General features: G+C 43.1%; 2 protein-coding genes and 1 long non-coding RNA gene across 3 annotated transcripts; all 3 read right to left on the bottom strand.

Annotated features, from left to right (window-relative positions):
- Positions 1 to 32,527: 32,527 nt before the first annotated feature.
- LOC309396503 (sialic acid-binding Ig-like lectin 14) lies at positions 32,528 to 48,281 on the bottom strand (the record flags this gene model as incomplete). The annotated part of the gene is made up of 8 exons (XM_081961663.1): positions 48,162 to 48,281; positions 42,091 to 42,229; positions 41,592 to 41,957; positions 37,899 to 38,189; positions 37,090 to 37,140; positions 35,296 to 35,550; positions 33,557 to 33,650; positions 32,528 to 32,606 (listed from the first exon to the last, which is right to left on the bottom strand). Exons 2-8 carry the CDS (start codon positions 42,149 to 42,151, stop codon positions 32,528 to 32,530), a joined length of 1,197 nt encoding a protein of 398 aa, XP_081817789.1. The 5' UTR covers positions 42,152 to 42,229; positions 48,162 to 48,281.
- A 2,524-nt stretch (positions 48,282 to 50,805) lies between these two features.
- On the bottom strand, positions 50,806 to 55,194 carry LOC309396896. The gene is made up of 3 exons (XR_014176171.1): positions 54,479 to 55,194; positions 51,902 to 52,022; positions 50,806 to 51,208 (listed from the first exon to the last, which is right to left on the bottom strand). It is a non-coding gene; the product is annotated as an uncharacterized lncRNA (long non-coding RNA).
- Positions 55,195 to 55,367: 173 nt separating this feature from the next.
- On the bottom strand, positions 55,368 to 69,889 carry LOC309396455 (sialic acid-binding Ig-like lectin 10). The gene is made up of 8 exons (XM_081961609.1): positions 69,763 to 69,889; positions 64,221 to 64,357; positions 62,993 to 63,397; positions 61,715 to 61,759; positions 61,149 to 61,394; positions 57,800 to 57,865; positions 57,180 to 57,431; positions 55,368 to 56,250 (listed from the first exon to the last, which is right to left on the bottom strand). Exons 2-8 carry the CDS (start codon positions 64,318 to 64,320, stop codon positions 55,862 to 55,864), a joined length of 1,503 nt encoding a protein of 500 aa, XP_081817735.1. The 5' UTR covers positions 64,321 to 64,357; positions 69,763 to 69,889; the 3' UTR covers positions 55,368 to 55,861.
- Positions 69,890 to 72,089: the final 2,200 nt, after the last annotated feature.

Raw genomic sequence — 72,089 nt, 5'->3', positions numbered from 1 at the left:
AAAAATGCCACGGAAGCGATTTAAAGAGGACGAGGGGAGAAATTTACAGGCGGCGGAGGAAGAGCCAAGAGGGACAGATCTGTGCATTTGCAAAGACAGGAATCGGACCAAAGTTGGGTCAGATGGAAATAGAAATTGACAGGACCATTCTAGGCTCCTGCAGTGAAGGTAACGGAGAGACCAAGATCTCATGGGGAAAGTTTTGTCCTTTGTAAATTAAGAAATGTGCTGAAAGTTGTAAAAGCTGTAAAATATAAACATCAGTTGGACAAGCCTTTGGGCAGCTACGATGATGCTTAAAGGGATATATAGGCTTTATATTCTTGGTCTGGATAGGAAAAGAAGAATATTGAAACAAAGTAGTAACTTAACCTTGTGCAAATATTTCTGGTCATTATTATATAGCCTTCATCTGACGCCAATGGCAGCATTTCACTCCAGAAACCCTAGATTTGGGAGAGGAACAGAAGAGAACAGAATAACAGAGTTGAAAGAAACCTTGGAGGTCTTCTAGTCCAACCCGCTGCTCAAGCAGGAAACCCTAAACCATTCCAGACAAGTGCAGTCTCTTCTTAGAAGCCTCTATTGATGGCATATCTACCATTTCTGAATGCAAGCTGTTCCACTGATTGATTGTTTTCACTGTTAGGAAATTCCACCTTAGTTCTAGGTTGCTTCTCTCCTTGATTATGGATTTCCATCCATTATTTCTTGCCTTGTCTTCTGTTGAGAAAGGTAATTATTATAATGCCTTGGGGTATTCTTGACTCTAGGTGATGGCCTGGACAATTCCCTGCAATTTTCTTAGCAAGATTTCTAGAAGAATCATCTTCTTCCTAGGGCTGAGAGACAGGTAGTGGCCCAAAGTCACTCAACTGCCTTATGCACAAAGGAGCACTAGAACTCACAGTCTCCTGGTTTCTAGCCCAGTGATGGGAACCATTTAGAGTGCAATGTGCCAAAGGTTCAGAAAAGGCCTAACTTGACTTGGTTGGTGGGCCACATGCATACACTTTCAAACAAAAGAGAAAAAATTCTCTATCTTCCCCGTCTCTCCCTCCCACTCCATCTAGGGTAGGGGTGCCAAACTTGATTTCCTTGAGGGCTTCATCAGGGTTGTGTTTGACCTCGAGGGGCTGGGTTGGGCATGGCCAAGGTGGGCCTAGCCAGCTCAATGTCACTTGTGTTGGGGGCATCTGTGGTGGCCCAGTCACGCTGCTAGCAAAAATGAGCTCCCGAACTCCGTTTTTGGCTGCGATGGCCTCCTGCAACCTTCTGCCACTGAAAATGGAGCTTGGGAGGGCCGCACGCAGCCTTTCCAGGCTCTGCTTTTGCTGGCAGAGGCACCGTGGGAGGCTCCTTTGCAGTTTCCAGGGCAGCCCCGTGGGACAGATCTAAGCACCCTGCGGGCCAGATCCGCCCCCCGGGGCCTTGAGTTTGACACCCCTGATCTAGGCCCTAACCTGAAGATCAGTACTCAGGGGTCAAGTACTCAGTATGTCAAGATCCTCTTCGAGCATGATGGACAAACATCATCACTCAGGGGTAGCGCCTGGACTAAAGTAAATGCCCAAGTTTTGACCTCCACCCTAGGCCATGCTGCCACTCAAAAAGTCCCCCTCACACCTTTCCTCAAGGGACGTGACCTTGGAGAATTGCACAATTGCCCTCACGGCCCAGCACTCCCCAGGATCTACCACACACCTTGTATCTTCAGGCAGCTTCTCTTTCTGTTGACAGGCCCCTGTGGTCTACCTGCAGCTGCTCCAGGTTGCAAGAGGCCTTTGTTCTTGAAGCAGCCTTAGAGTGTGTTCTTCTGCAGTCTCTGCAGCCTTCAAAAACACACCTCGTACTGGTGTGATTTTCAGGGGCCGTGCAGCCTTCAAATGTCATGCAAGATTAGAACATGCTTTTGAGAATAGTTGTTGTCAGGTGTTGGTAAACACTGGCATGTCCTCTTTGACATGCGTGTCACAGGTACGCCATCAGCATCCTAGCCTGATATATTAATTATGACACCAAACTGCCTCTCAGTCATGTCACGTTGTGTATATCATCTACATTTTCTTGAGTAAAGCAACCAAGGGAAATGGTGTGTGATACGCAAAAGGCGACAGTTATGAAAAGAGTTGTGAAGTTTTAGTCACAAACAGTTCTCAAGATGAAGCTTACATTCAAAGCACTTTTTTTTAAAAGAAAGGAAAAAAGATGCGGGGAAAATCTCAGCGATGAACTAAAAGTAATAATAGTAAAAGTGATGCGCTAAAAGTAATAATAGTAAAAGGATATGCATTAGAATGGGAGAGGTCATCAGAGTTGAATGGAGATGAATAAGCTAGGCTTTCATGGATAATGCCAGAAAAACAAGCTCAAAATAAGCTGAAGCTAGCAGACAATGCTAAAAGCAACCAAAAGGCCTTCTCCCCTTCTCCACATACATTGCCGAAGAGAGCAATTTGATTACTGTTCGGTAAATATACTGTATATTTAGATATCTTTGGTCCAACAGCCAGATCCTGGAACATTGTGATGTGTTTCATTACAGTAACTAATAAAGTGTGCAAATTCAGTGCACACTTTCCAGTTTCCAAGGAATCTTCATGACTACTGATGATGAGGCACTGCTGAAAATTTGGCTGGTTGCAAGCGTCTTAAAACTTTTAGTCGGTTGCACGGAAGCATTGCTATAAGACAGATGTGCCTTTTTATGTCAATAGAGTTTCTTATGCATGTATATTTATCTGCCTATCTGCCTGTTTATCTTTTTGCCTATCTGCCTGCCTATATATCTGCCTACCTGCCTGCCTATATATCTGCCTACCTGCCTGCCTATATATCTGCCTGCCTGCCTGCCTAAATATCTGCCTGCCTGCCTGCCTATATATCTGCCTGCCTGCCTGCCTGCCTATATATCTGCCTGCCTGCCTGCCTGCCTATATATCTGCCTGCCTGCCTGCCTGCCTATATATCTGCCTGCCTGCCTGCCTGCCTGCCTGCCTGCCTGCCTGCCTGCTATCTATCTATCTATCTATCTATCTATCTATCTATCTATCTATCTATCTATCTATCTATCTATCTATCATCAATCAACTATATAATCTGCCTATCTGCCTATTTGCCCAACCAACCAACCAACCAACCAACCAACCAACCAACCAACCAACCAACATCGATCTATCTCATAAGTTGGCGGACAGGGAATTATTATTCTTCCAAAATGTAGGTAAACATAAACCATAATCAAATCTACTCATGCACTTAATTCAGATTTCTTTAGCTTGACAACAGCTAATATTGGAGGAGAATGAAGATGGGAAGAGAAAACAGCCCTTTAGCGCAAGAAACAGCCAAAGGAATGGCCATTCATTTGCATATACACTAATGTAGCAGTGAGCCCTATGTGTACGGCTGGCTAGATGACACCCATCATATTTTGAATTAATTATCCAGGAATAACACAACCATCCCCTATTTCAGTTTTTGCACCTACTAATAATAGGGAGCCAAGTTGGGGAGGGGAGGGGGAAATGGCAGGGAAGCAGGAATCCTACACAACCCATCACAACTGTGAATGTGACAACCTGCTTAAAGGGTGCTAAGGGGTAACTGATCAGCATTACATGAGCCTCTTGCCTGGGCTCCCTTAAAAATCTTCTCGCCGTAGCGTTCCACTAGTTAATCCTGATGAAAATTAATTCTCCAGCAGTTTGTCAGCGGCTTCACTCACACTTCATTTTGTTGGGTGTAAATTGGATGATCCATCACAGCTCCAAAGAGACATGTTCCTTTCCCCACCGTTAAGCAAAGCACAGAACAGAAGGGTCATTAAACTATAACTTATTCTGGGCTTTATAAGATTACAAAAAAAGCATAAAAGGGAGGGGGCAGACTTTGGTCCATCGTAAGGTAGCAGGTTGTAGTGGTCAGAGCTGGGGATCTTTGGAGTCCAGCTTCCTGACACCTTCATCAGTAGAACCGTAAAAGATTTGGGGGATTATACACACTTATCTGTAAAACGAGAGAGAAAGATAAGAAGATGAGGAATAAATCAGTGCAAAATTCCCAAATTCAGCATCTCCGCTTGGAGAATGGGGCTGATCTCGCCCTTAGTTTTTGTCGATGATCAGGCAATCAAATGAGGTCACTTTAGGCAAATGGGTAGAGATGTGATATTATAAAAAGTGACATCATCCAACTGGCTCAGGATTAAGAAGGTCCACAGGGTATGTATATCAAAAAAGACAAATTGGCAGGTGCAACAACAGTAAAACAGGGGACTGGAGACTGAAACATATGAAGAACGGTTGCAGGAACTGGGTATGTCTAGTTTAATGAAAAGAAGGACTAGGGGAGACATGATAGCAGTTTCCCAATATCTCAGGGGTTGCCACAAAGAAGAGGGAGTCAAACTATTCTCCAAGGCACCTGAGGGTAGAACAAGAAGCAATGGGTGGAAACTAATCAAGGAGAGAAGCAACAAAAATTTCCTGACAGTTAGAACAATTAATCAGTGGGATGACTTGCCTCTAGAAGTTGTGGGTGCTCCAACATGGAAGTTTTTAAGAAGAGACTAGACAACTTTTTATCTGAAGTGTTGTAGAATTTCCTGCCTGAGTAGGGGGTTGGACTAGAAGACCTCAAAGGTCCCTTCCAACTATTCTATTCCATTCCATTCTATTCCATTACTCTACTCTATCTTCTACTCTACTCTACTCTACTCTACTCTACTCTACTCCACTCCACTCCACTCCACTCTACTCTACTCTACTTTACTCTACTCTGTCCCATCCAATCCCATCCCATTCCATTCTGTTCCGTTCAGTTCTAAGATAGAGCAAGTTTCAAATTGCGGCCACTATCTTAACTTTTTGCCTTTTGCTTATGAATGCCTCTGCTCTGACCAATCTCAAAAAGGCTAAACTGAATCAAACCTGGTTAATATTTGGAGGGGAGGTCTGCAGGACTGTAAACTAGACAAGTTGAAAAAGCCTCCCGGAAGAAGGAAATGGAAAACCGTGAAATTTAGGCAGTTTGGCTGGGAAGAAGAGGGTCAAAGTAACTCCTCCCTAGAAGTTCCAGAATGTACCTTTAATTATAGAAGTACTTTGCTTTAGTTCAAAGGTGAGAAACTACAGTCCCTTTAATGGCTTGTGGACTTTAACTCCCAAAATCCATGGCTGGCTCAGGAATTCTGGGAGTTGAAGTCCACAAGTCATAAAAAATTCATAGTTCCCCACCCTTCCTTTAGTTTGAGAAGATTTCTATGTATAGGTGAAGAACAATAACATAAACTGTTTACGACAAATTCAACAGATCTGTCTTAATTTTAGGAGCCTGACCCATGCCTATGCAGTGACCAGGAGTTAGGGAGATCCTCCAGTGTTTTAAGATTGAATAATCGCTTTCCCCAGCTTTCCAGGTTTGGAAACGAGAACCCTGCCAGAATCTTCTCCGTGTAAAATACATTGCTCGCTGCCAAATACAGCCAGCAGGGTTACTGGGTTGGATGACTTTTTAAAAGCAGACAAATGCATGAAAGATAACCCTGAAACAACGATTAGCTGGAAATCAGCCTCTACGTTCAGAAGGGAATATACGGCTAAGAATATTAAAAGCCCTCTGTATCATCCTGAATTAAAATTATGCAACAGATAAACAGCTTTGTTTGTTTCAGCGAAGTAGAAGACTAGCAACCGCAATATTGGAAGGTGGTGGAGAATTTGCCCTGCTTCTGAATACATTGTCTTCTTTCTTACTGCATATAAACATACCCACAAACCCAGAGTTATTTTTCCCCCTTTTTGAAAAAGCAAGGTCACCATTGTTTTTTCCAATAAAGACGAAGAGTCGGTCACTGTGTCTTGAGCGGGGATCAGAAGTGGTATTCAGCCGGGTCTAATTGGTTCTCACAAACCGTTAGCGGAAATTTTGAGTAGTTCGGAGAACAGGCAAATGCCACCTCTGGCTGGCCGCGCCCCTATCTATTCATTGCCTCCCGAGTCCCAGTTGATTGGCTTCCCAGTCAGATCTTCTTCTGTTGCCCTTCACAGGAGAATGGAGCTGGAAAGCAGGTTAGTGCGGTGGGGAGGGAATGGGGATTTTACAGTTTCCTTGCCTTGGAGTGGGATGGAAATAAGGATTTTGCAGTATCCTTTCCCAGCCACGCCCACCAAGCCATGCCCACCAAGCCATACCACACCCACAGAACCAGTAGTAAAACATTTTGAATCCCACCATTGGCCCGGGTCATTGCTGTTAGATTGAGTAATGGATAGGCACACACAGGCTTAACAGTAACAAAAGCTCTTTATTAAGTACAAGTGAGAACAATCCAGCGAAGGTTGAGTCTGACAGCAGCCCTTTTATAAAGAGCTGTCAGACCCTTCGACCAATAGGATGAAACCTCTGCTCCCGCCGGAACAGAGGACCTTGGTGGAAACCACTGTAGTTTGAGCAAGTATCTAACAATTGCGCTGTGCCAAACCAAACTGTGGTTTGATTGCAGTTGGCTTCAAGCTGGCTTAGGTACATGGTGAGGAGTCAAAGTCCCCGTGGTAAAAGAATAATGGCTTTATGCAAATCAGGCGATAACTTCAACCTGTCCAGAAGTAAAAGAGCTCAATGAAATATACACACTTGAGCATCTCAATAATTGTATCCAGGTTTAACAACTGTTGATTTAATCATCTTTAAACCTGTAAAGGGTGCTTAATCACTATCGCTTAGCGAGCAATAATATTTACCTTCAGCCAATCGTCCTCTGCTAGGTTTTCTTTTGCAAATCGAGCTACAGAAGGAGAGCCGTTCTACAAAACGAATCAATAAACATTTTGCAAACTAGCTTCCCATCATGGGATTTGCTGCCCAAAGTAGAGTCCAGTGCTTTCAGCCTTGAAAGGGTCTCAGGTCGGTTCTGTAAAAGCATAAGAATACAAAACTTTGGACGGTCACTAAATGAGCGGTTATAAGTCGAGGACTACCTGTCCTCGACTTACAGCCGTTTATTTAGTGATCGTCCAAAGTTCCAACTTCACTGAAAAAATGACTTACGTTATGGCCATTTTTCACACTGATGATCATTGAAGCATCCCCATGATCACATGATCAAAATCCAGTACACAAAATAAAATAAAATAAAATAAAATAAAATAAAATAAATAAATAAATAAATAAATAAATAAATAAAATAATAAAATAATATAAAATAAAAAAATAAAAAATAAAAAATGATAATAAAATAATAAAATAAATAATAAAATAAAATACAACAATACAATACAATACAATACAATAATAAAATAAAATAAAATAAAATAATAAATAATAAATAAAATAAAATAATAAAATAATAAAATAATAAAATAATAAAATAATGAAATAATGAAATAATGAAATAATGAAATAATGAAATAATGAAATAATGAAATAATGAAATAATGAAATAATGAAATAAATAATGAAATAATGAAATAATGAAATAATGAAATAATGAAATAATGAAATAATGAAATAATGAAATAATGAAATAATGAAATAATGAAATAATGAAATAATGAAATAATAATGAAATAATGAAATAATGAAATAATAAAATAATAAAATAAAATATGGTTCTTACCTGTTTCCTTCAAGGTCAGCTCCTGATTGTAAGTCAGGACTACCTGTATATAATTCTGGTTGATAGAGGCGAACTGGCCCTAACCCCCCCCCCCAACTCCCCAAAGGCTTCTATGAGTGAAATGACTAGAACTTGGGTCTCTCTACTCTTCACTTAATATCTCTATCACTGTACCATGCTGGCCTGTGACCCCTGGTTTATTATCTTGGTGGCTTTCTTCCGATGGCTCAGTGTATTGGCCAACCCATCTGGTTAATTTATCATCCACGCTACTGAGCAAGCTCAGAAGACGGATCAATTCAGTAATCATGTTAATGTCTTGAGTGAATGGAGACCGCAGCGTCATTGCTCAAAAGCCCAGACTGGGACAGAGGGTCATCCCTAGTTTTGTTTCCAGGCAGGGTAGCTATAAATTAGCTGCCAGACACTGTCATCCTTAGACAAAACATGCAGTTAAGGTGTCTTCCCTACCGCCAACAAAAAAAAAACAACCATTTTTTAACGTGTTTGTTTTGCCTGGAACGTTGGCACGCTAATTTACCGCATGTCCCAAGCAGCTGCTTATTAGTGCCTATATGGACAGGTCACCCCCTTGGGAAGGAATGGAAGGAGAAAGGAACGTGTGAACAGCTAAGGCAGGAAATGTTACTCTGTTCCGAGAAAATGGAAAGTAGGAGGGGAAAAAATGCAAAAATATTCCACCTTGATTTTGTTTAGTATAGCACTTAGAAATAGCCCTTAGACTTATATACCGCTTCGCACTGCTTCATAGCCCTCTCTAAGTGGTATACAGAGTCATCCTATTGCCCCCAACAGTTTTGGGTCCATATTTTACCCAGCTCGGAAGGTTGGAAGGCTGAATCAACCTTGGTATATGATGGAGTAGAGCAGGGGTGTCCAAACTTGGCAACTTTAAGACTTGTGGACTTCAACTCCCAGAATTCCCCAGCCAGCTGCTGGCTGGGGAATTCTGGGAGTTGAAGTCCACAAGTCTTAAAGTTGCCAAGTTTGGACACCCCTGGAGTAGAGAAAAATCCAACAGGCTTCCAAGATTTTTGTCAGCTCTTCGAGGTAGGCAAGGTAGACAGAACGATTCGAGGCATATAGATAGTCCTTGATTTATGACTGCTGTCAAGCCCAAAATTTGTTCTAATTTCCTGACAGAACGATTAATCAATGGTAGGTTAATGAAAATTGTGAATGCTCCAACACTGGACGTTTTTAAGAAGATGTTGGATATCCATTTGTCTGAAGTGGTGTCGGGTTTCCAGCTTAAGCAGGGGGTTGGACTAGAAGACCTCCAAGGTCCTTTCCAACTCTGTCATTCTAAATTCTAAAATTCTAAATTTTGGTTGCTAAGCGAAACAATTGTTAAATTAATTGTGCCCTTTTTTACGACCTTTCTTGCCACGTGAATGGCTGTTGATAACACGGTTTTTAAGTGAACCTGGGTTCCTGTTGACTTTGCTTGTCAGAACTTGGCAGAACTTGTGTCATGTGACCCCTGGGACACTACAACCGTCTTAAATATGAGTCCGTTGCCAAGCGTCTGAATTTTGATCATGTGACCATGGGGAGGCTGCAAGGGTCATCATAAATTACTTTTTTCAGTGCCGTTGTAACTTTGAATGCTCACTAAATAAACTGTTGTAAGTCAAGGACTCCCTATATTCTGTGGTGTGGTGTGGTAGAAAAATGAAGTTCTTGAAAGAAAGAGGAGCAACTGATGATTAAGGGCCCGGAGGCAAAAACATATGAATGGTGAAAGTCCAGTGGATCTCACATAGGAGATCTCCCCGCCGTTCGTCTCAAAAGCAGCTGCCTCTCTGCGGTGGGTGACCAATTTGTGGAATAAACACTTTTTAAGATGTTATGATTATTTTTCCCGTTTAGAGGCCAAATTGACCATTTAAAAAATTAACTCCACTGCCACCGCTCCCTGCGTGGAAACCCTTTTCATTACACCCTGGAAAATGGGTCTTAATTGGATTAGACACTCATTTGTCAACTAATTAATTGGCTTTCAGAGATACCTGGAGCCATTTCACTTGAAAAGATGGCTTTGAATGCAGACGAGTGCCTTTTCTTAGGGCGCGATTATTCCTAGTATTGTGTGCATGTAATGGAGAACATGTAATGGAGACTAGGGTAGGGGTGGGAAGGCAGAAGAACTTAATGGAGATATGTTCCACCTTAAAAACCTACCTTGCCAACCTTGTAATGAATGTATCCTTTGAGGAATGGTTGTTTTTTTTAACTTGGCTTTTCTGACCAACACACCTGTTGCTCAATTTTAAAAAGAAAGTAAACCATTTATATAAGAATCCCTACATTATATTACAAACTAGCCGATAGCCCGGCGTTGCCCAGGTATTTATTTATTTATAAGGGGAAAACGTCCAGACCAAACGTAATTTATAATGTTGGCTTTTCCCCCTTACCAGAAGGGGCCTCCTTATGGAGTACTGTGAAGTCATTACCATGGTAACTCCACTGCACTGTACAGTAGAAGTCATTTTATAGCAGTACAGTAGAAGCCATTTTAAGGCACAACAAGCTGTATCTTAACAAAACACACACACTCCAGGGGTTTTTAGAGCTGTCTTACCCCCCACAGTATTTGTTTCCGGAGAGTAAGTCATCTGTGTACCAAGTTTGGTTGAAATTGCTCGAGGGGTTCCAGAGTTAGGCTGGAACACACACACACACACACACACACACACACACACACATACATCTGTACTTACAGGTAGTCCGCTACTTACTGCCATTCATTTAGTGACCATTACAACAGCAGAGTTATGACCAGTCCTCACACTTACAACCATTGCAGCATCTATGGAGGTTCTCAGTCTTCCAGGCCATGGTGGTCCCAAAGGTCCTTTTTCAAGAAGGCAACTGGACTTTCTTGTTTTTCATTGAAGACATTTTGCTTCTCATCCAAGAAGCTTCTTCGGCTTTGACTGGCTGGTGGGGAATGGAAGGAGATCTGTGCAGCTCTGTATATTGGGGAAACAAAACAACCACTTCATAAATGCATGGGCACAACATAGGAGAACAAACCCATCAGAACAAGATTCAGCAGTCCATCTGCATTTAAAAGACTTTTTTTGAAGACAGCAAAGTCCCTATTTTGGACAGAGAGGACCATTGATTTGAAAGAGGGGTCAAAGAGGCCATCTAGGTCAACATTGAATGGCCCCTCTCTCAACAGAGGTGGAGGGATACAACATAATCTATCTCCAGTCTACAACATTTGGACCGTTCTAAGAAGGCTCCACACTCATTTGCACTACTCTGGCTACCCTAATGACACAGATAAGCCTCCAAGCTGCCTCAACAACTCTCTAAAAGAATGCAAATGACCAGCTGTCTACAAGGAGTAGAAATCCTTCCGTTCCCCACCACCCAGTCAGAGATGAAGAAGCTTCTTGGATGAGAAGTGAAACATCTTCAAAGAAAAAACAGAAAGTCCAGTTGCCTCTTGAAAAAAAAAAGCACCTTTGGGACACTGCAACATCCTCCCAGTCACGTAATCAATAATCAGGCACAACATATTTACAAATAGCTAGTGTCCCAGGGTCACGTGGTCACCATTGGTAACTTTCCCAGCCTGCTTCCAACAAGCCAAGTCAATGAATGCATGATTCACTGAGCAGCTGCACAATTCCCACAACGTCAATAACAAAGGTTGTAAAATCAGAGGAGTCTCATTTAACAGTCTTTCTTAGCAATGGAAATGTTGGTCCCAGTTGTAGTTATAAGTTGAGGGTTACTTGTATTCTATTTCACTTACTGAGGTCAAAATACTATATTGCTGGAAAAGACTTCTTAGGCTTCCAATCCAGGGTGACTTTTGGTTGTCTGAACCAGTGATGGGTTGCAGGCGGTACGTCCCGATACAGATGTACCAGAGCCTGCCCAGAACACCAGATACCGTTCCGGTATGGTGCTCTGGAGGGCCCGCCTGCCCGCCCGAGCTCCTTACTGGTCTTTTAAATCTTCGGCGTTTCTGCGCACATGCTTGGTGCATACAGCACCTGCGCGATGCTCCACTGAGCAGCTGGAGCATCGCAGAGGCTCACTAAGACGCATGCACACGCTGCATGCATTCGTGTGGATGCCACCTGGCCCGTTCCAATCGTACCGGTTGGAATGGGATCCGGAACCCACCACTGGTCTGAACCATGACCAGAGGTGGGTTCCTCTCGATTCAGATCGGTTCGGCTGAGTAGATAGTAACTCGGCCGGCCATGCCCCCGAACAGGTTCTATCAGTGGCGCCACAGGCACCACCATCTTAATTTTTGCTTCTGCGTATGCGCATCAAGCACGAATCAAGCACGCATCAAGCATACATCATTGCAGGCAAGTACGACGCATGTGTGCATCCATGTGGGTGACGCCGGGGCCCTTCCAACCATGCCGTTTGGAATGGAATCCAGAAACCACCCCTGCCATGTATGTACCCGTGCATCCTCCCTCCGACACTCCGCGCATGTATGGGAGAGACCTAAAGACCAGCTGGCCGGCGGGAGGCACACACGCATACACAGTGGAGCTGGGCTGGGGCAACAGCTGCTCGCAGAGAGGGTTCTGCGTGCCCCCTGTGGCATACGTGCCATAGGTTTGCCATCCCGGGCCTAGAGTATTGTGCAAAACAACTGGTTCTTGTCAGCAGTTCAGCTCCATAGATAGCAACCTCTGGTTCTATCCAGCCATAAGGGTTTTAGACCTTCATTGAGATAATACAAAATGACATCATAGTTAGCCAACCAGACTTATATACAGCTGAAATCAATCAGATCTGGGTCAGTTGTGATATTCTGCCCTACTGCTGACAGATGGAGTTGGGGTAGGCAATTTAAGCAGCAGACTGACGTGCTAGATTAGGCTTCTGGAAATCCAAGATCTGATCACCACTCAGCTGTGAAATTAACTTGGTGACTTTGTTCGGGAAGTCACATTTGGCAGGGTTCGCCCATCATCGCAGAGCCATCCGATGCTTTCTTTCCACGTGACTTCACACGTAGCAAGACTTAACGTGACTTAAAGCGACTGAACATGTAGCACCTATTGTGGTTTCATAAACTTTGATCGATGGCTTCATCTCCGTAAAACCAACCAACTGGGGTTTTAGTCAACAAAAGCAACGGTTGAACAAAAGGAAAAAAAGTGGCATCACCTTAATAGTCATTTAATTACCGCGAATGAAACTAGAAATGAAATGAAAACCAGAAGAAATGTCTTTTTAGGATTTTGAATTAGAAGCATGTGTTAAATCAAACTCAATTTCATTGAAGGCCGCATCAGGGTTGTGTTTGACCTCGGAGGACTGGTGTGGGGGGGGAACGTGACCGGGGTGGGTGTGACATGGGACTCATGTTGGGGACACCTGTGGTGGCCAAGTGCTAAGGCAGGACTTTCCTCAGACCCTCCCTGATTCTCATTATAATCTCCTCCCTTCCTTCCTTTTCTTCTTTTTCCTCCCCTCTTCATTCTCCTTTCTTCTTCTTTTTTCTTCCTTGCTCTCTTCCCATCTTCCCTTCTCTTTCTTTCCTTTTTCCCTTCCTCCTTTCGCGTCCCTTCTTCCAGGCTCAAATGCAAGAAGGGAGACACGGCTCCTTTTCTTTTGTTTTTTAGTTTGTTTTGATGGACCTCGGCCAGCGAAAACGAATCACGGGAAAAGGGGGAGGGCGCGTCCCCCACACTCCATTCTCAGCTGCAACGGTCTCCTGCAGCCCTCTGCCAGTGAAGATGGAGTGGGGGGGGGGCACACACGGCCCTCCCTGAGCTCCATTTTCACTGGCAGAGGCACTGCAAGCCAGTCCTTTGCGGTTTCCAGGCTGGCCCCCTGAGCCAGTTGTAAGCATCCCATGGGCAGGATCCGGTCTGTGAGCCTTGAGTTTGACACCCCTGTATTAAATGAACAGTAGAGGGATGGAGCTACGATTATGGGAAAGAATGAGGGGAGAGAAACCTGTTGCACCACATGCGTGTGCTTTGTGCATGCTGAATAGGCCTCCTCTGACTGACTTTGGCTGGATCATCACACCCAACCTTGAAGGCTCCCAACCCACGGGGGGAAAAGCCTTGAAACCGATGGCTTAAGAAACATCTGGAAGGGCTCAAGAAAGCTGCCTGGATTTCCTCGCAATGACTGAGCAAGCAGCAGAAACCGTCCTGTTGTTTGTTTGCGCTTCCTGGAAACTGGGGAGATGGTGAGAGCTGGTTTAGAGAGACGGATGCTGTCAAGGATCAGTTGACACAGCTGAGCATCAGGCGTGCCCTTTTCGGCATGGAGAAGGGAACGTGTTGTATATGTTTAGAAAGAAGCTCCATTGTTCCCCTTCCCCTTTTCTACAGCGGAGTTATTTATGTCCTTTCCAGGCTGCAGAAAGGTTGAAACCACATACGTGGTACTTCCTTTCCAGACAAATGCATCTTAGCCTCACAATAACACTGCAAAGTCAGCCGATGTACACAACATTTTTCCCACTATGCTAGCCTTGTCTATGGGTCTCACGGGGGACTGTCTGAAGAAACCGCTGCAAGGTTCTTGCCAAGATTTCATCAGGGATTTGCCAATGCCGCCTCTTTCTTAGAGCTAAAAAAGTGACCGATACAAGATCACCTACCTCAGGGGTGTCAAACTCAAGGCCTATGGACTGGATCCAGTCCAAGGGGTGCTTAGATCTGGACTGCGGGGCCGGCCTGGAAACAGCAAAGGACCTCTGCCAGCAAAAATGGAGCTCGGGGAGAGCTGCAGGAGGCCGTCATGGCCAAAAACAGAACCCAGTAGGTCACCCACAGCCTCCCCGAGCTCTGTTTTGCTGGCAGAGGGCTGTAGGAGCAGTGGTGGGTTACGACTGGTACACCCCTGTATGGGCATACTGGTGCCTGCCGGGAGCACGGGGTACCGTTCCGGTACGGTGCTCCAGAGGACCCACAGGCCTGCCCGCTCTCCTTACCAGTATTTGAGATTTTCGGGGCTTCCGCGCACGCGCACGGAGTGTACAACACCTGCGCGATGCTCTGCCGAGCAGCTGTAGCATTGCGGAGGCATTGCGGAGGAGTTGCGGAGGAGTTGCGGAGGCATTGCAGAGTGTGGCGGAGCATCGCAGGTGGTAAGTATGCATGCACGTCCACTGCATGCATTCGTGTGGTGGACGCCCGGCCCTGTTCCACTGTACTGGTTGCAACGGGATCCAGAACCCACCACTGTGCAGGAGGCTGTTGCAGCTGAAAGTAGAGCCTCAACAAGTGGCATCGAGCTGGCCACGTCCATCCTGGCCATGCCCCCCACCCCTACCCCACCCCCCCAGGAGGTGAAACACAACCCCCATGTGGCCCTCAATGAAATTGAGTTTGATGCCCCTGACCTAGTTGGATTCCTGCCTAAGGTGGCACTATTATAAATTGAACAAATACAGGTAGTCCTCAATTTACAACCGCAACCGAGCCCCAAATTTATGTTGCTAAATCTGACATTTGTTAAGTGACTTTCCCCCATTGGACGACCTTTCTTGACTGTAGTTTGTTAAGTTAGTAACATAGCCGTTAAGTGAATCTGGTTTTCCCATTGACTTTGCTTGTCAGAAGGTCGCCCAGGGACACTGCGACCGTCATACATATGAGCCAGTGGCCAATTTTGATCACCTGACCCTAAGGATGCCGCAAGGGTCATAAGTCACTGTTTTCGGTGCCATTGCAAGTTTGAACGGCCACAAAATGAACTGTTGTAAATCGAGGACTACCTATAAATATATAAATGGTGATGGGCATTCGTTGTTGGCACCCAAGATATTTCAATGGCTCAAGTCCACACATTCTACTAGAATGAGTTAATAATGGGATTTAAATTGACTGCAGGTTGAACTTTTAATCCTCAATGACACAAGATCTCAACCTGAATCCAGGAATCAGTCCTTCTTTATTTATTTTTTCTGGAGAAACGGTGAAAGGAATATTAAGGAAGCTGCACCATCTGCATTCTTTCCCACTGCTTTAAAAAGTAATTAAAGACTTTCAGCCTTACCTTGGATTTATATCCCTTCCTTTCTCTTGTTATTCTCGCTATTTCCCAACAGATAACAGGCCTGTTTAAGAGTCCACCTGTATTTTAGGATTAACCCTGCCCTGGATGTGTCTTTTGTGCATGCATGCACGCACACCCACACAAACAAACACACACAGACACACACACACACAAGCTCCTCATCTTTGGAAAGTCATTTTTATTGTCTGCGATATTTTTTAGAGGTCAGTTGGTTACGGAGCAGAAGAAAAAGCAAGAGTGGTCAAATGAGGAGACCCAAACTCATTGATAGCCGCACGTTGCAACAAACAAGGACATGTATTTAATTCTGCAACTACTAAAATTGTTGGAACAGCAGGCACAAAAACAGCCAGGGAAATGATTGAAGCCTGGGAAACAGGCCGCTCTCTCATCAGTCAACAAGATTGCTGAATTACTACCAGCTTATCAAGTACTTAGGACGCAATGGAATGGAATGGAATGGAATGGAATGGAATGGAATGGAATGGAATGGAATGGAATAGAATAGAATAGAATAGAATAGAATAGAATAGAATAGAATAGAATAGAATAGAATAGAATAACAGAGTTGGAAGGGACCTTGGAGGTCTTCTAGTCCAGCCCCCTGCCTAGGCCGGAAACCTCACACCACTTCAGATAAATGGTTATCCAACATCTTCTTAAAAACTTCCAGTGTTGAAGCATTCACAATTTCTGGAGACAAGTTGTTCCACTGATTAACTGTTCTAACTGTTATGAAATCACTCCTTCGTTCTAGATTGCTTCTCTCCTTGATTAGTTTTCCACCCATTGCTTCTTGTCCTGCCTTCTGGTGTTTTGGAAGATAGCTTGACTCCCTCTTCTTGGTGGCAGCCCCTGAGATATCGGAACCCTGGTTTGGCAGCACAAACACCCCACAACCCACAACTGAACAGCCAGCTATCACCACCCAAATCAACATCTAAAAAGAAGACGAAACCACTTGTTCTGGTGACCGACCCAGATTGGATCCTGCAAAACTATATCATTTTTTTTTCTCCTCGCATGGCCTATGTCTGGCTCCTTCACAAGAGAGAAGAACTTCACCCTCGCACAATGCCTGCCTATAATGCCTGCCTTCTCGTTGTCCCCACTAATAGCCCTTTCGGATTCTTTGACATTCCCCCCCTCCCTAACCTGCAATTGTTTGCATCCAATTTGCATAATTAATACCATGGCGATTACAAAGCAGATTACAGGGCAATTTCCGAAGGAAAATAAAAATTTAGAAGCCATAATGTCTGCGGCAGCCGGAGAATTTAATTGGCAGGGAGAAGTGAGGTCTAGTGGTTAAGCATTTGTGGCGGCTGCTGAAACGGGAGGGGAATTGTAAATTAGGATTTTTCTCCCCCTCCTTTAATGGGAGGAAAACAAATGTTAGTGCACAGAGATCCTAGGCCTGGGTTCTTTGCTCTTGTTTTAAAAAGGATACATTTTGGATTGCAAAATGGGGAAAACTCACTTAACAAGCATCTCACTTAGCAACATAGGTTTTTGGCTCCATTGTGCAACTCAAGGACTATCTGTTTTACCATCTACTCAACGCTTCAGAGCCTTAAATTCTCTTTAGAAAAGCTAGGTTTTAACCGATCCTGAGCATCAGGAACACAAGATGTATACACCTTGTATCTGTTTGTAGAGTATTGGGTGGGAAGGATTATTTTAAGGCTTGACTGGCTCCAGGGCATCCCAAGCTTATACTTGTAATTAAGTCATGCTGGTTGTTAAGTGGAACATCATGTGATCGATCTGATTTCATGACATTTTTTTTGAAGTGGTCGTTGCGTGAATCCATGGCATTAAGAGAAAGCATAGTCACTAAATGAACATTGTGGTTTGATAAGGGAACCCACTGTCCAATGGGCAATGGTTGTTCGTTTTTTTTTGCTGGAACCTGGAACTTAAACATCAGTCAAAAACCACAAACACATTTCAGGATGCTGCAAATGACCAAAAATGTGGGAATGTTACCAAATGTCCATAATACGGTGTCTGAGGCTGTTTGGGACAAAGTCTAGGAACAAACAAAATGGCTGCCACGGGGAAGAATAAATCTTGAGTCCAGTTGTAGCGCTGGCCGTGCTCAGATATCGAGGAGTTGTTTGAGAGAAGACGGTCGATCTCAGATCTCTTTCCATCCCCAGAGGGTGTTATTTCAACGCTTACCTGCCTCAGGTAGATGGATATGAACCCATGGTACTCTTCTGTACCTGGCTAAATAGGATGGTCTGATGGGATTCCCATTAAGATGGATGGGAGCTACACAAAGGTTGATTCCATTTGATCCGTGTCTGAGGTGAATAATTGTGTATGAGGGGGACCAGTTTTCATTATGGCATCTACTTCCAGTCCTCTGGTGTTTTGGGCCAGAACTCACTCACTCTCACTCTCACTCTCTTCCTCCCTCCCTACACACACACTCTATATGTCTCTCTCTCTCTATCATCTCCATCTCCACTGCTATGTCCATCTCCATCTCTCTCTTTCTCTTTCTTTTTCTCTTTCTCTGTCCCCCTCTCCCTTCCCCTCCTCATCTCCATCTCCATTTCTATCTTTGTATTTATCTATCATCTCCCTCTATATTGTTTCTCTCTTTCTCTATCTGTATCATTCTCTTATCAGTCCATCCATCCGTGTCATCTAATCAAACAAATCCATTCTAATCTAATAATGTCTGATCTAGCACCCCTCCCTCTTCCCAAGCTTTCTCTTTCCCAACCAATTGATTACTCCATGGATGTCACCACCAACACAAGAGACTCAGCCTTAAAAAAAGCACATGAAGATTGTTGCAATATCCAAGCCAGAGTTGGGATTTCTCCCTGGTGACCCAGCTGGCTCGGCCAAGGCCAGAGACCGTGCAGTGCAGGGAGGCAGGAAGGGTGATTAACAGGCCTGGAAAGGCCTCAGATGATGGAATCAGCTTGCTGTGAAATTGGTGTCGAAGGTTGGAAAAGAAGGAGAGGCCGAGGGAAGGCCAGCAGTAAACAATGAAGGAGAAATAGATAGGTACTTTGTCATCAGGTAGAGCTACTTTGAAATGGGGAAAGAGGATTGAGACTTGGGGGGGGGGGTAGAGAACCCTCCAAATCACCACTCAAACACCCATGTTTGTGGGATGTAGCTCGTATTGGGTAACCAGTCACTCTTCACACCTCAGGGCCTGTTTGATTTTATGTTGGACGGCCACCTCTGAAGGAGGAAACTTGTGCACAATGTAAATCAGAAATATTGGACTTATCATCAAAAAGCTTCCAAGAAGGACTGTCAACCTGGTCAGATAGAAAAGGAGGAGTATTCGTGGGAGTACAAACTGGAATTTTGTACTGGAGGTGCAGATTGCTCTATTTATATCAGCTTGCTCCAGTCAAGTGCAGGTAGGCGTGTTTAAAAACCAGGGACTAGAAATCCTGATGCAAATAACTCTCAAGTACCAACATTCTCCAGTCTGGTGATTAAGATGCCTGGGAATTGAAATAGTTGGAAATTGCCCAGACTGGGAAATCTTTCCTTAGATTACGGTTCCCCTAAGTGGCAGCCAGATTTGCTGTGGTAATTATGGTCCAAGGGAAGCAGAGGATGGTAGCTTGGGGGAGATTGCACAGTTCAGCAGCCAAGCCCTGAGATGCTTCTACATCAGTAAGTGTTTACGGAGATTCTCAGTTATCCAGGAGATGGTTGTCCCAAAGGTGTTTTTTCAAGAGGCAATTACTTTCTGGTTTTTCTTTGAAGATTTTCCACTCCAAGAAGCTTCTTCAGCTCTTGAAGAAGCTTCAGCTTCTTCATCCAAGATGCTTCTTGGATGGGAAGAGAAAAGTCTTCAAGGAAAAACCAGAAAATTCAGTTGCCTCTTGAAAAAGCACCTTTGGGACTTCTACATCAGTGTTTCTCATCCTTGGCAACTACAAGATGCATGGGCTTCAACTCCCAGAGTTCTGTCCACACATCTTCAAGTTGCCAAGTTTGAGAAATACCATTCTACATTGTCCAATCCAAGCTGATCACAGATTCCTGCCACTTTGCTGTTTGTAAGGCCTGGTTGGTGCTTAGGAGTAGAGCAAAATGAGTTGTATGGAAAAAGCCCATGTCTCTGAGCAGTTCTGAGTAGGTTTGGAGGAAAATATCTGCCTAAATAATTGTTTTGATATTGATTTGTAGACACTCTCTCTGTGAGGTAGGTGGGTGGTTTTAAAATTGGATGGATGGATGGATGGATGGATGGATGGATGGATGGATGGATGGATGGATGGATGATACAGAGTAGAGTAGAGTAGAGTAGAGTAGAGTAGAGTAGAGTAGAGTAGAGTAGAATAGAATAGAATAGAATAGAATAGAATAGAATAGCAGAGTTGGAAGGGACCTTGGAGGTCTTCTAGTCCAACCCCTGCTAAGGCAGGAAACCCTACACCACTTCAGACAAATGACTATCTGATATCTTCTTTAAAACTTCCATTGTTGGATCACCCACAACTTCTGGAGCCAAATTATTCCGCTGATTAATTGTTCTCACTGTCAGGAAATTTCTTCTCAGTTCTAAGTTGCTTCTCTCCTTGATTAGTTTCCACTCATCGCTTCTTGTCCTGCCTTCAGGTTCTTTGGAGAATAGTTTGACTCCCTCTTCTTTGTGGCAACCCCTGAGATAGATGATAGATTCAATTGATGATGATAGATAGATAGATAGATAGATAGATAGATAGATAGATAGATGATAGACAGACAGACAGACAGACAGACAGACAGACAGACAGACAGACAGACATCTCTGCATGGAAGCATTCTCCTTCAAAATTAAGCTCCCCCCCCCCCCATGGCAGGTTCTCCCATGCTGCAGCTTAATGAAGGGTCAATGTAACATGAAATCTCTTAAAATCTCTTAACATTTGCCCATCTGGCTGCCTGTCTCTGAGGACAATCAAGGCTGACGGATCTCTAGTTTGCTCTTGTATGAGAAGCCAGTCAAATTTGCACTGTGGCTACAGTTTCCCCTTGAGGCTAATTCTGGGGACTGCACCAAGGGCTAATAAATTTGCCGTTGACGTGGTTTTGATTTTGTTTGGGGAACGAAGGCAGGGATCCCGAGCGAGTCGTACATCAGCTTTAATGCCTTCATGAATAAATGATCAAATTAGGGTGGGAAAGGAGCATGAGTAGAACTTAGTAGCCATCAGATCAAACTGTTCTCCCTTTTCCCCCAGGTGCAAGGATCCCTCCAGAGGAGCTACAAAATAAAATCATGGATACCCAAAGGATAGAACACAAAAGCTGGTCTCATTTTATTCCCTTATGAGGAAGGAGGAGAAATTTGCAACCCAGAGACTGGGCTAGGAGATGACATATATCACCCCTCAACACTCCTGACACCAGAGCTTCACGCAAGGACTCTTGCGTTCCCTGGGAGCCAGGGGGACAGAAGATACTGATCGGGGTCTCTGCTTAGGATTGCAAGCCATGTTTTGTAACTCTGGGTTGGCTTTTTTGGCATCTGCCATGTTCGTCAGAAACAGGTGTGGAGGTGATCGGAGTGGGGAGCTTTGAGAACTGAAATGAGGCAGGAGTTTATGCCAATAGAGAAAGACCATCTGCACACCCGAAAGAAAATGCTGCATTGGCGCAGTGGTTAAAATGCAGTACTGCAGGATAATTCTGCTGACTGCCAGCAATTTGGCAGTTCAATTCTCACTGGTTCAAGGTTGACTCAGCCTTCCATCTTTTCCAAGGTCATTAAAATGAAGGCCCAGATTGTTGGGGACACTAGGCTGACTCTGTAAACCGCTTAGAGAGGGCTGTAAAAGCATTGTGAAGCGGCATATAAGTCTATGTGCTATTGCAATGTTTCATTTAGCAATTGCTTTGGTTTGGTCCCCAAAGTCAATGGCGAATTCTGTACTCAGAACATCTCTGGAGCTTCACTGATGGCCATGAAATGGGACCCGTGCATGGAAGAAGCAGGATTTCTTTTCCTCCTTCCTGAGGACTTGTGCCTTAGGAATCTCTGAAAACTTGGAGGTAATTTTTATCTATCCAGGTTATATTGCTGCCTGTAGTTTATATTTTTATATGCATATATATTCTTCTTAGGTAGATTGATAGATATCGTATCAAAAGATATAAGCTTCCTCAGATGATAATTACTGTATTTTTTGGAGTATAAGACACACCTTTCCCCCCCAAAAAAGGTGAAAATTGGGGTGCGTCTTATACACTGACTTTTGGCCTATCAAAACCCTGCCCCCTTTGCAAAAATGGACATGCAGAGGATTTGGGAGGCTTGCAAAGTGCTCCTGAGGGCTGGCAATGGCAAAAAATGAGCAAAAAAACGGGCCATTTGTGCCCCCCCAGCCCCCAGGATCACTCTACAAGCCTCCCAAAGCTCTGCATGTGCTTTTCTTTTTGCAAAAAATGGCCCATTTTTGCAAAGAACGGGCCATTTTTTGCTCACCCCCCCCCAGCCCCCAGGAGAATTATACAACCCTCCCAAAGCCTCTGCATGTCTTCCCCACTTTTTTTTGCAAAAAACGAGGTGTACAGAGGGTTTGGGAGGCCTGCAGAGTGCAAAAACTTTTTTTAGAAAAATTACTTCTTCAAAATCATGGTGCGTCTTATACTCTGGTGCGTCTTATAGCCCGAAAAATATGGTATTTTTTTTAAGCTTCCGTATGCCTGATATCTGGGCTTCAACCCAGGGAATGAGCACTAGATGGCAACAAAGAGATGCTGAATAGAAAGCTGCCTTTGCTGTGCTCAGATCTTTATCCAGATCTTTACAGCCTGTGTTATAATTGGAGATTTGATAAGCAAGAGTGCTTATGGAGAAAGGCTTCCGTATTTTAAAATTGCCCTTTTCCTGGTGCTTTGAACTAGAGTTGCAAATGCAAGCTAATATGCTAAAGCCTCCGGAAAAGACTTCAGGGGATTAATTTGTTCGTGCCAAATCAACCTTAAAGGCCCAGGATTCTAGGCCAGCCCTGTAACATTAATTACAGAGGCACCATTTATGATGGATTCATCCCGTGCAAACATTCGGGGGCACTTCTGATGAATACTTTATGCAGCTTAATAAAACAGCTGTGCTCCGGAATTCCAAGCAAGTTTGAAAAGTTTCGTTCGCATTAAAAGAGCAGCATGGAGGTTTAAAACGCTTTTGGCCTCCACGTTAAATTTATTTTAAAAAAAAAAAAAAAAGAGGAGGAAGAAAATGAACACTCAGACAAAAGTCGTAGCCCGGGGCCCACTTGGTGCCTAGATCCTCAGGCACTCCACACGCTCCTATCAAATGCTTTCTAACACGCTCTTTGTATGAAACATTTATAGATTGGCAAACACGCTTCAGGCACGCACAGAGGGGAGCAAAGTGGGAAGGGAAGGGGGGGGGAATGTAGCTATCATAATTTTGTGCTCAGGATTTCATCCACTTGTGTAGACCGCCATCTGCTGGAAGAGTTCCTGCTTTAAATCCTTAGAAGGGATTCCCAACAGTGCTTTTTCAAGAGGCAACTGGACATTCTGGTTTTTCCTTGAACGCCCAGTTGCCTCTTGAAAAAACATCTTTGGGGATGATTGAAAATCTCCATAGACGCTTAGACGGGATTAAAGTTTGTCAAACTTGCCCTATAGATCCCTCTATTTTAGCCCAACTGCAATATCTATATCTACTACGTCTCTATCTATCTATCCATCTATCTATCTATCTATCTATCTATCTATCTATCTATCTATCTATCTATCTATCTATCTATCTATCATCTATCTATGATTGTGGGAATGCTGCAATTTACAAAGATCAATTGTAAATCTTTTTTTTTCAAGTATTGTTATAACTTTGAACCATCGCTGAAGGAATGCATGCCATTGAGGACTTTGTTGTTATTTGTTATTCATTGCAAAGTCATGTCCGACCATCGCGACCCCATGGGCAACGTTCCTCCAGGCCTTCCTCTCCTCTACACACACATCCAGAGTCTATTTAAACTCATGCCAACTGCTTCAGTGACTCCACCCAGCCACCTCGTTCTCTGTCGTCCCCTTCTTCTTTTGCCCTCAATCTTTCCCAGCATCAGGCTCTTCTCCAGTGAGTCCTTTCTTCTCATTATGTGGCCAAAGATTTTGAGTTTCCTCTTCAGGATCTGGCCTTCTAAAGAGCAGTCAGGGTTGATCTCCTCCAGGACTGAACAATTGGATCGCCTTGCAGTCCAGGGGACTCACAGGAGGACTTCCTGTATGTTGAAACTTGGAATAAAAGTTAAACAGACATACGAAGATGGGAGAAATCACAGTTATCATTGATGGAAGGAATTTCGGTGGTAAAAATGAATATCATACCTAAATGATGGGGGGGGGAGTTTAAATTTCAAACAGTATCTTTTTTGACAACTGGCAGGGGCAGATGGATACAAGATCAACTTCAGACGAACAATCAAGTAAGCAATATCCTAATCAAGAAACTACCAAAAAGCCATCCGTAAATAGCCCAAGCAAAGAATCTCTAAGACCGCCCCCACCTACACAGACAGGTAAGACACCAGAATGTAAACTGATAGCAAAAAGCACTCCTTACTAGAACTGATGGCGTTATCTAGTTAGGGTAATGAAATGTCTGCAAGAAAACAAGCAAGCTCAGAGACCACCAAGGACCATTTCAACCCTGAGCTACAAATGTTCTCCTTTATTGGAATAGCAATAGCACTTAGCACTTAAACGTATATGCCACTTCGTAGTGCTTTACAGCCCTCTCTAAGCGATTTTACAGAGTCAGCCTCTTGCCCCCGAACAATCTGGGTCCCTATTTTACCCACCTTGGAAGGATGGAAGGATGAGTCTCCCTTGAGCCTGGTGAGATCTGAACTGCCAAATTGCAGGCAGCCGGCAGGCAGCAGAAGTAGCCTGCAGTACTGCACTCTAACCACTGCGCCACCACAGCTCTAAAATATTTAGAGTTTAGAACGCATCTAAATTTGTGTGGTGCACACCTATAGAAAAATATAGCACACCTTAGTGAAATCAGGCTTAATATCAGTAACTGTGAGAGGAATCTTGGAGTGCACAACCAGCTAAATATGAGACAGTGTGCAGTGGCAGCCAAAAAAGCCAATGCAATCCTAAGTTGTATTAACAGAGGGATACAATCAAGATCAAGGGAGGTACTAATACCACTCTATAAAGCCTTAATAAGACCACACCTAGAATACTGCATCCAGTTTTGCTCTCTAAAAAAATATGTTGAGACTCCAGAAAGAGTGCAGAGAAGAGCAACCAAGATGATTAGGGGACTGGAGAATAAAATATATGAAGAACAGTTGAAAGGAACTGGAGATGGCTCGTCTAGTGAAGAGAAGGACCAGGGGAGACAGGAGAGCAGTCTTCCAATATTTGAGGGGCTGCCACAGAGAGGAGGGGGTGAAGCTATTTTCCAAAGCACCTGAAGGCCAGACAAGGAATAATAGAAGGAAACTGGTCAAGGAGAGATTCAACCTGGAAATAAGGAGGAATTTTCTGACAGTGAGAACAATCAACCAATGGAACGGAAGGTGTATTCGGAAGTTGTGGGAGCTTCATCAATGGAAGTTTTCAAGAAAAGTCTGGACTGCCATCTGTCCAAAATGGTGTAGGGTCTTCTTGTGTGTGTATGGGGGGGGGGGCTAGATGACCTACAAGGTCCCTTCCAACTCTGCTAATCTGTATCTAACAGTGAGCGGTTGTTATTTTCAGGAAGAGGCGAGAACTTGTTCTTCAGATTTTTTTTGGGGGGGGGTTATTTGCTCCAGGAGGTTTCACATTGCGTGTGGTTCATAGAAATTTGGGGCAAATATCGCATTATCACAAGACGTCTGCTGACCAAGGAGGAAGTGGTGTGTAGAAGCATTTCTGCTATCCTTCTCTTCCTTGTTACCCAATACTGCAGTGCATTGAGTACTTCAGGGAAGTTTAAGCGTCTGTACTTCTGTATACCAGGGTTTCCCAACCTTGGTGATTTTAAGTTCAAACATGAGCAGAGCTGGCTGGGAAATTCTGAGAGTTGAAGTTCCACATGTCTTGAAATGGTCTTGTTTGGAAAACTCTTAGCTATAGAGGGTAAGTAAACCTCTACTTTTAATAGAAATCATCTTCAATTATGCCACCAGGCTTGAAATTTTGGCCTTTGGACAACCTCCACCTATGGTCGGACTTAAGGATAGTACACAAAATTATCTGCTACAACGTCCTATCTGTCAACGACTACTTCAGCTTCAACCACAATAATACACGAGAACACAATAGATACAAACTCAAGGTAAATTGCTCCAAACTCGATTGCAGAAAATACGACTTCAGCAACAGAGTGGTCAACTCCTGGAATGCTCTACCTGACTCCATTGTTACTTCCTCGAACCCCCATAGCTTTAACCTTATGCTGTCTACTGTTGACCACACCCCATTCCTAAGAGGTCAGTAGGGGCGTGCATAAGCGCGCCAGCATGCCTAACGTCCCTGTCCTACTGTCCCCTTTTATTCGTACCTATTTCCTGTGCTCTTATTCATGTTTATTCTTATTCCTGTTATCTTGTGCATGAGTGACAAACTAAATAAATGAAATGAAATGAAATAAGCCATAGACCGGATCTAGTCTCCTGATGTTCAATAGGCATCGTTGGTATGATTTCTTTATTTATTACATTTATATGCCGCGAAATCTCACAGCTCAAAGTGCCCCTTACCTATTTTTTTCCTTTAAGACTGGATTCATTCTTACCTATTATCCTTTAAGGTTGGATTCAATCTTTAAAAGGGGCTTCAGAGGGCACAGAAATGGGAACGTAGCTCTTTAAAGCAGCTGCATCTCTTCCTGGGAACACTCAGCTGCTTTTAAGGAGGACGGAAGGCCACTGACTCTCAAATGGGCAAACTCATGTGAAACCGTTAGATTGCAACCCTTTGATAAGAGAACGGCACCGTAGCCCAGGAAAGAGGGGGAGTATTTCAAAATCGGAAACAAAAAGCAGATGGGTTTCTGAGTGCCAGGCTACTCTGGCGGGGGAAAGCATTTAACCTTTCAATTTTGCATTGTTGGGGTGGGAGGGGTCTAAAGAACCCTCAAAGACCCCATTCAGAGGTGGTATTCAGCCAGTTCGGACCTGTTCACCAGAACCGGTAGGGGAAATCGTGGGTGTACCAACCCACCCTCCACCCTGGCTCTATGCCGTCTTATTTAGGCACATTTTTGAGGCTGGACATATGTGCAGAAGGTGCACCTGTGAGCAAAGCACGTGCATGGAAGGCTGGGCGCATGGGTGGGAGGGGCACATGTGCCTGTGAAGCGGGAGGGGGGCGCATGCATGGCAAACCGGTGATAACAAAATGTGAAACCCACATCTGACCCCATTCATAAATGCGGAATAGTTTTGTGGACTCGGTTTCCAAAAGTCTGTATCTCAGCCCTTCTTGATGTTAAAGTTGATTGATGGAATTCTAAGGGAGTTTTGCTTCCCTCGTCCTGCTGTGCTGTTCAGGGTTTAACAGCTGGATAGGCAGTCCTATCTCCAAAGAGGATACAGAAACAAAGTCAAGGCACAATTTAAACTGGAACTGGCAACTTCCGAGGACTACTAATCAGAAGAGAGGAATTCCCTTAAAACCTTCACGCTTCTTTTCCCTGAGAATTGCAAGGACAGATTTCAGCATAATCCGTTTGGATGTCTTCTGCAGTTATATCTGGATTAGGATTTGGCACACTGAATCTAAGAGTCGCATAATGGAGTTCTTCAGGGTCTCCATCCACAGATTCATGGGTGCTTCTTGGTGTGGAGGCAACGCCGTTCACTTCCGGCGCAGCGAGGTCCAAAGCGTTGGGTTTCTGTTTGAAGAGAGAAGTTGGAAGGAGAATCTGCCACCATTAACACACAATTTAAGATTTGAGGTAATTTTACAGTCTACCACAAACCAGGCTGCAGTTACTGTATTACTATTACTATTTTAAGAATAAACAGAAGCAAAATAAGAAGAATCAGCAGAAACAGTTCTGCAAAGTGCAAAAAAAAAAAGGCTGCTTAAGCTTGTTTTGGAGACAATATTTCATATTAAAAATAAATCTGTTTAAACTTGGACGGACTAAACGTTTCATTTCCCTCCTCCCAAAATTCAATTTTTGAGATTTATCATCCAGAACTTTACAAAAAAAGTGCCCTGCATATTGAGATTAAAGCATTTTACTGAGGCACCAAAATGTAATCATACTTCTTCATAAATAGTTGTGATAGACTTGAAAAACAGTTCTCCAGATGTTTCTAAGCTTACAGCTTACAGCCCCTCTTACTTACGGGGCTTATGGCTGGAGGGGAGAGAGGAATGCTGGAGAGATCCTTTAGCAGTGTCTTAATCTTTTTAGAAAATAATAATACAGGAATGTGGGAATCTATCACTAGATTGGAGTCTACCACTAGAGTTCATACGGTAGTGTTTCTCAGCCCAACTTTAAGATGTGTGGACTTCAACTCCCAGAATTCCCCGAGCCAGCTGGCTTGGGGAAACACAGTAAGCATAAGCATTCTCCAAAGCATCTATACATTTGGAGGGAACAGTATCGCTTTGACTCTACATCAGTGGTGGGATCCTACCGGTTTAACAACCAGTTCGGTGATTGCGCGCTTTGCCCCTGATCCGCAACTGGACTCTCTTTGTTTTTGCTTGAACAAGTCTTGCTTCTCACCCAAGGAGCTTCTTCAGTTTTGAGGGAACGAGGGAGAATTGCTGAAAGGGCTGTGTTGCAAACAGGAGATAGGTGGTGTCATAACCCTCCCCTTACAGACATCACCCATCTCCTGTTTACAACACAATCCTTTCAGCAAATTCCGAGAAGGCTCCACACCCATTTTCACTATTCAGGTGACTTTGAAGGACACAAATAAACCTCCAAGTTGCCTCAATGACTCTCAGAAAGATTGCTGGGTAAAGCAAAAGTTTGAGTTTGGAGTGTTTTTACCAGTGGTGGGTTACGACCGGTACGCCCCGGTATGGGCGTACCGGTGCCTCCTGGCAGCACCAGGTACCATTCCGGTACAATGCTCCGGAGGGCCCCACCCACCCTCCCCATCTCCTTACCTATATTTGACCCAACCAGGCCATTTGCGCACGCACATGGAGCATACGGCGCCTGTATGATGCTCCGCTGAGCAGCTGGAGCGTCACGGCAGTGGGTACGCATGCATGCGCTTCATGTGTGCACATGGTGGCTACCCGGTCCCGTTGCAGCGTACCGGTTGTACTGTGCTAAGAAGAGTTGGAAGTCAGTGCCCTCTCTCTCTCTCCCTCCCTCCCTCTCTCTCTCTCTCTCTCTCTCTCTTTCTCTCTCTTTCTTTCTCTCTCTCTCTCTCTTTCTCTCTCTCTCTCTCTCTCTCTCTCTTTCCTTCCATCTCTCTTTTTCTCTCTTTCTCTTTCTCTCTCTTCCTTTCTCTCTCTCTCTCTCTCTCTGCTCTATCCCACACCCTTTTCCATGCTTCCTTTCCTCCCCATAATTTCCTATTTTTTTCTTCTCTTCTTTGCATGTTATATAATAAAGCAAAACCTTAATAAAAAGGTAATGTTAAAAAAAAGAGTGCTAAGGACGAGATGACTGCAAGGAATATAAATCCTTCCATTCCCCACCATTCAACCAGAACTGCAGAAGCTTCTTGGATGGAAAATGAAATATCTTCAAGGATAAACAAAGGAAGTCCAGTTGCCTCTTGAAAAAAGGACATTTGGGACAACCAGATAACTGAGAATCTCCATAGACAACGGGGCCAATAATAAAGACCTTTTTTTCTTCTGATGCCCCTTGCAACTAAGGACTGGTCTCATCGTGCAAAATCAAGTTCATCTCAACCAAAAAGGTGGACTTTGAGATGGGTCAGGTCCAAATGGAAGCCAAGAACCAAAGGCAATATGTTAACTCTGTGAGAACACAATGTCCCCAACTTGTCGGAGTAATGACTCATATCTCAAGACTTCCTGATGGCGGGTCAGAACGTGGTGAGGCTGTCACTTTGGCTAAAGGGAAGTGCAGCTGAAGTCCACAGCTTGCTTTGTGGTCTAGTGCATGGGTCCCCAACCTTGGCATCTTTAAGCCTGGTAGACTTCAACTCCCAGAATTCCCCAGCCAGTGGGAGTTGAAGTCCACAAGGCTTAAAGTTGCCACGGTTGGAGACTCCTGATCTAGTGGACCTCAAAGATGAATCTACCATTTTTGGACAACTCCTGGCAAGTTATTGAGTTGCAGAGATGAATGAAAGAAAAGAAACAGTGGGCTATTTAGTCCCACCTGTCTGACCAGTCACCCATTGGATATGCTCTGTTTTGGTTGCACGATACCAAAATGTCCTTGTTTCGAATTGCAGTAGAAAAAGGAGACGTTACAAACCTTGACATTCGTTAAGGTATTTACTGTTTCTGAGTCCGTCACCGTTTTTCTCTTCCTCCGGCAAAAACAAACAAATAATAAATAATCACTTCTTTTACATGCTGAATGCCTGGGCTCCGTTAAAGTTCCTTGCTATGAGAAATAAACATTGGCAAATATCCTTTTCCTCCACGTCTAGTTATCACTAGCAAGAATGTTGATTCACAGGACTGGAATTATGAAAGAGGATGTGCACGAAGGAAGCTAAACCACTGCCCAAGGAGGGAAAGTGCTTGCTTTCCCAGAGAATCATGATTTCTCCAGTAGATAATTATATTCCTATCCTAATTCTAGAAACGAGACACAATACTCTCATTGTCATATATGAAAGCATAACAATAACAGAATATCAGAGGTGGGAGGGAGTTTGGAAGTCTTCTAATCCAGGGGTGTCCAAACTTGGGAACTTTAAGACTTGTGGACTTCAACTCCCAGAATTCCCCAGCCAGCTGGCTGGGGAATTCTGGGAGTTGAAGTCCACAAGTCTTAAAGTTCCCAAGTTTGGACACCCCTGTTCTAATCCAACCCCCTGCTCAAGCAGGAAACCCTATATCCTTTTAGACAAATTGCTGTCCAATCCCTTCTTGAAAATCTCCAATGTTGGAGAACCCACAACTTCTGGAGGCAAGTTGTTCCACTGATTAATTGTTCTAATGGTTGGGATTTTTTTCCTTGGTTCCAGGTTGCTTCTCTCCTTGATTAGTTTCCATCCATTGCTTCTTGTCCTGTCTTCTGCTACTTTGGAGAATAGTTTGATTCCCTCTTCTTTGTGGCAGCCCCTCAAATATTGGAATACTGCTATCAAAGCACCCCTGGTCCTCCTTTTCATTAAACTTTTGTTGTGGCTGTTAGTCGTGAAGTCGTGTCCAACGCATCGCAACCACATGGACAACGTTCCACCAGGCCTTCCTGTCCTCTACCATCCCTCCATTTAAGCTCACGCCTACTGCTTTGGTGACTCCATCCAGCCACCTCATTCTCTGTTGTCCTGTTCTTCTTTTGCCCTCTATCGTTCCCAGCATTAGGCTCTTCTCCAGGGAGTCCTTCCTTCTCATTAGGTGGCCAAAAGTATTTGAGTTTCATCTTCAGGATCTGGCCTTCTAAAGAGCAGCCATGGTTGATCTCCTCTAGGATTGACTGGCTTGATTACCTTGCAGTCCAAGGGACTCGCAGGAGTCTTCTCCAGCACCAGAGTTCAAAGGCCTCAATTCCTTCGCACTCAGTCTTTCTTTCTTTCTTTTTATAAAGTTTTATTCACGCTCAGTCTTTCTTATGGTTTTTCATTAAACTAGACATACCCAATTCCTGCAACTGTTCTTCATATGTTTTAGCTTCCAGTCCCCTACTCATCTTTTTAATAATAGACACGAAACATTCAATGGCAAGAATGGAAACAACAACATTAACATATTGCACGGGTACAAAAAAAAGAAATTAAGAAAAAGTAGGATAAAGGATAAGGGGACAGAATTTCCATCCGAGTCAGGAATTCAAAAGGGATTAAAGTTGAATTGAAAAGAGTGATGATATTCGCTGCATACCATCTTTGGTGTGTGCCAAGCAAATTCTGAGAATTAATAGAAAAAGCAGAAGAAAGTAGATAGAAAAAAATGGTAAATCACCCAAAGTCACTTTTCCTGAGATGGGTGGGCATATAAATTGGATAAATAAATAAGTTAATACCAAACCAAGGGATCCAAATTAAGATTTAATGTCTTGTGTGAAAACTCAGGCTGAGAGAAGAGTTTTCCTAGGCCTTCTCTCCCCTTTGAAAGTTCCTTAGTATAATTTGATTCGAACATAGCATATTTAATGTGTTCAGTTATAAATAAAAGCAACTTTGCCAGAGAAAATTAAATAATTTGTTATTGTCAGAAAAGAAAGGTTGTGTACTTTATGAACGGAGATTATTCAGACTTAATAATACTCCAGATAATAATCAACTAAGTATGTGGGGAACTAATAAACTGAAGTGGGAATTCATAGATTTCTTCGTGTCTGAATGAAAGAAGAACAACCAGAGAGAGAAATATATTAGTGGCAATAAAACACTGACAATGGTATATAAACTCATAGGAACAAAATAAAAAATTTAAGATGCTTCTAAAACATAATAGGACATTTATATATGTCTTGTAAGTCAACTTTTGAGAGAGAGAGAGAGAGAGAGAGAGAGAGAGAGAGAGAGAGAGAGAGAGAGAGAGAGAGAGAGAGAGAGAGAGAGAGTGTTAATCTTTATAGTCAGTTCTTATTTTAATGGCAAAGGAGGATGGCGAAGGAATTACCAATGCATAAAGTAATAATATCATACAAGATTGCTGAGGCTATAAAAGTTGGCAGGAGGTCTCAAACCGAGGCTCCCAGCTGTTGAGTTTTGTGCTACCAATATCTTGGTGCCTCTGATGAAAGCACGCATGCTAGATGAACTAGATGAACCCACTCAATTGGAGGAAAAAAGTGTATAGAAAGTTCCGGTAAATGACGTACACAAATTTGCAAATGATTCTGCAAAAGCAGAAATTTTCCTAAGGGAGCTGAAAAACAAAGAGTCTGTCTGTCTGTCTGTCTGTCTGTCTGTCTGTCTGTCTGTCTGCCTGCCTGCCTGCCTGCCTGCCTGCCTGCCTGCCTGCCTGCCTGCCTGCCTGCCTGCCTGCCTGCCTGCCTGCCTATCTGCGCCTGCCTCCCTCCCTCTATCTATCTATCTATCTATCTATCTTGTCTCTCTATCTGAATCTCTATCCATCCATCCATTCATTCATCCATCCATCTATCACTGATTATGTTACCTAATTAGGGTAAAGAAATATCTGCAAGAAAACAAGCAAGTTCAGAGAGCACTAAGGACTGCTTATCCATCCATCCATCCATCCATCCATCTATCCATCTATTTACCCATCTACCCATCTACCCATCTATCCATCCATCCATCCATCCATCCATCCATCCATCCATCCATCTATCTATCTATCTATCTATCTATCTATCTATCTATCTATCTATCCCTCTGTCTATCACACCTATCTATCTATCTATCTATCTATCTATCTATCTATCTATCTATCTATCATCTATCATTTCTGTCTATCACCTATATCTATCTATCTGTCTGTCTGCATGTTTATCTATCTATCGAATCAATTTTACAAAGTTTGTATGTTCCCCTGTCATGTCTGACTCCATTCAGTTTAAAACCTCCAAATCAATAGTAAACTTGAAATGAAACTCACCAATAAACAGTGTAAACAGAATAACTATTCACAAATGCTTAGGAGAAACCATAGCTTATAGGGTTTTTTTATTTACTCATTTATATCCCACCTTTACTCTTTTTACAAAAAAGATGGTAAGTGTGCAAGAGTATCCTGAAATTCAGAAGAGGACATTATCTTCCAAAATATATTTTCAACCTCATTGTTCATCACTCAGTCCAGAAACAAATTCCTACAATTACCTACCTTTTAGAAGCAAGGATGGTTCCAGGGATTAGCACAATAAGAACAAGCATGATGAGGGCACCGGTCACAATGAGAATCAGGGTTGTAGGTGGGTCTTTGGACAGATAGAAGAACAGACAAGAGTTCAATAGTTTGTTGTTTTTCTAATCCAGTTTGGATTTAAATACAGAGCCAGTATGCTCTAGTGATTAAACCATCCGTCTAGAAGCCAGGAGACAGTGAGTTCTAGACCCATCCTGAACCATGAAAACCACCTAGCTAAGTTTGGGATGGTCAACAGGAGGTGATGAGTTCTAATCCTGTCATCAGCATGAAAGGCAATTGACTTTGAGCCAATCGCCAAGAGATAGTGAGTTCTAGTCCCCACCTAGGCATGAAAGCCAGCTGGGTGATTTGGGGTCAATCACCAGGAGATAGGGAGTTCTAGTCCACACTTAGGTATGAAAGCCAACTGGGAGACCTTGGGTCATTCACTCCCTCTTAGCCCAAATAGGACGAAGAAGGAACATTAGATATGTTTGCCACCTTGAGTTGCTTATAAAAATAATAAAGGCATGATATAAATGTATAAAATAAATGACACAAAAATAGCCCTGCCCCAGCATTCCCAATATGCCATCCCCTCTCTGGTACCTTGCATTCAGAAAGTATTCAGACCCCCTTCACTTTTGTCAATTGTGTTATGCTCCAGCCTGATTCTACAGTTGTTGAAATTCATTTGCCCCCTCCCCCCTCCCCACCTCATTCATCTACATTTAGTACTGCATAATGACAAAGCAAAAACAGAATTTTAGAACGGTCTGTAAATTTATTTTAAAAAAGGAGGAAAAAACCCCTGAAAGATCACATTGGCATAAATATTCAGGCCTTTCTCTCAGTACTTTGCTGAAGCACCTTTGGCAGCAATTATATCGTGGAGCCTTTTGGGGTGTGACACTTTGCACACCCGGATTGGGGAAATATTCTGCTATTCTTCCTTGCAAAATGCAAGTCATGTAAAGTGAAGAGAGTCTGAATACTTTCAGAATGCACTGTGTAAGGGTTCGTTCTAGGACTACCCGTAATTCCAGATTTTTCATCCTTCTGAGTAAATTTTGTACGCCAAAGATTTGGCATACAAAACCTTTCCCAGGCCACTTCTCAAATACAGCTCGTCTGCCTGGAATCCACACTGTGTATTGGACATTAATACAATTGAGCAGGTCCAGAGATATTTCACGAAAAGAGTACTCCGCTCCTCTGCTCGCAATAGGGTCCTTTATGCCACCAAGCTCAAAACTTTGGGCTTGGACAACTTGGAATTACGCCGCCTGCGATCTGACCTAAGCACAGTACACAAAATTGTCTGCTACAACGTCCTACCTGTCAATGACTACTTCAGCTTCAACCACAATAATACACGGGCAAACAATAGATACAAACTCAAGGTAAACCGCTCCAAATTCGATGGCAGAAAATATGACTTCAGCAACAGAGTGGTCAACGTCCCTAACCTGACTCCATTGTTACATCCTCAAACAGCCTCAACCTTCAACTGTCTACCAAGGACCTCACCCCATTCCTAAGAGGTCTGTAAAGGGGGCGTGCATAAGTGCACCAGTATGCCTTCCATCCCTGTCCTACTGTCCCCATTTATTTGTACTCATTTCCCTTGTTCATGGCCATGTTTATACTTATACCTGCTACCTTGTACATGTTTGACAAATTAAATGTAAAAAATTCAAAATTGCCTCACATACCTCTTACGGAGAGTTCAAAAGATGTTTCATTACTGCCTAGTTTGTTGGCGGCCCGACATGTGTACGTTCCAGAATCCTCTACCTTAAGATCAAAAAGCTTCAGGACATTCATGGCTCGTGGTTTTCCCTGGAAGACTTTGGTTCCTTTAACCCAAGACACGTTCGCCGAAGGATTGCCTTTCACCCTGCAGCGTAGGCAGATGGAATCCCCTTTTTGGACGCTGAACTGCGAAGTGCTTGTGAAGTTCTCCAGACCTGCAAGATCCGAGAGAGACACTGAGAAGACAAGGCCTAGAAATCTCAACATTTGCTCGGATGGTTTTACCAACAGGCATTGATTTCAACAAAAGGTAGAAATGTCTTGGTTTGCAATTTGGAGGAGAAACTGATGCCATATCATGACATTTGTTCATGACTTCCTCCTAAACACGAGTTCTGAATTACCAAATAATTAGAGTAGGAAAAGCATGGCTTGGGGCCAGTCCCTCTCTCTCAGCCCAACTCACCTCACAGGTTATTGTTGTTGTGGTGAAAATAGGAGGAAGAAGGAATATTGTGTATGTCCACCATCTTGAGTTATTGTTGAAAATAATAAAGGTGGGAGATGATAGATAGATAGATAGATAGATAGATAGATAGATAGATAGATAGATAGATAGATAGATAGATAGATAGATAGATAGATGGATTAGATAGATGAGACATGGGAGAGAGAGAGAGAGAGAGAGATGAGATGACATGAGATAGAAAGAGGGATTAGACAGATGGGAGAGATGAGATACGATAGATAAATAGAGATAGACAGATATAGTATATGAGATAGATTAGATAGATAGATAGATAGATAGATAGATAGATAGATAGATAGATAGATAGATAGATAGATAGATAGATAGATCTATATTGTATCTAAAGGAGAAAACCAATTATGTACAGGATATAGAGAGAGAGATAGGTAGGTAGGTGATAGATAGATGATAGATAGATAGATAGATAGATAGATAGATAGATAGATAGATAGATAGATAGATAGATAGATGGATGGATTAGACAGATGAGAGAGATGAGATACGATAGATAAATAGAGATAGACAGATATAGTATATGAGATAGATGAGATAGATAGAAAGAAAGAGGGATTAGATAGATGAGAGAGATTAGACATGGGGGAGAGAGAGAGAGAGAATTGAGATATAGATGTATATATGTATGTACGGATGTGCCTAGATTGTCCTGTCTGCCTGTCTGTCTCATCTATCTAATCAATCATCTATCTCATCTCTCTACGGTGTGTGTGTGTGTGTGTGTGTGTGTGTGTGTGTATGTATATATGTGTGTGTATGTATGTATGCATGCACACACACACACACACACACCGTAGAGAGATGAGATAGATGATTGATTAGATAGATGAGGTAGATGAGACAGACAGGCAGACAGGACAATCTAGGCAAAAACAATTCAGTTATTTGAAATGGACAACAGTTTAAATCCCTTCTTACTTTTAGGGCAATTCTAAACAAAACCAGATTGAGACAATTGGGACCTGAATTTGCATTGTTAAGCTACATGATTTTTAAGTGAATCACACCTGATTTTGTGCCCTTTTTAAAAATCACAAATCACTGCAGTTATTAAGTCAATCATCTTATCATTGCCAATGAGGATCCCTTGACCCTGGGGCACTATAATCATCAAAAATACATGCCAGGTGGTCAGCAAAGATATTCTCTTCAGTATTCTCTTCTACCTCTTTCCTGAGCAGAAGGTTGCTGGGAGAATCACGCAACTTACTTTTATTGGAGCGAAAATGTTCCCCCTTGAACCCTAGCATCTGCGGTTCGACTGTAAGAGAAAAACAAATCCGCCAATTCAGAAATCCTTTCCAATAGAGACTTGGAAGTAATCAGATCCCAAATTACTTATGTTGATTTCTTGGAGCCGGTGTCCCAACCTCTCCTCTTCCACACTCTCCCTTTTTGGTTATAGGATGCTAAGAATTGGCTGCCATTTTGACAGGATAGCAATAGCACTTAGACTTATTTATCGCTTCACAGTGCTTTTACAGCACTCTCTAAGCGGTTTACAGAGTCAGCACATTGCCCCCGACAATCTGGGTCCTCATTTTACCCACCTTGGAAGGATGGAAGCCTGACTCAACCATGAGCCTGGTCAGATTCGAACTGCCAAATTATAGGCAGCCGGCAGTCAGCAGAAGTAGCCTGCAGCACTGCACTCTAACCACTGCGCCACCATGGATAATGTCCACATGGGTGTTACTCAACCTTAGCAATTTTAAGGCATGTGAAGGCATGTTGACTGGGGAATTCTGGGAGTTGAAGTCCACATGTCTTAAAGTTGAGAAGGCTGGGAAACCTTTCCCTAGAGAGTCTCTGATTGTCCCCTTCTCCCCACAAGCTAGTGAAGAAAACTACCTGTCAAAGGGAGCCAAGCTGAGTGAAAGAGAGAACAGCAAACGGTGCCGCTTTGCTCTCTGATGCAAAGGACCAATGACATAGCTCCATTCTTCAAACCAGAAGTGAATTGAAACTGCCTTGGGATTCAGGGCTTGAACCCATGCAGACCTAGAAAAGATCACTCACAAGTGACATTCAGTTGGACGGTTCTCTTTCTGGAAACAGGTTCGGTCTCATTTATGTAATTGACCATGCAGGTGATATTCCGCTTGTGGTCTGCAGGAGAAGGTGAGAAATCCACCACTGAGGTGTAAACCTGGGTCTCATTCAAGTGCACATGAGGTTTGATGGATTTGGGAAATCCGTCCCAGGTGATATTTGGAGGCATCCGACTACAGCCTCCTGAGGTTGCACAGGTGATGCTTGTAGAATTTCCTGCTCTCATCGTATCCATTATTATTCTCGGTGATTGTCTTTCTAAGAAGAGAAGAGAGGAATCAGAAGAAAGTTATTCCAGGACTACATTCTTACCCATCCACTGATCTTGATCTTCAGGCACCTTCCCAAATGAGTCTCAGGTGAGATGGACCCATTGAGATTTTATCCTCTCTTGAAGTACAAGATTTTATGCAACAGAGAACGTCTATATTTCAAATGTTTATGAAGATTCTCAGTGATCCAAGTCAAAGGTGTATCAAAAGTGGTTTTTATTTTGAAAAGGCAACTGGACTGGGGTGTCTATTTCGAGCATCTTCTCAAGCATCTGAAGATGCTTCTCGGATTAGAAGAGAAACATTTTCAAAGAAAAAACCTAGCAAGTCCAGTTGCCTTTTCTTAAAAAAAAAACACGTTTGGGACATGCACAAATCCATGTTTGTTAGCATTTCATGAATCTATAACACCCATGAAGGCCTCTTCCAACTTTGAGAACTTTGTTGTGTCCATCTACAAGGGCAAAGTTACAGATCCAGCAGCCCAGGAAATGCAAAACGAGGGCAGGAAACACATCACAAAACAACTCTTCAGGAGGACCTTCACTGCAGGACTGTTAATCAAAAGTCTTAGCGCTTCTTTTCCTCTTTTGACAATTTCTACCATCAGGCTAAGACACAATTGCTTTTGACCATGGTTTATTAGAAAGTCCACAATTGGCTTTTCATACATGGCAAATTTATACATCACAGTTTATAAATTACATAAAATGTGTTTACACCAGTGGTGGGATTCAAATTTTTTTTACTACCTGTTCTGTGGGAGTGGCTTTGTAGGAGTGGCATGTTTTTGTGGGTCTGGCAGGGGAAAGATACTGCAAAATCCCCATTCCCTCTCCACCCCTCTAACCTGCTTTCCAGCTCTGTTCTCCTCTTCAAGGCAACAAAAGAAGATCAGCTGGGAGGGTGGGAGGCAGCAGGGGCAGGGGCAGCCTATTTGCCGGTTCTCCGAATTACTCAAAATTTCTGCTACTGGTTCTCCAGAACCTGCCAGAACTGGCTGAATACCACCTCTGGTTTACACATCCCACTAGCATAAATCAAAGAAACTGAAATATTGCTTAGTATGACGTGTGAAATTGAGGCCATGGTGGGAGGGTGCACCTATATTATTAAGGAAACATTAATGCTTTCCTGAAGCATTTCACCACCCCTTGATGCGTCTGTGTCTAAGCCTGTGGCTGACTGTGGATCAGATTCTGTGGATCAAGTTCTAAACTTGACTGTAACAAATACGATTTCTGTAATAGAGTTATCAAAGTCTGGAATGTCCTACCTGATCCAGTTGTCCCAGCTACACATTTTCACAGTTTCAGTCACAGATTGACTTCCGTGGACCTTACTCCATACTTAAGAGGTCAGTAAAGGAGGCATGCATAAGTGCACTAACCTGCCTATCATCCCTGTCATTGTGTTTTTATTCTTCTATTCTTGTTTATGTTTGACAAATTCCAATAAAATAAGAAAAGAAAAGAAAATAATAAAAGAAAAGAAAATAATAAAAGAAAAGAGAATACAATAATAAAATAATGGAGGAGGAGGAGCTGACGTCGTGACGACACGACATACAATCTTGTAGCTCCAAGATCACAGTCGATAATTCTGCTGGTTGGACGGTCCTTTTGGACCTAAACCATCTCGTAGAGACGGTGATAGAGAAGAGGCTTGGAAACATTGTTTTTTTCTTTTTTCTCTTTGATCATTTGGCACTTCAAGGTTTTTCAGTTTGCTTACCGAGAGTGATAATAGGAAGAACACAGGTTGTTTATACAGATGTTCTTTGGGAGTTTTATCAGCAGCTAATTTAGAGGGAAGACAAAGCCTTAACTTGAAAGATTATAATGAACTTGCTTGAAATATAACAAAAAGCCTTGAATGCTATAGTGGCAGTGTTTATAAGTTAGAAGAATGGCGCAACAGGAAAAAGAAATTTTAACATTGCAAATGATTATCTTTGAAATTGAAAAATTATTAGTAGTAACAGAGAAAACTGAGAAGAGATTGGCGAATATAGAACACAAAACAGAAAAATTTGATGGAAAAATTCAGGATGTTTATCAAATGAAGAAAGTGGAGGACAGAGTTCTAAAACTTGAAGAAAAAAAATATCAAAAAGATAAGAAAATTGGGGATACTGACAGCAATCTGAGCGTGTTTGGAAATGGCAAGAGCAGAATATGGAAAGGGGAGTTAGAAGGACTGGAACTCTACCCCAGATTTCAAAGTATAGAAGAAGAAAAGAGAGAAAAATTGATGGAGGTAAGGAGAGAAATCTTGACAGAAGCACCAGTGATAACCAAAGACAAGCTGATGGAAGGAGCAGATGCAAGGTTTTGAGTTTTCATAAGATACGAAATGAACAACAAGTTGCGAAGAGAAGTCCATATAAGACTTACCAAGAAAGTAATCAGAAGATTAATGCTATCAATGGCAAGAGACATAAGACTGCACTATTACTGGAAAGATACCGGCTGATGTCATGAAAGTGTATAATAAAAATTAAACTTAGTAAAATTTAAAATATTATATATAAAATGAAGTGATAATAGTTATAGTCAAATAAATGATTAATAATGATAATAATGCATATGTGTGTGTGTGTGTTTGATAATATGAAATTTTATATAAACTACAAACGGAGACTACAAGAATAAAATAAATAAAATAATAATAAAATAAAATAAAATAAAATAATAAACTAAACTAAACTAAACTAAACTAATAAAATAAACTAAAATAATAAAATAAAATAAAATTAAATAAAATTAAACTAAACTAAACTAATAAAATAAAATATACTAAAATAAAATAAAATAATAATAAAATAATAAACTAAACTAAACTAAACTAAACTAAAATAATAAAATAAAATAAAATAATAAAATAATAAAATAAAATAAAATAAAATAAAATAATAAAATAATAAGAAAATAAAATAAAATAATATAATATAATAAAATAATAAAATAAAATAATAGAATATAAAATAAAATATTGCTTGAAACCTTATCTCTGGGTTGACGTCTATCAGTGAAAGAGGGAGAAAGGAAGACAAAGGGAGGATCCTTCCTCTGGCAGTGGCTTTACTCCTCCCTCCCACCGTTGTTATCTGCAGCCTCAACCCAACCCTATTTATTTATGAATTAATCAAATTTTAGATGGCCAGAAAGTAACTCTGGATAGCATACAGCAATCCAAAAATTCAATCACCATATAAAAGAATTATTACTTCATCCCATCATATAACTATTTTAAAAGCATTATCAAAACAGAACTAAAACAAGAACGGCAACAAAAACATAACAGAGGGAGGGGGGCGTTAATAATAACATTTTACAATGGCTGGTGAAAACTGCAGCTTCCAACAAACATTTTTCCAGGTACTTACCTGTCACGTTCAGGAATATGGCATTTTTGGTAAAGCTAAATAGTGCTGCAGGTTTTTTTTCCATTCTGAAATAGTATGTATCTATGTCAGTTTCTTGGGGTTTCCAGATGAGGAGAGAACAGTTTCCTGCTGTCAGATTCCCAATGATTTTGAAAGTACCCTTAGTTGACAGCTTGTCAGTAGAATCGGCCACTGTAACTTCTTCGTTTGTTGTTTTTTTCTTCCAAAATCCCTTCAATTCTGCACCCGGCCAGGCATCACTTTCTTTATAAGTGAAAGTGCAGGGAATGGTGGCACAGAGCTCTTTCTCTACCAACACATGCGATATAGAAACATTCAGGTCATACCCATCTGCAGGCATCACACCTGCAAAGAATGGAAAACAAGAAGCTCGTCTACCCAGTAACGGACCCCCCCTCCCACTTCCACCACAGGAGAGGAGAAGTAATTCAAGGCTGCGATCAAAGAGTCGGCCTCTCACCTTCCCACCAGCTCTTACCTTTCCAAAGCAACTGTGTTGAAATTAGCCCAAGGAAGAAGGCCTCAAGGGGACAAGCCATGTTCTCATCCCTGAAATCTCAGCCTCTTTGGAAGGTTGCAGTCAGCGGTAGGATCCTAAGAAGTCCAAGGAGCCAAACCTAGGTACAGAAACTGTGAGAATGAGTTTTCCCTTGGGAGAATATTGAAGCCAGGTTGGTCTCAGATGATGGCTACTCAAAAACAAAATCTATCCTTGATTGTAACAACTAGTGACCATCTAGTTGTAACTAGTTGTAACAACTTGTTAACAAAAGAAGAGGGAGTCAAGCTATTCTCCAATGCTCCTGATGGCAGAACAAAAAGCAATGGGTGGAAACTAATCAAGGAGAGAAGCAACTTAGAACAAAGGAGGGATTTCCTGACAGTTAGAACGATTAATCAGTGGTACGACGAGCCTCCGGAAGTTGTGAATTCTCCAACACTGGAAGTTTTTAAGAAGAGATTGGATAACCATTTGTCTGAAGTGGTGTAGGGTTTCCTGTCTAGGCAGGGGGTTGGACTAGAAGACCTCCAAAGTCCCTTCCAACTCTATTCTAACTGTTTCTTCTCTACTCGGACAAATACCGGTAGTTTTCAACTTACGACTTTTGTTCGTGACCGTTCAAAGTTACAATGGCAATATAAAAAAGTGATTTACGACCCTTGCGCTTATGACTGTTGCAGTATCCCTACAGTCACTTAGGCAAACTCCACTGCCAGCAGCTCGATCCTAACCAGCTCAAGATTGACTCAGCCTTCCATCTTTTTGAGGTCAGCAAAATGAGGACCCAGATTGTTGGGGGCTATTATGCTGACTCTGTAAACTGCTTAGAGAAGGCTGTAAAGCCCTGTGAAGCAGCATATAAGTCTAAGTGCTATTGCTGTCAATAGACAGGCATTTGTATTTATGATGGTTACAGTGTCCCAGGGTTATGTGATCCTCATGGGCAACTTTCCCAGCCGGTTTTTAAACAAACTAAGTCAAGGGAAAAAGTCAGTCCATTTCATGACTGCCTGGTTCACTTAACAACTGCAATGATTCATGGGAAAATGGTTACTAAATCAGACACAGCTCAGTTAACAACAGCTATACTTAGCAACAGAAAATCTGGTCCCAATCATGTCAAGGATTACTGGTAGTTTTCCTAGAGGTTGGAAGAATATGACATTTAAGCCAGTCGGCTTGACCATGGATTAGGCTAAAAATCTTTGGAGTTTTTGTTCATGTATTTTTTTTTCAAACAAAATAAATCAGAACAGATATCAACTACAACGCAGAGAAACATTCTGGATCATTCTTGGATGGTAGAATATTTTTGAACAGGAAAAGCTCTTAATATCTGGAATGGCTACCAAAATACCACCATAAGGGGCCTGAAGATTCTTAGAGATCAGGTGATCTTGCTTTAGTATTGTCAGATATTTTGTAAGCATCCAAGTGTATTTCTACGAAGTTTGGGAATTAGATCAGAAGTTTATTTCTTGGCATGATTATCACGCCAATGTTTTTATCTGGGCCACCTTCCCACCTTCAACTAATTCCTTCTGCCAATACAGGGGTTGATTTAAGGGTGCCAAATTAAACAGTCTTTTTGCATAAGGACTTTTGGAGAAGTGGAACTAATATCATACCGTATATAAAACCTTACTCTGTTTTTACTATCCAGAGTGTAGATTCTATTTTTATGCAACCAAAACGGGTGCTTCTCGCCACAAGAGGAGAGGAATGTGACTTTAAGGGGACTTCCATAGTCATTTGAGACAGAATGCTCACAAGGTGGATGGAAGGGTGAAAGAAAGAAGGAATAGTCAACTGGACAAAATAGATTTCTGAACACTGACTATCCAATATTAGTCCTTTGCTCCCAAATCCCACCACTTTAAGATAGATCCGAGACAGTTCCATTCTTCTGTCCCTCTTGCCCCCTTTATGTGATAGGAACTGTTGCTAAAATATGGAATTGTGAGGCATTGTGGCAGCATGGATGTCTTGTGCCTACATTTGTTGCACAGTGTCTAATTTTTGTCACTTGATTCAGAGAACAAGCCCAGCAGAAACCTGCAGTACACCAAAACATATTTTGACTCCCATTCTTACTTCTTTGGAACTGGAGACAGAACTAAATGTATGATTTAGGAATGATAAATGATTAAAGAATGACAGTAGCAGATGAGATCGCATCCACCACATTCACAAAAAGATAAGGAGATCCTTGTTGGTTCACATCACAAGCTTCATGCTAGAGGAGACTCATAGGGAAATTAGGAAGCTGGTAGGTAAGGCATGAGGTCATAATCCTAATTTATACGGACCAGGGGTGGGTTCTGGCTGGCACAACAGCTAGTTTGCTCGTGTGCACTCTTCGCAGGTGCACGCATTTGATGCGCGCTGTGCACACATGCACAGTGCAATTAAAATTGTTCTGCGCATGCACAGAACTGAAAAACAAGATAGCGCCACCGACAGCGCCAACCAGGGAACCGATTTGGGGGCGTGGCAGGTCTGGGTCTCTGCCAGTTCCAGCAACCCAAACTGCCAAACCACTACTGATTCGGCCAAATCGGTCCGAACCGGTAGGAACCAATGCAGACCCTAATTTAGTCTGTTATATTAGTAGTAAAACGGTTATTTTAATTAGACGTTTTCTCCTTAGTTTGTCTTTTAAAACTGCTCTTTTGTGATGGCTGAAGGAATTATGGGCCTCATCATTGCAGACATGCTTCTCCCTATATTTCTTTACCTCTAGGAGAGTTGGGGTTTGTAGCTCACCAATCTTGCAACACCGAATCCCAAAGTGTCAATGTAGACTTAGCGAAGGTCTGCACGCTTTGGTCTCCTGGAATTGCCCACCGTTCAGCTTCACTTCTTTCTAATCCGCCTGCTAAATGGTATAAACGTTTTCCATATCGTTCAGCTGCTTCTTATTCGAAGAGCTAGAAACTTAGAATTTCCCAACATTACCATGTTGCAAACTGCTCTCAGATGTTTTGGTGTCATGACCATCAAACTTCCTGAATACAGTTTCAAGGAGGAGGAGGACACCAGCACTGGTACAACACCAGTTATTATAATAATAACCCTACCAACATACAAGTTTCTGATGGTGCTATTCTCAATATTATTCAGATTTTTTAAAAAATCTATTATCTTTTTGGCTTGTTTACTGATAAAGGTGCCTTGGCACGTGCCCAGGTGTGAGCTGCTATGGGTTCGCCCAGGTTTGGGAGAACTCATAGCTAACATTATGGCTGGTTTGGAGAACCTCCAAATTCCACCCCTGGCTGGAACCTCCCACCCTTGTCCTCCCACCCCACCTCGCCCCTCCCAGGAGTCTCCACGCGACCTGTTTAGGACATGAGGTAAGTGTAGAGCCCGTATGGAGGCTCGGAGCATGTGGGAGGGGGAAACGGGCCTCCCAGAAGTTCCGGAAGGCCAGAAACAGCTCCATTTCCAGCCTCCGGAAGGTGCCCAGAGCATGGGGAAAGCAGTTTTTGCCCTCCTAGAGGCTCGAGGAAAGCCTCTAGAGCCTGGGGAAGGTGAAAACGCCCTGCCCTGCGCCGCCCCTGCTGTGGTGCAGGAGGCTGACTAGGCCACGCCCACCATGGCCACACCCACCCAACAACCAGGCAGGGAACCTGTTGCTGAAATTTTTGAAGCCCATCCCTGCACATGCCAGGCCAATCCCCAATGAATGTAGAGGCATGAACTCTGAATTTACTTACTATAAGAGAAACCTCAATGGAACTTAAGTTTCTTAAGAGGTTAGAAATTGTGTGTCTGCTTACCGGAGGAATTTCCAGTATATACGCCCAGATTTCATAAGTGGCTTGAAGATTACTTTAAAGTAATAGCCTCATCCTCTTCGTTGCAAATTTCTTAGTTACATGTTATCGTCATATTATATATAAGCTTTCTAAATATATAATTTTAGATATGCCAATCTTGTAAGTGTACATGTTGGCTGTGGATGGAAAATAAAACATGATTAAAAAAAAAAAAACCCTGGGGATTTGCTCAGGTTTAAAATATATTTCAGGCTAAGCTACATATATTTCGTGGCAGAGAGTGGGCGAATGCCTTCTTTTTTCTAAAGGAAGGGTTTCCACTTCCAGATTTGAGAATTTCCAGATTTCAGAAATTTGGGACTTGTAAGCAAAGAGAGAATAAGAAGTTCTGAAAGATTCAGGGAAATATTACCAGGCACACCTTCCTGATCAAAGCAGACACAAAAGTGGAAATTTTAGGCAGGATTTTTCATCACTTTTACTTCTTGCAGGGAGCCCAGGAATTATCACTTTAGGAAATTCTTAAATAAATGATCCAAAGCAGACATCAGAGGTGTGAAAAGACCCTGGTTTCAACTGGAGAAGAAGCAGCATTTCAAAAAAAAATGCCCATTGATTCTTGACCCTCTGAGATGCTCACTTGATTGAATTATCCTTTCTGAAATGATTCCTGTGTAAAAGCAGGTGTGGGTGTAAACAACAGGTAGTCCTCAACGTACAACCACAATTGAGTCAGAGCATGTGTGTGTGTGTGTGGGTGGGTGGGGGGGAAACGGGCCTCAACGTACAACCACAATTAGTCCTCAACGTACAACCACAATTGAGTCCAACATTTCTGTTGTTATGTGAGACATTTGTTAAGTGAGTTTTGCTCCATGTTCTTCCCTCAGTTGTTAAGTGAATCACCGCAGCTGATAAGTTAGTAACTGCGTTCTTCAGTGAACCTGGCTTCCCCCATTGACTTTGCTTGTCAGAAAGTCACAAAAGGAGATCACGTGACCCCCGGGACACTGCCACGGTCATAAGTAAGAATCAGTTGCCAAGCATCTGAATTTTGATTGTGTAATGATGGGGATGCTGCAACAGTTGTAAGTGTGAAAAATGGTCATACTTTCTCAGTGCCGTTTGTAACTTCAAACAGTCACTAAATGAACCGTTTTAAGTTGAAGACTACCTGTATATGTCTGTCTGTGTTGTGACCTTAGGTTCCCCAACAGCAAAAAGCCGAGTCCTCGTCCCGATAAACCCCTTTTATTTAATTTATAGTGAATTCCTCTCCAGCAAAGTCTTTCCTCTCCCACAGACTTACAAGATAGTTCACAATGACCGACCTTTATCAGGCTTGGAGAATGGCCATGCCGAGATCTTTCAGACGCCGCAATACTTGGCAAGAATGCAGGAATGAACTAAATTGTCTCCTGCAAACTCCACTCCCCTTTTGCTCCCATTTTCTTCCCTATGGGAGGGGCCGTTCACCGTCCACCTGTTACTCCTAAGTCGACCACTGTTCCATAGCTGTTCCCTTTGTCTGGCTACTCTGCGCATGCGCACACTGAAAACAGGCTCCAGCTGTTCGTCTGCCTCACTGAGGTCCATCTCCGAAGGCAGCTGATAACTGTCAGACGGCCCTGGTCCCATCTCTGCCTCATCAGAGTCTTCCCCAGACTCCAGGACTGGCCCATGTTCCTCTCCAACCTCCTCCCTATCTGAATCTGATGCCAGCTCTACCTGGATATTAACTTCTTGCTCTAGAAATGACTACATAATGATTCTTGTTTTTTGTTGTCTACATCCATCAAGGTAATATGCCTAATATTCAATGGCAGCCCAGTTATTTTGGATGATGAAGCAGAAAATCCTTTAGAGCAAGAATGCAAGAAAGACAAATTCAAAAGCTTTTGTTTGTTGCTTTTCCCTGTCTCTAAAACTTCGTATTCCTGCACAATGCTTGGACCAGCTCTGCAAAAGCTTCTGGTGTCGAAAACCACCTTTTAAAATATTTCTTCCACCGAGAAGACAAACCCCCAAAAGACTAAGAACAACAGCCGCAGCAGAATGAAAAATTTGTACCACTTAACCCAGAAATTTCAGAATAAGGCATGTTCAATTCTCTTACTGTGCTCGGCCAGCTAAGCTGCAAAGTAAATGATGCCAATAAAGCTCAAATTAGACCCTTTAAAGCTCTTTTTTTGATCTCAGTCAGAGTCATTTGAAGTCCACGCGGGTCTTAAAATTCCCACTGAGGGAAAAGAAAAGTGGTCTCACCCCTTGGTGCAGAAGAGCTGCTGTTCTCCAGGACTTCGGAGAGCTTCTGTGCTCCTGCAGTTTATTCTGTGCTATTGTCAGACCAGTGCAGGAAAAGGCCTTTGGACGGAAATCTCTTCCCTCGCGGAAAGCAGAAGTGGTTAGTACTTCTCACCGGTCAATTGCAACATCCTTGTTCAACAAATTAAAAAAAGGGATGGGGCTCGATTGGGTGGCCTAGGAGATTAACTGTGTCTGTAGGTAATAAAAACACACCCTCAACACAGGTCAGAATAGAATGGAATGGAATGGAATGGAATGGAATGGAATGGAGTAGAGTAGAGTAGAGTAGAGTAGAGTAGAGTAGAGTAGAGTAGAGTAGAGTAGAGTAGAGTAGAGTAGAGTAGAGTAGAATAACAGAGTTGGAAGGGACCTTGGAGGACTTCTAGTCCAACCCCCATGCTGTGGCAGAAAGAATCTGAACTTTTCTCCCCCCATTCACAGGGGAGCTGCTGCTCCCTTTATGGTCCCCCCCAGCCCCCTCCCGGGAAATAAGGTAAACCAGCTTCTTAACTCAGTTTTTATTCCCCTGGAATAATGGCTGGATTTGTTCCAGCATGGGAATGTAAAGGATTATCCCCTTGAAAACATTTTTCGTCATCACCAGTCTTACATAAAGAAGAACCTTCTGTCAATTTGTAGTTTTAAAAAGTTTCCTGCTAGGGCTGAGCATAATCTGGTGTTGGCTGTATATGCTTGAACATCGCTCATGAAGTCATACTTGTGTTTTGAAGCAACAGGTTGAGAGAAGATGATTGTCATTGAAACCCCAAAGGTAATTTTGGAGTGGAACCAAAGCTCTGAGCTCCTGTTATCACATTGACTCTACACTCAGTGTTGACTCAACCCTCTTAGGGGACTGGAGGCTAAAGCATATAAAAAATGGTTGCTGGGCCTGGGTATGTCTAGTTTAATGAAAAGAAGGACTAGAGGTGACATGATAGCAGTGTTCCAATATCTAAGAGGTTGCCACAAAGAAGAGACAGTCAATCTATTTTCCAAAGAACCTGAAGGCAGGACGAGAAGCAACGGATGGGAACTAATCAAGAAGAAAAGAAACCTAGAACTAAGGAGAAATTTCCTGACAGTCAGAACAATTAATCAGTGGAACAACTTGCTTCCCAAGGTGAGGATGCTCCTACACTGGAAATTTTTAAGAAGAGATTGGACATCGTTTTTCTGAAATGTTAGGGCTATAGCATTTTCTGCGGTGAATTGATCATAACAAATTGGTCACGGTGAGTTGGCCATGGTGAGTTGACCCATTCCAAAGCCAAAGGAGGAGGCCGGTCTACTGAACGTTTGGTCAACAGTACGGTGGTGCAGCAGCTACACATTTGTCTAATTTCAATCCTACAGGAGTCTTGGCTCCTGGATTTTGGACCCGTTCTGCAAGTTAGGCCGTTTGAGGTACCAATGGTTCAGAGGTGGTATTTAGATAGCTCTGATAGGTTTTGGAGAACCGGTAGCGGAGGTTTTGAGTAGTGTGGAGAACCGGCAAATAGATTGGCCCCGCCCCTGCTGCCTCCCATCCTCCCAGCTGATCTTCTTTTGTTGCACTGAACAGAAAGACCGAGCTGGAAAGCAGGTTAGGGGGGTGGGGAGGGAATGGGGATTTTGCAGTAACCTTCCCCTGCACGCCCACAAAGCCACGCCCACAAAGCCACGCCCACAGAACCGCTAGTAAAAAAAATGGAATCCCACCACTGCAATGACCTCCCCTCAGACATTCGAACTACCACCGACCTCCGTTCCTTCCGGCAAAAGTTAAAGACTCACCTATTTCAATCAGCTGGCCTGGCACTTTCTTAGTTTCACCTCCCGGGGATTTATTCATTTTAATTGGGTTTGGGGTTTTAATAAGCTTTTAATGTACTATATTTATTATTCTATTACAGTCTTATAACCTCCTTCACCTACGTATTTAATTATTTAACTGTTTTGTGTATGTATTTTATAATGCATTTTAGTGACTGTACACCGCCCCGAGTCCTTTCCGGGAGAGGGGGCGGTCTATAAATGTGAATAATAAATAAATAAATAATGGTTCCAAAATTGTTGTTCTGCAATGCAGCATTTCACTCAATGGAAATATATAGACAAAGAGAGATAAGTGTTTTCTTGTATGTATATCTATATGTACATTATATATATATATGTACATGTGTGTGAATTATTACAGTTTTGATCTAGTAGCCCTATTCTCATTATATGTGATGTTTCTTAGGAATGATCAATTAATTACGTATCACGAAATCAGTGTCAGATCTTAAGCAACCACATAAATAAACTTTCTCCAGGATGATCTGTCCCTAACTTGGTCCTTAGGTTGCCCCATGGCCACTTATAACCGAATCCATCCCGCTTGCTGCTGGTTATCCTCTTCTTCTCTTTCCTTCCTCCTTTCCCAGTGTTACAGCTGGGTCTCCTTATAATGGGCATGAAATAGACAATCTGAGCCTGATTAATTGTGGCTGATTTGTTTGATGATTTATTTCTTGGCTCTCCGTGGTATCTTCAGGAGTCAGCACAGAGGCGGCATTCTACAAGTTCGCCCGAACCGGTAGCGGAAATTGTAGCTGGCCCCGCCCACCCGCCCTGGGTCTACGGCATCCCATTCGGGCCATTTTTTTTCCACCAAAAGTGCATGTGCGTAGGTGGCACGAGGGAAGGCATGCTCACATTTGCAAACCGGTAAGGAAGGTAAGTGAATACCAATCCTGAGTCCAGCACCGAAGTTCAAAAAACATCAATCCTCTTTCTCTCCCCATTTCTTCAAACGCTAACCATCACTTCCAAGGATTTTATTTTCTTTGGATTGATGAATATTCCACATTGTTGTCGCCTAAGCCTGAAACGCCTTTACTTTTCGGCTTGAAATCTAGGGCGGCATACTGCAGTTCAGCTGGCTGTGCTGTCCTTGGGGCTGGAACAGTGGATCCCTGGAGTACTTTAGGCTTCCTTTCTCCAGCAGGTTTTGGCTTATCGACCGGGGGTAATCTTGGACCCTGAAAGAAAGGAACAATGTTTTGGGAAAGAGGGAAGATTCTGTTTCTATTTCCTGGTCGGAGAGATCTCTATATGAATTTTCCGTTTTCTGCATCGCTGTGCTGGGAGAGGGGGTTTGTTTGCACCGCTTTTAATTGCTGATTTTTTAAGTTGGAAGATTCAGTTCTTCCCGCCTAGACCTCTTGCCATCTCAAGCCTTCTAATAAAAGCTCCTTTTGGAACAACTTCAGTTTCAAGAAGTCCTGCTTTCTTGGAGGATATGGAGAGGCAAGAGCTCACAAGCAGAGCCGGGGACAAATTCCTTGTGTACTTATCACAATTGGCCAATAATTCTATTCTAGTCTATTCTATTCTCTATATTCTACATTTGGTTTGATTCTATTTTTTTATATTCTATATTCTATTCTCTATTCTATTCTATTTTTTACATTTTCCTATTCTATTCTATTCTACTCTTCTCTACTCTACTTTACTCTACTCTACTCTCTTCCATTCCATTCCATCCCATCCCACCCCATCCCATTCCATTCCACTGATTTAGTTTGAACTTGCTCCTTCCTTCCTTCCTTCCTTCCTTCCTTCCTTCCTTCCTTCCTTCCTTCCATCCTCCTTTCCTCTCTCCCTCCCTCCATCCTTCCTTCCTTCTCCAGATCAGGAGACAAAGAATAGCAAAGATACGATATGAAGCCTACCATCGGGAAAACGTTGCTGTAGATATGGCTGGAATTATTGGGTTTCACCTGAGGTTCTCGTCCAGAAGAGGTTCCTTCGACATGGCTAGCTTCAAGCAATGCTTTCCTCTGCTTAAAAACCCTGGCAGGAATTCAGTAAGACAACATTTTGGTTATTATACATCCGTGGAGTCATAGAATGGATGGGACCTAGGAAATGATTTAATTCAGTGTTCTCCAAAGTGATCAATTTTGACCCCCAAAGGCTAATGGGACTCTCTAAGGCAGTGTTTCTCAACCTTGGCAACTTGAAGATGTCCGGACTTCAACTCCCAGAATTCCCCAGCCAGGGAATTCTGGGAGTCGAAGTCCGGACATCTTCAAGTTGCCAAAGTTGAGAAACACTGCTCTAAGGGGTAATCAACAATACTTTAACTAATAGTACCGAAGGACTAGCCAACAAGTTTTATTGCTATTATTTTTGTACCTTTATTACATTATTTTCATATAACAAATGTTTGGGGGCTAATAAGCAATTAGAAACTTCATCAAGGGGTTGATGAAGTAAAGAGTTTAAGGACCCCAATGTAGCCCAACTTCTATTACTAGAGTAATCCACTGCTACAGCAATAGTTACTACAGAATAAGAAGCCACCAACGTCTCTATTTTTTCCTCCTGGTTTCTTAATCCCTAACTTTTTGCTTGTTTCAATTCCCTAATAGGTTCACATCCATCATTTTTCTGTCCCTTTCTCTTATTAATGATACATTTCCTTCCCACAACAATGCAACACTCCATTTATTTGAAAGCGTAATTACATTGGGTTGCGGGCTTGTGTCTTTGTACACACTGTATAAATACTAAGGATTCATATCATGTCACCACAGAGGGGTAGATCATACTTTGGCTCTTCCCAAATATAACAATGACAGATGGGTAGCTTAGACTAAACATCTGGAGTCAAGCAGAATGTTTTTCTGCACTATTATAGATACTCTACTTGGGAGTAACTTAGTGATTGTAATCAAATAAGCAAAGAACAAATTCCTGCACCTTTATCCTGTATTCCTCTAACCTTAGAGAAACCGCTACCTACTTTAGGATGGCTCCAAATTTTATCCTGTCTAAAGTAGACCTATTAAAATTAGGGGCAGATGTCATTTATTCTACTGGGTTTATTCCATGCTTGAAAAATTGTGGCTTTTTAAAATGTAATGTGGCTCATTAAAGCAGCTGCCTGAAAAAGTGGCTGCTTTAAAGAGATGCTGTATCAATTCTGCCACATGTACTGAGGCATCGCATCTAAATCATTTTTAAGCATACAATAAATGCACGTATATTGCCACACCTTCTCTACCTTTTCCCTACTTTTATTTCCCTTTCATTCTTTTGCAGTGAAATATCCCATAAAGAATGATGATTATGATTAGTATGTTGGCCCAATTCTTCCCTCGTGTTGTTCACAGAACAATTAACGAATTCTTCAGCATTGCAACTCCGCTGAAATCTACCAGATCTGAAGCATAACGATTGTCAACATTTTTTTTCTTTTCTTTTTTTCAATTTTTCAATTTTATTCACAAACATGTAAAATACACACACAAAAAACTTAAGACGTACAACACATTTACACAATGCAATACAAACAGGAGTTTTCCTGTTCTTTCTAATAGCAATTATCAATCGATACCGCTCACCTTATATTATTTCCCCTTCTATTGTATTTCATTTGGATTTCACCATTCTCTTATTTTACTCATAACTATTAGTTTTGAGTTTTGTTATATCCCTTCATTGATTCTTGTTTCTTTCCTCTATCCACCTATACCATTTATCCCATATCTGATAGAATTCTGATTCTTCTTTTCCCTGAATTTCTTTAGTTAGTTTGTCCATTTCAGCACAATCCATAACCTTTCTTATTATTTCATCTTCGCTTGGAGTTAGTTTGTTTTTCCATTTCTGGGCAAAGGCAATCCTTGCCGCCGTAATTATATGTAGTATTAAATACTGGATTTCTTTTTTGTATTTTGCAGACATTATTCCTAATAAAAAATGATTGTCAACATTTAATGGTCATTCCGAATGACACTATCTATGCATTGAAAACCTAGAATGTGGAAGGTAGGACCTGGGCAGGATCTGCAATAGGCTGGCTATAATGAACTTAGGGACACGGTGGCTCAGTGGCTAAGACGTTGAGCTTGTCAATCAGAAAGGTCAGCAGTTCAAATCCCTAGTACCACGTAACAGAGTTCCAGTTTCTGCCAACCTAGCACTTCGAAAGCACGTAAAAATGCAAGTAGAAAAATAGGAACCACCTTTGGTGGGAAGAGAACAGTGTTCCATGCGCCTTTGACATTTAGTCATGCCAGCCACATGACCACAGAGATTTTCTTGCGACAGCGCTGGCTCTTTGGCTTTGAAACGGAGATGAGCACTGCCCCCTAGAGTCAGAAACAACTAACACATATGTCCGAGGGGAACCTTTACCTTATGATGAACTTACAGTGAGATTTATAGATTGATACTAGTTATTGTTCAGAGTTTAATTTTATCGATCCTATCAAAACATTATGACTTGGAGAGAAACTCACCTGATCAGGAATAGACACAACATGAAGAGTCCAGCTCCCAGAAAAATTCCACATAGCCCAGCAATGAACAAAGCCTTATTAGATTCTCCTGCAACAATAAACCAAGACCTTTGTGGAAAATCAACCCTGGGGAATTAGGAAGCCTGGTTCTTCTGGTAATAATTTGGGAAGAGATTTTGGGAAATTAGGAAGTCTAGTTCCTAAGACTGCACATCTTAGAGGTAGAGGAAATCTCTGTTCCAAAGACTATGGAGAATCAAGGAGGTGGCCTTGAAGGAAACAGATAAGAATCATTATAGATAGTCCTTGTTTTGCAACCATCCATTCGGGGACCTTTCCAAGTGCAATGACACTGAAGAAAGTGACTTAGAAGTGGTCCTCACACTTACAACCATCAGGGCTTTCCCACAATCACAGAATCAAAATGTGGGTAAATGAAGTATGACTTTTAGGAAAACTGCAACATTCCAATGTCATGTGATCGTCATATGTGATCTTTCCAGCTGGCTTCTGACAAGTAAAATCAATGGGGGGGGAGCCAGTTGCTTAATGATTGTGTGATTCACTTAACAATCACAGTGATTTGCTTCACAACTGTTGCAAAAAAAGGCTCATGAAATTGGGCATAACTTACTTATGCATTGCAATGGAAATTCTGGGCCCAATTGTTAGTTGCAAGTTCTAGGACTTTTGTAACTGAAACTTGCAAGCTTGAAACTACCTCTCCCCTCCTTACATTTATTGTCTCCCAAACAACAAGGTGATTCTTTTCTGAGATGTTTTCTCCTCTTCGCCCTTCCTCAGGGCTCATACTTCATTTATCAGACCATTGTTTAGCAATAACAATAGCGATTAGAGTTATATACCTCTCCAGAATGTTTTATAACTCTCTGTGAGCAATTTATTGGGCTAAGACACTGAGCTTGTCGATCAGAAGGGTCGGCAGTTCAGCGGTTCGAATCCCTAGCGCCTCATAACAGAGTGAGCTCCCGTTACTTGTCCCAGCTTCTGCCAAGCTAGCAGTTCGAAAGCATGTAAAAAATGCAAGTAGAAAAATAGGAACCACCTTTGATGGGAAGGTAACAGCATTCTGGCTCTTCGGCTTTGAAATGGAGATGAGCACCACCCCCTAGAGTAGAGAACGACTAGTACATATGTGCGAGGGGAACCTTTACCTTTACCTGAGCAATCTACAATGTCAGGATTGTCCCCAATAATCTGGATCCTCATTTTATCGACCTCAGAAGGAAAGAAGACTGAGTCAATCTCGAGCCCATCAAGATCGAACTCCAGGCTATTGGCAGAGTTAGCCTGCAATACTTCACTTTAAAAACTACACCACCAGGGTAGTTCTCTTATTGTCTAGGCTGTGGGTTTTTCCTTCTACTTTTCAAGGTAATTCCCAGATACCCTTACACGCACCTGGTGGAATTCCTTACCCATGGAAGATTTTGAAGTTGGGTCTCTCTTGGCATGCAACAGGAATTGCATTCTTTGGATTCCATAAGAATTGTTCCCCATGCAGATAATATTATGATCTTTATCTAGGCTGCCAGTCCAGTTTAAGGTACTGGTGACCTCATTCTTCTGGACTGAAGGTTGGACTGTCCAGTTTCCTCTTCTCTTGCTTTCCTCGGTTATCCTCTCCCCATCCACCTCCCACTCGATCTGGGGCAGTGGCTTAGCATCCAAGGTACAAGTACACAGGAAACCGTTGCCATGGTAATAACACATTGTATTTTTCTGGGGGCTTCTGCTGAGCCTTGGGGCATCTGGAAAAGAGCAAAAGAGTCATATAGTTCAAACGTTAAGATTTTGTAGCAGATTTGCAAGACTTCTTTGCATGAAAAGGAAAACGGTGACATGGTTTTTCCAAACGTAGAACTGTCAGGGTGACGAAAGTGTCACTGGTAAGAGTCTCACTGTCCTATAATAGGACTCCAACCCGCATGTGACCTCCCTCGTTATGAACATCCTACTTGGCTTGAGGTAGCAAGGAATCTCTCTTCAATTCTCTCTCTCTTCAGCCCAACTGAGCCTTGACTGGTTTTCTGCCAAGTGTTAGAGCTGGCAGCAGATTCGGACAGTGAGGAGGTTGGGGAGGAACAGGGGCCAGTCCTGGAGTCTGGGGAAGGCTCTGATGAGGGCTCTGTGTCGGAGGCAGAGAGGGGGCCAGAGCCCTATGCCATTTATCAGCTGCCTTCAGAGTCAGACATCAGTGAGGCAGAGGAACAGCTGGAGCCTGTTCCCAGTGTGCACATGTGCAGCATTGCAAGGCTAAGGGAACAGCAAGAGGTTGACTTGGGAGGAAGACCACAGGTGGACGATGAATGGCCCCTCCCAGAGGAAATAAAAGAGGGGCAAAAGGAGAGTGGAGTTTGTAGGAGACAATTAGTTCACTTAATGATTCATGACTCTCCGAGCTCCTTGCCAAGTTTTGCAGATATCATCCAGGCAGCTCTCTAAACCAGATAAGGTCCGTGACCGTAAATCCTCCCTTGAAAGACTGGATGTGGATGAGCAGAATTCACCGTCAATTAAGAAAAGGGGCTTTTGTTGGGACAAGGAGTTTGCTTCATGCTCTTGGGAAGCCTCGGTCAGAACACCAAGGATGAAGAATGTCATATAGCTCAAGCAGTCAACAGCTTAAATATCTTCCCTCTAGAAGGAAGTGCCTTCTAGAGGATTATGATTCACTCACATGTCACGGAGAGCCGGAAGGTCCCCTGACCAATGCCGAGCACGTTTGTAGCATTGCACACATAGACACCCTCATCTTCAACAGTCAGATTGGTCAGTCTCAATTGGTTATCTAGAGGCTTCTGCAAGTGGCCGTCTCTTTTCTTCCAACTAGTTGTGGCTGGAGGATTGCTATCTGCTTTGCAGAACAGCTCCAATGAGTCACCTTCTTGAGCTGTCAACTCAGAGCCACTGGGCAGCTCCTTGAAGCAACCTGAAACCAGAGTTAAAGCATCCATCATTTCCATGAAAGAGTCTTGGTCAAGCCAGCCAGTGGCATCCTTCAGAAAAGAGAGGAATCCTGCACATAGTTGCATCCTAAACTGGGGTGAAATTCAGCAGGTTCTGACAGGTTCTGGAGAACCGGCAGCGGAAATTATGAGTGGTTCAGAGAACCAGCAAATACCACCTCTGGCTGGCCCCAAAGTGGGGTGGGAATGGAGATTTTGCAATATCCTTCCTGCAGGAGTGGGGAAGAAATTGAGATTTTGCAGTATCCTTCCCCTGCCATGCCCACCAAGTCATGCCCACAGAACCGGTAGTTAAAAAAAAAATTAAATTTCACCGCTGATCCTAAAGTACCTTGAGAGAGTATGGAGCCTCTCCTGTGAGTTTGGGAGATGTTGAAAACCAGCATCCTTGGACGATCTGGGGGGAAAAAACAACCATATCAAACTTCACAAGAGAAAAGCTTTTGTGGAGAAGAAGGATAAGACTTCTGGCCTGCAAGACCTCTTAAAGGTTGCTTCAGAGCTCCGTAGATGACAAGTGTCATGAAACAAGGGGGTCTCACTTTCTCTCACCAAAGGGTGAAGAGCCAAACGTTCATGGCTTTTCTAAACAAGTCCAGAATGAGGAGTCGGAAGTTTGAAATAAAAGATCCAAACTGTATGAATTCTGTAGTCTTCTACATAGGGGTCTAGGCAGTGACGTGCAGTCAGGTGAGGCAGGGGAGGCACAGCCTCACCACTGTCATCATGAAAAGAAAAAAAATGTAAAAGGAAAAAGGCGAAAGCTGAGGTCAGGAGAGATAGTCCAATCCAACTTGTGTATGTGTGTGTGTGTGTGTGTTTGAGAGAAGGGGGAGGAAGGGAGAGAGGGAGGAAGGAGGAGAAGGGAGAAGAAAAAGAAAAAGAAAGAAGGAAACTTCTTTCACAAAGGAGGAAAACAAATGCTGTCACTTTAAATTGGAACTGAGCATCCCTGGCTGTGGAATTGTGGCAGTTGAAGTCCAAAAGTCTAAATTGAAACCCACCACTGTGTCAGTGCCTCACCAGCCATAAACCTCACCGCACGTCACTGGGTCTAGGCAAGGGTGGGCTGCTGGGGGTTCGCACAGGTTCGAGCAATCCCCTAGCTAGGATTCTGCCCAGTTCGGTGAATCACCAAATGCCACCCCGGCTGTCCACGCCTGGCCTGCCCATCCCATCCTGCCCGTCCCAGGAGTCTCCACGCAGCCCATTCATCATGCCAGGTAAGTGCAGGTGCTGCACGGAAGCTTGGGGAGGGGGGGAAATGGGCCTACCAGAGGTTCTAATGGTCCAGAAATGGGCCTGTTTCCAGCCTCCGGAGGGTCTCTGGAGCCCAGGGGGAAGCAGTTTTCGCCCTCCCAGAGGCTCGAGGAAAGCCTCCGGAGCCTGGGGAAGGTGAAAACGCCTCCCCCACAACGTGATGCAGGAGGTTGACTAGGCCACTCCCATCATGGCCACACCCACCCAGCAACAGGGCAGCGAACCCATTGCTGTAATTTTTGAAGCCCACTCCTGGGTCTAGGACAATTGGCCCTGGCCACCTGGTTGCAGACCTTTCACCAGGGCTGCAGGATCACGATGGGTCTGCTGGGACGGGGGGGGGCAGTGAAGTGGCCATGACAAGGAGGCCGTGGCCAGTAGTCCCATTCTATCAGCCCAGCGCCCCCGCAATAAAATACCCTTTTCTGGATTACTGACTATATTTCCTGCATCCTTCCTTCTACACATTTCCTAAGTGGCACCTCGTGTATTCCTTTCATAACGTTATTAGCCTCGTTGTTTGCAGGAGGAAAGTTAGGAAAGAGAACGAAGTGGAGTAACTTCTAATCTAAACTTCCCTTTTGGCATTCTGAGAATCTTGATTATTACATTTGGGGGTGGCGGTGTAAAAAAGTGGTAATCATAGAGGAAATAAGCGGGTATCAGATTTTGTCTTCTTCTTACAGTAATTCTACAGATGCAGCTGCACAACCCGTAACATTGCAATACAATTTTGTTGTTGAGGAAGAAATTCTTATCTGCTTTTAGTGGGAGGAAATAATGTTACTTTGTCCTGAGGCAGCCTTTTCTAATCTCGTATCTCCCCGCAATGCTTTGAGTTATAATTTCCATCATCCCCACCCTTCAAGATAGGATAGAATAGATTGGTACCCTGTTTCCCCGAACATAAGACCTCCCTGGATAATAAGCCCAATTGGGCTTTTGAGTGCATGCACTAAAATAAGTCCTCCCCGAAAATATTTGCAACACAGCAGCAGCCATGAGGTGACCACGCTCACCGCCTCCTGTACCTCAAAAATAAATAGACCTCCCTGAAAATAAGGCCAAGTGCTTATTACAGGTGTCAAAGGAAAATAAGACCCTGTCTTATTTTTGGGGAAACACAGTATCAGGGATGGGTTCGCTCAGGGTTTACAATACAATACAATAGTAGAGTTGGAAGGGACCTTGGAGGTCTTCTAGTCCAACCCCTTCCCTAGGCAGGAAACCCTATATCGTTTCAGACAAAGGGTTGCTCTGTGCACATGCACAGTACTTTTAAAAATGCTTCTGCGCATGCACAGAAACAGAAAAAAGATGATGGCACCATAGGTGCCACCAAGAGAACCGGTTCGGGCGCGTGGCAGGCCAAGTTACTACCTACTCGCCCGAAACGATCCGAACTGGTAGGAACCCACCTCTGCGTGGTATAGATGCCTCTCCAAAGTGAAGCAGAACAAAAGCTGAAAGAAAAGGATTTGAAGCCGCAGAGCAGAGAAATGTATTGTGGGGATGGGTCCAGCTTTCCTCGCTCAACTGTTATTTTAGGAAATATGACACCACACCCATAATTCCTTTCCTCGGTTGATACAATCATAACTTCCCCTAAAAAGTGTGCAGCCTGTTCTTTTGCGGTGAAAAGGAGATGCAACCGAAATGTTTTTAAGGAAGGAAAATTGTAGTTGGAGCACTAATACTTATGGCAACTTTCTTAGAAGGCTCCATTCCTTGTTAACTCTTGTATATACTGTAAGACAGCAGCTGTGGCTGACAAAGGGTTAAGAGAGATGATACCATTAATTTTTACAGGGATGTGGTGCCTCACTGGCTAAGACTTTGATCTGTGTAAACTCTTGTAACTAAAAAAACTAATTTAAAGTCAAAGACCTTCTGATATTTCACCCTTCATCAAGGGTGTCAAACTCAAGGCCCGCAAGGTGGATCCGGCCTACGGGGTGCTTAGATCTGGCCCGTGGAAGCCACCCTGGAAACAGCAAGGGTGCCTCTGCCTGAGAAATGGGGAAATGCAGCCCTCCTGAACTCCATTTTTGCTGGCAGAGGGTTGCAGGAGGCCGTTGCAGTCAGAAATGAAGCTCGGGAGCCCGTTTTTGCTGGGCCACCACAAACATCTCGACACAAGTGATGTTGAGCTGGCCATGCCCAACCCAGCCCCGCAAGGTCAAACACAATCCTGATGCAGCCCTAAAAAAAAACTGAGTTTGACACCCCGACCTAGATGAACAACAGGCACTCACATCCACACACATTTGCGGAGACCTCCATTAACGGAAGATTCACCTGGGGTAAGGATGTATTGACCTTGGGCTGCTGCCCCAAATGAAGTGGGAATATTTCCTGGATCACTGTTATAGTGAATTGAGTGTTTTCAGCTAAATAACCCAACAACAATTAAATCTTACACTGGACAATCACTTCAACCATCGTCTTGAGAGATCCATACTGATTGTTTGCCAAGCACTGATATTTTCCAGCATCCTTTGGTCCGATTTCATGCAGCTCAAGCCTCTGTTGCATGGGCTTGCCAATTTGCTGGTTCTCCTTCATCCAGGATAGGCTGGGAGTTGGTCTACCATCAGCAGTACAAATCAGGATGACAGTGTTTCCTTCCTTGGTTATCACAGGCTTGAGTGGCGAAGATGGTGAGCCTGCAAGCATTTAGGGGCATCGGTCAGGGAACTACCCAAAACTGCAAATTGGAAACCTCCTCCCCAGATTTGACATAGTTTCAGAAAAACAAGGTAGTTGAATATTTGGTTGTTTGGTTTCATTTGTGAAATATATAATGCAAACAACCTTGACCTTTTTTAAAAAAAAAAGGAGAGGGGGAGATGCTGCTTATGGAAGGATCAGATAAAAGGGGAGAAGGTTTCCAGCTTGCAAGAACATTTGACAACCAAGCAGAGGATCCGCCCTCTGTATTGTGCTTGAAGGGGTCTGCAAAAACACCCATGGTTTGAAATCTCACCAGAGCCTCCGATGTTCACTGTGATGTCGACTTTCTGGATTGGTTCTGAAACACAGGAAGAGGAAAAGTTAAAGTTCCAAGAAGGTATATAAGGTCAGGAAGCTCATAGAAGACAGGGTCAGCTGTCCCAACTTGGCCAGTTAGAAAAGAAAGACTCTCGACTCCATCCGTAGTGAAAGTATATTTAACTAAAGCCAAGCGGTGACAGCGTAGCAAAGCCGAATCTGGTTTTACACACCCAAAGCATCGGGTTAGCTCTTCCCTTCTTTGCACCTTCCCCCTTGCTTATCTCCTCGTGTCCAATTGCTTTCAAACAAATTGTTTTGGTAACCGTCCCTGACTTGGCAGGCTGGAAAGTGTTGCATTCCATGACGTGACACTTTGGACCAGCCAGCAGTTCTTACAGGATGGCACGATGTGTAGTTTCAATTCCCCCTTATCCCAACCCCTTGCCTCCCTGCAGCCCAGCTCTCCCCTCCCCCCACAGTTGTAATGGCAGACTGGCATCTGCTGGCAGGGCAAAATGGCGATCTTGACAGACCGAGGAACGAGAGGAGGCTTCAATCACACAGCCACAGTGGCTATCTTTGTTTTTTTCCACCCATACCTCTGAATAGCTGTTCTCCTAGATCAGGGGCAGGGATGAAATCCAGCAGGCTCTGACAGGTTCTGGAGAACTGGCAGTGGAAAGTTTGAGTAGTTCGGAGAATCAGCAAATACCACCTCTGGCTGGCCCCAGAGTGGGCTGGGAATGGAGATTTTGCAGTATCCTTCCCATGCCACGCCCACCAAGCCACGCCCACCAAACTACACCATGCTCACCAAGCCACACCCACAGAACCGGGAGTAAAAAAAAAATTGAATTTCACCACTGATCAGGGGTGTCGAATTCAAGGCCAGCGGATCACATCCAGTCCATGGAGTGCTTAGAAAACAACGGAAGACCAGCCTGCAGTGGCTCTTCCGAGCTCCGTTTTCACGGAGAGGGTTGCAGGAGGCCATTGCAGCTGGAAACGGAGCTCAGGAGCTCGTTTGTGCTGGCAGAGCTCTTGGGCCGCCACAGGCACCCCCAACACAAGTGATGTTGAGCTGGCCACGCCTACCCTGTCTATACCCGCCTTGCCCCCCCCTGCCCCAAGATCAAAGACAACCCTGATGTGGCTCTCAGTGAAATCAAGTTTGACACCCTGGTCCTAGATCTTTTCTGATCTCTTCACTACATAAAAGAGACCAAAACAGCAAAATGAATGACTCATCCAACAACAGAAAACTACTTACCTGTCACATTAACATTAAGTGTTTTTTCGACAAAAGAATATTTTAATTGACCTTTCCCCTCAATTCTCAAGATGTATTCCCCTTCATCTTCTATGCGAGCATCTGTGATGACAAGTGAACAATTTCCTTTATTTGGATCTCCTAATAAATAGAAGCGGTCCTTAGCCGAACGTTCAACTCTCATATTTTGGTTGTTGGTAGCGACAGGCCTGCAGGCTTGAGAAAGTGATGGAGAACAGAAGGAAAATGGATACTTAAGCCAATAAGCAAATATGTTCTCAGACCGCGACTCGTCTCCCTGGTCATAAGTGAACTGGCATGGAATATGAACAGCAAGACCACGCTGTACAGAGACAGGAGATTCCATAGTGATTGTATACTCCCATGCCCTTTGACTTCTGATTCCTGGTCCAAGAAAAACAAAACAAAACAAAATATGGATACAGACAAAACCTAAATGAAAACACTGGAAAACCCCTTAAGGTTTCTTGCAGGACTAGCTCATAAAATGGAGAACATCACAAGTTGTCAACCCACCCAAAAGATGAGGCCATATCTCCACTGCACACCCCCTCCACCATAACAGTGGTCTCAGGAGATTGAAAGAGAAGATGTCATTCAGCAGTTTAGAGTCTGTAAGTTGTGGCATTATCTGGCTATATTGGTAAACAACAACACTGTTGTTCAAACCTCCCCCCCCCTCCGAGGCCAAACACAATCCTAATGCATCCCTCAATGAAACTGAGTTTGACACCCCTCTTTTATATCTATGCCTCTGTTACACAGTTGACGTTCTGTCTAGAGCAGTGTTTCTCAAACTTGGTGACTTTAAGTCCTGTGGACTTCAACTCCCAGAATCCCACAGCTGGCTGGGGGATTCTGGGAGTTGAAGTCCACAGGACTTAAAGTCACCAAGTTTGAGAAACACTGGTCTAGAGTATTGCTAGTTTCTCATTCTACCTTATAGCCCTAGTATTCTCTCTGCAGGTCTCTCATCCAAGTCCTAATCTTTCTTAGCTTTTCAAAACAAGCAAGTTGCTCCTGATCAACTTAGGCATTGCTAAATAAACCAAATTTCACAGAAACATCACAAGTCTCCAGTACGAGAAGAGAGTGGAGAGCACAGCTCCAAAGGAAACTGAAATCAGAGTAGAGCAACCTTATCCCTCAACTGGACAATAATATTTAATTCCATATTTTTTTTCTTATTTTACTACATTGCACCTACCTTTGCAGAGAATGGCCAAGATTGCTGCCAAAGAAAGAAACAGTTTCTTTCTCTTACAAGGAAGAAGCCTTATCCAACCAGTGGCCTGATTTTCTGGCATCTTGTTTTATCTTGATATTTATTTGGAAAGATGAGCTCTATAGTAAGAAGAGAAGCAGTGTGATCTGGTGTGCTTACAAGAAGCAAAAAAAATGTTTGCAAATGTCACAGAGATCCCTTTGACAAATAAGGGCATCCAACGTGTTGGGGTGGAAGGTAGAACTTGTTCGATTACCTTAACCAGGCCACCTCCCAACCAGAATGGATTAGCCATGCAGGGCTACATTAACAGAATCCACCTGAAATATTTTGGCAGTAACTTTGGAGAAGTTAAGACAGGCGTGTCAAACTTGATTTCATTGAGGGCCGCATTAGGGTTGTGTTTGAGCTTGGGGGACGGGGTGGGCATAGACAGCTTTATGTCACTCGTGTCATGGGCATCTGTGGTGGCCCAAGTGCTCTGCAAGCGAAAACAGGCTCCTGTTTAGATAGATAGATAGATAGATAGATAGATAGATAGATAGATAGATAGATAGATAGATAGATAGATAGATAGATAGATAGATAGATGATAGATAGATAGATAGATAGATAGATAGATAGATAGATAGATAGATAGATAGATAGATAGATATAGATGGGTGGGTGGGTGGGTGGGTGGGTGGGTGGGTGGATGGATGGATGGATGGAGAGAGGGAGAGGGAGATGATGGATGGATAGATAGGGAGATGGAGAAAGAGTGGGGGGATGGATGGATGGAGAGAGGGGGGATGGATGGATGGATGGAGATGGAGAGATAGATAGATAGATAGATAGATAGATAGATAGATAGATAGATAGATAGATGGATGGATGGATGGATGGATGGGTGGGTGGGTGGGTGGGTGGGTGGGTGGGTGGGTGGGTGGGTGGGTGGGTGGGTGGCTGGCTGGGTGGGTGGCTGGGTGGGTGGCTGGGTGGCTGGGTGGCTGGGTGGCTGGGTGGCTGGGTGGCTGGGTGGCTGGGTGGCTGGAGAGAGGGAGAGGGAGATGATGGATGGGTGGATAGATAGGGAGATGGGGAGATGGAGAGAGAGTGGGGGGATGGATGGATGGAGATGGAGAGATAGATAGATGATAGATAGATAGATAGATAGATAGATAGATAGATAGATAGATAGATAGATAGATAGATAGATAGATAGAAAGAAAGATAGAAAGATAGGGAGATGGAGAGAGAGTGGGGGATGGATGGACAGAGAGAGAGAGAGAGAGAGAGAGAGAGATAGGGGAGGGGTAGGTAGATAGATATGGTAGATCGATAGATGATATAGATCGGGGGTGTCGTACTCAAGGCCTGGGGGCTGGGTCCAGTCCATGGAGTGCTTAGTTCTGGCCTGCAGGGCTGCCCTACAAACAGCAAAGGACCACCCCATGGTGCCTCTGCCAGCCAAAATGGAGCTCAGCAGGGCAGTGTGTGGCCCTCCCAGGCTCCCTTTTCACTGGCAGAGGACAGCAGGATGCCATTGTGGTTGAAAAGGGAGCCTGGGAGTAAAATAGAGAGTGTAGCTTCTGTTGGGTTTCCCAGTTCCTCTTAGCCCAATTCTGATTCTCTTCAAAACAACAGCCCCAAAGAGGAAGCCAAGAGTTGGCTTGATTCAGCTGGTTTGCTTCATCAAAACAAACTCTCAAGTTGGTTCGTTCAATTAGTTATCGTATATAGTGCTGCACTGAAAACATTTCTGGCTGTTTTTTCAACACTCTCTTCCAATTTTATGAAGGAAAAAACAAAGATCTACTTTTCCATGTTTTCCGTGTTCTCTTTGCTCAAAGGAATACATTTGGGAGACAGTCTACTAAGTGAGGTGCACCATCTTCCACTGACATTGGCGTGTGGGGTAGCCGAAAGGTATGTGAGTATCCTGTTTGTCACTGTACAATCTTTTTTCCAGCGAATGTGTGATGCTACACACTTAGAACCGGACAGAGATTCACATTCTTTGTAACTGATTTTCCTGTGTAGTAAGTTAGGAGAACTTACTTGTTCACACAATAGCAGAAGTGGTATTCAGCAGGTTCTGACCAGTTCTGGAGAACTGGTAGCGGAAATTTTGAGTAGTTCGGAGAACCGGCAAATACCACCTCCAACTGGCCCCACCCCCATCTATTATCTGCCTCCCAAGTCCCAGCTGATTGGGAGGGAATGGGGATTTGGCAGTAACCTTCCCCTGCCACGCCCATCAAGCCACAGCCACAGAACCGGTAGTAAAACAATTTGAATCCAACCACTGCACAATAGCCATGAGGAATATAGACTAAGAACCTGGGAAATGTTGATTATTAAAAAGGAAAATAATCCAATTGTTGTGACTTCTGTAACTTTATCCTATCCTCTTCCAATAGCCTCTTGGTAAGGAAATTCTGAAATAATCTTTCTTTGAAGGCCAGGCAGCCTTCAAGAACTTCTGATGTCTCTTGATCTTCCCGCTAAATCTAAGACAGAGATGTAGGATCTGAAGCTTCATGATGATCTACTGTGCATCAGAGAATTCCCAAAGTTGTTAAGGAAGAACAAAAACTATGAACTTCTGATAATGCACAGGTACAGTATAGGTGGTACCTGGCTCAATAGTAGTAACTGTGAGAGGGATCTTGGAATCCTAGTGGACAATCATTTAAATAGGAGCCAGCCGTGTGCAGCAGCTGCCAAAAAAGCCAACACAGTTCTAGGCTACATCAACAGAGGGATAGAATCAAGATCACGTGAAGTGTTAATGCAACTTTATAATGCTTTGGTACGGCCACACTTGGAATATGGCATTCAGTTTTGGTCATCATGATATCAAAAAAGATGTCAAGGGTCTAGAAAGAGTGTAGAGAAGAGCAAACAATGAGTGGTTGCAGGAACTGGGTATGTCTAGTCTGATAAAAAGAAGGAGTAGAGGAGACATGATAGCAGTATTCCAATATCTCAGGGACTGCCCCAAAGAATAGAGGGTCAAGCTATTCTCCAAGGCACCTGAAGGCAGGACAAGAAGGAATGGGTGGAAACTAATCAAGGAGAGAAGCAACTTAAAACTAAGGAGAAATTTCCTGACCGTTAGAACAATTAATCAGTGGAACAGCTTACCTCCAAAAGTTGTGAATGCCCCAACACTGGAAGTCTTTAAGAAGATGTTGGATAACCATTTGTCTGAAGTGGTGTATGGTTTCCTGCCTAAGCAGAGGGTTGGACTAGAAGACCTCCAAGGTCCCTTCCAACTCTGTTATTCTGTTCTAAGTAATTATAGAAACATCTAGGAAGCCATTAAGAAAGAATTCTACAAAGGATGGGTATCAAAGGCAAATCCTAGCGGTATATCTAGTGAGGTTATAGTAATCATATTTCTGTGCCTCTTTCTCCACCTTGAGCTTTGTAGTAGTCACTTGGACAGATTCCCTTTTGGGTGTAAGGCCTAGTTACCCTCTCTCCTCTCATGTTAACAATGGATTGTGTTGATGATTGGTTGCTTTCCTCTTAATGTAGGAGAACTAACTTTGACATGTCCTAAAGGAAGAAGAAATTCTCATGGATTTCTTGTGCCCTTATCGCAGAAACAAGGTGACAGAGACCTGTGTGAATGTTATTCCATTTTGCAGCTAGGCTTCAGCTTCCCTGCACTTTGGTTCCGTCCCCAAGGAAGACGTTAACAAAGGAATTTCTCCGTGATCCATTTTCAGATTAGGAAGCCAAAATAAGCCAGAAAACATCCAGAGTGATGGCCCTGATAATAGGATGCAGCAACATTTGCATGTTCGTTAGCCTTGAAACAGTAAACCAGAAACTAGAAAAATAACTCATTGAAAAATAAAAACAAAACATTGAAAGCATCCTTAGAACAGTGTAGAAGAATCAAAGACTTTTTGCATGGTGAAGGAAAACATCATCAAAAACATACAACAAAACATATGAAGAACAGTTGCAGGAACTGGGTATGTCTACCGGTAGTTTAATGAAAAGAAGGACTAGGGGAGACATGAAGCAATGGGTGGAAACTAATGAAGGAGAAAAGCAACCTAGAACTAAGGAGAAATTTCCTGACGGTCAGAACAATTAACCAGTGGAACTGCTTGCCTCCAGAAGTTACGGATGCTCCATCACTGGAGGTGTTTAAGAAGATGTTGGATAACCATTTATCTGAAGTGATGTAGCATTTCCTGCCTAAGCAGGGGGTTGGACTAGAAGACCTCCAAGGTCCCTTTCAACTCTGTTATTCTATTCTATTCCATTAGAGCAGTGTTTCTCAACCTTAGCAACTTTAAGACCTGAGGACTTCAACTCCCAGAATTCCCCAGCCCACCTTGCTGGCTGGGGAATTCTGGAAGTTGAAGTCCACAGGTCTTAAAGTTGCCAATACAATACAATACAATAGTAGAGTTGGAGGGGACCTTGGAGGTCTTCTAGTCCAACCCCCTGCCTAGGCAGGAAACCCTATACCATTTCAGACAGATGGCTATCCAACATCTTCTTAAAGACTTCCATTGTTGGGGCATTCACATCTTCTGGAGGCAAGTTGTTCCACAGATTAATTGTTCTAACTGTCAGGAAGTTTCTCCTCAGTTCTAAGTTGCTTCTCTCCTTGATTAGTTTCCACCCATTGCTTCTTGTTCTACCCTCAGGTGCCTTGGAGAATAATTTGACTCCCTCTTCTTTGTGGCAACCCCTGAGATATTGGAACACAGCTATCATGTCTCCCCTAGTCCTTCTTTCTAGTAAACTAGACATACCCAGTTCCTGCAACCGTTCTTCATTTGTTTTAGTCTCCAGTCCCCTAATCATCTTTGTTGCTCTTCTCTGCACTCTTTCTAGAGTCTCCACATCTTTTTTACATCGTGGCGAACAGAACTGAATGCAGTATTCCAAGTGTGGCCTTACCAAGACATTATAAAGTGGTATTAACACTTCACGTGCCAAGATTAAGAAACACTGCATTAGAGGAATGAGAAGACAATTGCTACAACCGTCGTATTTTTATGTCTGACCCTGTGGTTCAGCAATCCTGACTTCTAGTTGAGGTGGAGTTAATGCCCAAATTCATTTCTGGTTTACAAAAGAAAGCATCTAAAATCCAGTTTGGAGAGAGAGTTTGGTGTAGTGACTTAACGTATCACGCCAGAAACTGGGAGGCTGCCAGTTCTGGACCTGCCTTAACCTGAAAGGCAAGTGACTTTCTCTCCTGGGAAAAAAAAGACTTTCTCTTCTGGGAAAAAGGAAAGGGCAAACCGCTTCTGAAAAATCTTATCAAGAAAACTACAGGGACTAGTTCAAGCAATCACGGGGAGACAACAATGACTCAAAAGCTTCCACATGTGTGCGTGCACACACACAAACACACACAAACACATTTTTTTAAATCTAACACTAGTGTCAGGATTTATGTTCTGAATTGATTTGAGTCGGGAGTTATCCAGCGGATCAGCATCTGAATGAAAACACACCATGACCTCCCTCAGAAAAGTTACTTAAAGTCGCCACAAGACTATACCTTGCTTTCTCGTTCCAGGTTTCTTCCCCTCCTTCTCCGGTGAGATCTTTTTCTCCGTTATTATGGCTAAACAATCAACTTTCTCTTCCCACCACAAGCGGGGCTTACTGATTCTGCTGTGAGACAAAGACCGTAGAGCTGAACCGCGGGGAGACGTTTTCAGAAATTAAGAGATAGTATCGGGCAGAAAAAGCAGAAGTGTGTAAAAATGGTGTGTGTGCAAGGGGAGGGGTATGATATTTTCCTCAATTACAACATGCCTTCTGGGTCTTTTGGGACAGAATTTCAGTTGCATCTTTTGTGTTTATGTTATTTTTTTTATTTATTTTATTTACTGCCTTATGGTAATCACCCACAATATTCCTTCCTGCTCCCAGAGGAGATGAGAGGAAGAGGAGGGATGGAAGATAGAGGTGAGGAGAGGAAGATGGAAGGGAGAAGGAGAGAGGAAGGAAGGAAGGAAGTAGAGAAGGAAGGGAGGGAGAAAAGAAAGGGAAAAGAAGATAGTGTCAAAACTGGCGAGGGATGGTAAACGAAATAACCCAAACAGTACGTTATAACCCTGCAAATGGAATGACAAATGTATAAGAATGACAAATGTAAAAAAGAATAATAACTATGTGAATGTATACCTATAATTGTATATAGAGAACAAAAAAAAATTAAAAAAATATTCCTTCCTCTTCTCATTTTCCCCACAAGAACAATTCTGTGAGGATTGGGCTGAGAGACAATGATTGGTCCAAGCTCACCCAGCAAAGGAAAATGAAACAACGCTAAAATTAACCAGCTTAGCATGTTGTACAAACCAGCCCTGAGAGTCTTGGGTGGAAACTAATCAAGGAGAGAAGTAACCTAGAACTAAGGAAAAATTTCCTGACAGAACAATTAATCCGTGGAACGACTTGCCACCAGAAGTTGTGGATGCCTCAACCCTGGAGGTTTTTAAGAAGAGATTGGACAACCATTTGTCTGAAGTGGTGTAAGGTTTCCTGCTTAAGCAGTGGGTTGAATTAGTAGACCTCCAAGGTCCCTTCCAACTCTGTTATTCTGTTAACTTTCTTGACTTGTTACAGGTACTCTGTTTCCCCGAAAATAAGACCTCCCTGGATAATAAGCCCAATTGGGTTTTTGAGTCCATGCGCTAAAAATAAGCCCTCCCAAAAATATTGCAACACAGCAGCAGCCATGAGGTGACCACGCTCACCGCCTCCTGCACCTCAAAAATAATAAGACCACCCCAAAAACAAGATCAAGTGCTTATTTCGAGGGTCAAAAGAAAATAAGACCCTGAACACTAAAGATGGGGATAAATTTCTCACAGGGTTAATTTTGATAACTGCAAGAGTTCCATGGAAATCATACACTGCCAGAAGATTCGTACGCTTTCTCCATGGAGCTACCTGAGCTCATGAGAGAGTCTACTCCAAGTTGCACCAATTATCCAAGCACACTAAATTTGGTTGAATGAGCATTTTCTGCCCACTAGGCTTCAAGGAACTGTGACACCAAGGGAGACAAAGTCTTGCCCTGCGGTGTGTTCCTTCTACAGGGGAATTGCCTACCTCTTCAATATGCAAGCAGGGGGTTTCCAGAGAGGAGACACATACAGTAGCTCTATTTTGAGAGGTGTTGCGATTCCTCTGAAAAATGCTCTTGGTGCCAAATTACCAGACAGACTATAACATAGCTAACTAGATACAGATTTGTCCTTCTCGTAACATGGGTAAGAAATTACTGGCATGATTCGGGTGGGGGTTCTCCCCTGGGAGAATAAGACAGAGGAAAGTGCAAATTGTGCTGCAGAAGACTGAATTCTTAGTTCTTCAAAATGTTGAAGAAGGAGGAACCTCCTACCGTAGGAAGAGGTAAGTGCAGTCATGCTGAAAACCAAAAGCACTCTGTGCATGGGGCTACTCGTGGCTATTCGAATGAATGTTCTCCCTCCATGTTGTGGAGGGAGACAAGGTTTGTCAGGTGGGGCACAAAGTCTTTGAGGTCGGCTGATGGTTTGTTCTTCAGGTACATACGTGTAGCTCTCCATATCTACATACATACACTTGTATATGAGTAATGATTGCTACTATGAGCTACTTTGTTGTTTGTATGTACAATTTGTTGTGTACAGTGAGAGCTTATACACCAGAAACAAATTCCTTCTGTATCCAATCACCTTGGCTAAGAAAGAATTCTGTCTGTCTGTCTGTCTGTCTGTCTTCTGTCTGTCCATCCATCCATCCACCCATCCATCCATTCTATCTCATATCATTTATCTATTCTATCTATCATCTATATCATCTATCTATCAATCTAGCTATCATCAATCA

The sequence above is a fragment of the Natrix helvetica genome (assembly GCF_964273705.1).
Source record: "Natrix helvetica genome assembly, chromosome: 9".
Classification (NCBI taxonomy): Eukaryota; Metazoa; Chordata; class Lepidosauria; order Squamata; family Natricidae; genus Natrix; species Natrix helvetica.
This window is presented reverse-complemented; position numbering and strand designations above follow the sequence as displayed.

Bases quoted from the DNA above. Each gene is read 5' to 3' on its own strand.
- LOC309396455 (XM_081961609.1), bottom strand. From the start codon at position 64,320: ATGCCAGAAAATCAGGCCACTGGTTGGATAAGGCTTCTTCCTTGTAAG. The intron at 63,398-64,220 runs GTAGGTGCAATG...TTCTTGGACCAG, and splicing joins CTTGGCCATTCTCTGCAAAG to GAATCAGAAGTCAAAGGGCA. The intron at 61,395-61,714 runs GTGAGATTTCAA...AAATGCTTGCAG, and splicing joins AGTGAACATCGGAGGCTCTG to GCTCACCATCTTCGCCACTC.